General features: G+C 37.1%; 4 protein-coding genes and 1 long non-coding RNA gene across 7 annotated transcripts; 1 reads left to right on the top strand and 4 right to left on the bottom strand.

Annotated features, from left to right (window-relative positions):
• Positions 1 to 24,101: 24,101 nt before the first annotated feature.
• LOC129454334 (uncharacterized) lies at positions 24,102 to 28,407 on the bottom strand. The gene is made up of 4 exons (XM_073862407.1): positions 27,949 to 28,407; positions 27,084 to 27,151; positions 24,943 to 25,995; positions 24,102 to 24,828 (listed from the first exon to the last, which is right to left on the bottom strand). Coding segments are annotated over exons 2-4 (1,782 nt in total). The 5' UTR covers positions 27,086 to 27,151; positions 27,949 to 28,407.
• A 6,871-nt stretch (positions 28,408 to 35,278) lies between these two features.
• On the bottom strand, positions 35,279 to 39,054 carry LOC141359471 (serine/threonine-protein kinase pim-2-like). 3 transcript variants are annotated; one of them, XM_073861973.1, is made up of 6 exons: positions 38,762 to 39,054; positions 38,576 to 38,632; positions 37,503 to 37,887; positions 37,279 to 37,395; positions 36,928 to 37,027; positions 35,279 to 35,576 (listed from the first exon to the last, which is right to left on the bottom strand). In XM_073861973.1, exons 1-5 carry the CDS (start codon positions 38,843 to 38,845, stop codon positions 36,930 to 36,932), a joined length of 741 nt encoding a protein of 246 aa, XP_073718074.1. In that variant the 5' UTR covers positions 38,846 to 39,054; the 3' UTR covers positions 35,279 to 35,576; positions 36,928 to 36,929. The 3 variants fall into 3 exon arrangements, with proteins under 3 accessions (XP_073718074.1, XP_073718072.1, XP_073718073.1); XM_073861971.1 differs by lacking the exon at positions 35,279 to 35,576 and adding an exon at positions 36,669 to 36,804 and having other exon boundaries at positions 38,762 to 39,048; XM_073861972.1 differs by lacking the exon at positions 35,279 to 35,576 and adding an exon at positions 36,671 to 36,801 and having other exon boundaries at positions 38,762 to 39,051.
• A 1,416-nt stretch (positions 39,055 to 40,470) lies between these two features.
• LOC141359645 (uncharacterized) lies at positions 40,471 to 46,160 on the bottom strand. The gene is made up of 6 exons (XM_073862406.1): positions 45,970 to 46,160; positions 44,208 to 44,366; positions 43,260 to 43,421; positions 42,371 to 42,529; positions 42,070 to 42,237; positions 40,471 to 41,438 (listed from the first exon to the last, which is right to left on the bottom strand). Exons 1-6 carry the CDS (start codon positions 46,046 to 46,048, stop codon positions 40,471 to 40,473), a joined length of 1,695 nt encoding a protein of 564 aa, XP_073718507.1. The 5' UTR covers positions 46,049 to 46,160.
• A 1,008-nt stretch (positions 46,161 to 47,168) lies between these two features.
• Positions 47,169 to 50,148, bottom strand: LOC129454330 (uncharacterized). Its single transcript, XR_008647839.2, has 3 exons — positions 48,893 to 50,148; positions 48,205 to 48,284; positions 47,169 to 48,135 (listed from the first exon to the last, which is right to left on the bottom strand). It is a non-coding gene; the product is annotated as an uncharacterized lncRNA (long non-coding RNA).
• Positions 50,149 to 50,488: 340 nt separating this feature from the next.
• Positions 50,489 to 61,175, top strand: aars2 (alanyl-tRNA synthetase 2, mitochondrial (putative)). Its single transcript, XM_055218127.2, has 22 exons — positions 50,489 to 50,973; positions 51,423 to 51,611; positions 51,826 to 51,971; positions 52,047 to 52,238; positions 52,561 to 52,705; positions 52,792 to 52,937; positions 53,040 to 53,148; positions 53,237 to 53,275; positions 53,693 to 53,807; positions 54,049 to 54,176; positions 54,713 to 54,857; positions 55,873 to 56,042; positions 56,136 to 56,249; positions 56,401 to 56,541; positions 56,617 to 56,754; positions 57,684 to 57,787; positions 57,911 to 58,019; positions 59,558 to 59,683; positions 59,773 to 59,883; positions 59,966 to 60,049; positions 60,335 to 60,448; positions 60,536 to 61,175. The coding sequence occupies exons 1-22, from the start codon at positions 50,677 to 50,679 to the stop codon at positions 60,719 to 60,721; spliced, it is 3,048 nt and encodes a 1,015-aa protein (XP_055074102.2). The 5' UTR covers positions 50,489 to 50,676; the 3' UTR covers positions 60,722 to 61,175.
• Positions 61,176 to 72,089: the final 10,914 nt, after the last annotated feature.

Below are 72,089 nucleotides of genomic sequence, written 5' to 3'. Positions count from 1 at the left end.
TTATGTGTCACCACCTAGGGCCCCCAGTTTGAGGACCACTGGTGTACAGTACAAAGACAACCCCATGTCTTAAAGGACACAACTTTTAGCATATTCCCTGCTGAAAAAACAGCATCAAGCCAGCATGTGAATTATGCTGGTCTATGCTGGTTTAGCTGGTATATATTTACAAAGACAGAGTATAAAACTTATTAAAAGCTTTGTTTATTTTAATTTAGAATTGCTAGAATGTATCGCCAAATGATTTCCTTTTGTGCAAATGGGAAAGCCTTTTGTTTAGTCAATGTACAGGTTTGATAGGTCTGCATGTGACGTACGCATCTTAAGGAACAGCACACCTGTACATGTGAGAGAGAAGGGAAAGCTCTCATTTGTCATCTATAAGCTGGCAGCAGTAAATGCGAGTTTGTAACCATTGCGACACGAATGGCATCTCAATTATCAATGTGGTTAACCGCATACACAGAGACGTCTATGCCGAGCACAGCTGTGCCTGGTCATAGTATTTTTTTTCTACAGCAAAACATTCATATTGATTTCCTATCTATTTGTGGCCCATTTAACATACAAAGTCACTCAAATCAAGTATTCAACACATCTTACCAAAGATTATGCTGAAGCCATTTCTCAGTTTAAGGATTGCAGTACTAAGAATGTGACGGCTCATCCCTTCATCTGTGGCAGCATCACCTGTTAAACATGACAGTAAAGGGTTAGTTCACCCAAAAATGATTGATTGGACAGAATCAAACATATCAGAGGCTAAAGTGCAGAATGATTTAAAATGTATTAACAGAAGAAGAGAGTCTTTAAGGAGAATTTTAGATTATTTTGAAGCAAACAAGCTTATACATTGCTTTAAAACCTTAACTGTGCGTTCACACCGCTGCCTGCGAGAGCGTCAAACTGGTTGGAAGTCTTTCATTTTCAATGATAGCCGGCGAGCAGTGGCGCGTCTTGGACGGTGTGAGCATTGAGGAGAGCTGAAATCAGCTCAACATTATGGTAATAAGCTATAACGCGGTTCAGCGGCAACCAACCAGAAGGCGGAAACCTCCGCTTGAGAGGATTTCAGAGAATGCATTCGAGCATCAGAGTGTCCTCTACACTTTGTCTTTATCGTTGTTGACAGGACAGCCAGAGTGTTTTTTGACGCTCTAGCCAGCGGTGGTGTGAACATACAGTAAGAGATGATTACAGGGATTAAATATGGCAGAAAACACTATGCATTTTAAAATTTAGTTGTATGTTATCAGTATACTATAATGACCACAACTAGTGTAAAAATATTAGGGCCTACCTCTGAGAATACAGGAGACCAAGTGACATTTGATCGCTTGGAGTAAGATATCATCTCTTTATCTGCTCCTCCAGTTTCTCCCTGAGATCCATGATGAAACGAAAGGGTTGTTCCTGCACTTCAGCACTTAGTAGCCGTTTTCTGAACACATCTGCATCCACTTTTGGATTAGCAATCTTCAATCAATCTAAAGTAAAGCAACAAAAAATATAATTAAAGATACTGGTTTGAATAAATGTCATAATCTGCTTAACCTTGTAATTGTGAAAGTTTTTCTTATTGCTTTTTCTCCACCTTCTCTCCTGTTGGATGGTCCACCTAAAGCAACCTCTCTTCACTCTGAAAACATCTCCATTTCTCCAGAACAACTTTAAAATAAACAAATGAAGTGTACAACTGCATATGTAAAGAAAAGTCAATCATGCATGTGTAAACTGATGTTAAACATACTTATCCACACAGATACAAGCATAGATTTCAATCATGTCTTCAGGAAAACACCTGCCACAAACTGAACATAGTTACTGTAATGAGCAAATCCAATAAACTCCAATTGGGTATAATGAAAGCATTCTTGTTATTTCAAGTGCTTTGTTTTAACAAACCATATTGGGTTTGTTCTTTTTTCCCCTCACTGACATTAATGATGTCTCCATCTTGACTTTCTTCCTGCTAAAGAAAAAAACTAATTATAACAGGAAAATGTGCTTAAAGATATTCTTTAACTTTAGAAACTTCTGGATACATTTTCAGACTCTATGGCACAATTTTCTAAAACTTGGTCAAAACTTGAAGTGTAGCTGATTAGGATAAGGGGTGCGTTTCCCAAAAGCATCATTAGACAAACTACTGTTGTAGGTTCCATCATTTCAGCATAGTTTAAACATTCAAGTGTTTCCTGAAACCATCGTTCCAGCGGACATTTGCAAACTGCTTCGCAAACTTGTGTGGTTGCAAGTACAGCTGCTGAGCTGGGGTTAGAAGATTAGTTCCTTGTTATTATGACATGTAGACTGGTATTGATCATGTTTTTGAACAAAATAAGCAAGCAACATGCAGTCTATGCTATATCCATCATTCCTAATAAATACAAAGTCCAATTTACGTCTATTAGTTTGTAAACAGAATTAAAGGGACACTCCACTTTTTAAAAAAATATGTTCATTTTCCAGCTCCCCTAAAGTTAAACATTTGATTTTTACTGTTTTGGAATCCATTCAGCTGATCTCCAGGTCTGGTGGTTCCACTTTTAGCATAGCGAAGAATAATCCATTGAGTCTGATTAGACCATTAGCATCACGCTAAAAATATAACCAAAGAGCTTAGATATTTTTCCTATTTAAAACTTAACTCTTCTGTAGTTACATTGTGTACTAAGACCGACAGAAAATTAAAAGTTGCGATTTTCTAGGCAGATAGACCCTTTTACTGTTTGTACACAATGATGACGTGGCTACGTATCCGCGCACAGTTTGGCAACGGATGTATGGCAAGAATCAGCAGTGAAGCAACACAGACAAATCAGATAGCAATCTGATCAGAGAAAACACATTAAAGGTCACGTTCTTCCTTAACCCATTTTTTTAACCCTAGTTAGTGTGTAATGTTGCTATAATAGCATAAATAATACCTGTAAGTTCACTGCCAGGCGATATATTTTCTTTAATAGAATTCCCCTTTCAAAGCCTTTTTTAAGACCATAATGAACTAAATTTAAGACATATCTCACGACAATGAAGTCGACTTTTAGTCCAGTGTGCATGCATACATGCGTTTTTAGAACCTTTTATTTTTCATGACAAAGAACAAGATGTATTTTCTAGGGGTGTGACAAGACCCTTGCTCTGCAAGATGAAACGAGATTGGGTTCACGAGAAAAAGATCATAGAAGATTTTTACACTTTGCTGATATTACAAGTTTTTCACCTTAAACGTCATACGAAGTTTTAAGAAATCCCCAATGATAAAATATATGAAGAAAAATAGCATTTTAATTCACTAAAATCACGTTATTTTAAAATGTTTTAACCATTTTAGGGTGATGATAAATGATGATGATCAAGTAATCTGATATTTTTTGGTAATAAAAATAGAGCTAAATGGGCAAAAGCATTTACGATAACAATAATGATGAGACAATGTTAAAATATAGGTGTAGTTACCCATCTAGAGTTTAGATTAATCCAGGACTAGGTCTTATTTAAATTAGGACATTTAAGGAGTTGTTTTTTTTTTTTAAATATAACTTACAAAATACATTACTGGTGTGCATCTTCAGATAAAACAATGGCAGTGAAATATTTTATGGCTAGAAAAGAAATAATTAAATTGATGAGACATTGGTGCGTCTAATGCAGAGGATACGTGAGCAGTGGGCTTAAAGTGTATGTTGCAGGTTAACCACCACTGTCGATTAATGGGTACATAAATCACTCAAGATATGTGTATAATTTTTAAAATGTCTCAAAAATGGTCTTAAAGACCACTTTTTTACGTTTTTGGTATTAACGGTTTTTTTAACGCAATTCTGCAACAACATAAAATACAATGGATAACAGTTTAAATGTTTATTATCAACAAGCAAATTGCACAAATTCGTTGAAAAATTTTACCTGCAAAACGCCCTTTAAGTAAGAGACCACACAATTAAATTCTTATAATATATTATAATATAATATATAATACTTAGATATCTACATAGATTAAACAAATTATTAAAAGCTTTGTTTAATTCTCTTTTAATTCAGAACTGTTAATCAGCAAAGTATTACCTTTGTGCAAACGGGACATGCTTCGTTTTATTTGAATACATTTTTGTGTGTATTTGGGTTAATGTGGTTCTCTTTATGTATTTGAATAATCGAGAATGAAACCAGGAGTAAGGAGAGTGTTGTAGACCTATTATCAGATCCATCCTCTGGAGCAGAGGGGGCGCTAATGCACCTATAAGCTGGATAACAACCGCTGTTAAAAGAGAAAAAGAATATTTGCTCGTCGTTGGCACTGGTCTTTACCACGGAGCACAATCAGGGTTAAGTAACCAGTTTTCATTAAATGTGCACTTCTCCATAGCTAAAACTCACACTTTTCTCTATTTGCTTTTAACCGGTCCACGCACTTTAGCGAACTCCCCGCAAACTTGTGCATTAGTTGGTACTGCCTGACACATAACGAACATGTAAAACAGTTAACGTTACAATCTTCTTGGCGGTGTTGGTTGGACAACATTTTAAGACCTCTGATACACGGATTTAAGACATTTTAATGCTAATTAAGGCCTTATTATAAAAACTAAAACTTATCAATCAGAGATCCCCATACCTGCAGCTTTATAGCAAAGCCAACCACCAGCTAGTTGCTTCAATTTATGATGCTCCTCTTTAAGGATCATAATACTGACAACCTGAATGAAAAATCAAGAGAAAGAATGAAGATGGTCAGAAAAATAGCTTAAACAGAACGGTGAAGAAAGTGCATATTTGCACAGCTAGGTACCTCTTTGTGACCAGAATGTTCTGGCAATGATATCAGGTCCTGCCTGAAGCAGTCCAAGCTCCACTGCCCCATTTAGAGGTCTTTCAGTTTGCTGTGGGAGCATAAAGAATTTAATGGAGACCTTCCGTGTTAACTTTGTTTCTTGAAGTCCAGGGAATGATTTGTCAAAACCTCAAATCAGCATATAATATTTTAACACTTAATGTGAACATAAAGCAAAAACATAAACAATACCATTATTGTACAAATTATTGTATGCGTATAGCATTAAAGGGAGTTCTTTCTCCGTTTAATGTTGGCCGATATGCCCCTTTGTCAGCTCGTCCAATCGTCAGCCTGTGAGATCGCCGATACACAATAGCATTGGGTGGCGGGCGATAGTTTACTCAGTTATTTATTTGTTAATTTTTTACTCAAGGCAATTGATTGTGGACAAAAATAAGCTGATTTACTCTAACTGTGCTTTCGTACCGCCACTGGCAAGAGCGCCAAAGTGTCCGGAAGTTATTTATTTTCAATGAAAGCCGGCGGCGAGCTCCATCGGGCAGCGGCGCGTCATGTACAGCGTGAGTGTCAAGGAGAGTTGAAATCAGCTGAAAGGTACTAATGAGCTATGATGCGGTTCGGCGGCAAACAATTGAAAGGTGGAAACGTTCGTTTGCAATAGTGCTGCACAATTAATCGCATCGCAATCGCGATGTCAGCCTGTGCAATTATATGACAGCAAACTGTTGCAATTATATTAAATAAATAAATGTGTGGACTTGTTAACACAAACTTTCTGATAACAGTTTGATGATTTTCCTTGCCGTTTAAAAAAAGAAAGAAAAACAAACAAAAATGGCAGTGCACGTATGGCATGCACATGTGTGGCGTGCGTCGTCACTTGTGTGTGCGCAGCGCGGAAATACCAGAGCGAAGATGGATGCAGAGGAGATTGACAGTGATCTGGTAGCAAAAAAAAAACCTCTACGTCTGTTGTATGGCGGTATTTTGGATTTAGGATTACTGACACTGAGCAGTTGCTACATCATGTGGCAATTCGAAAACATTTCTAGTTTTACAAATACACATTTTAGCATTATCACTAAACTGTGTGTGGATTTTCCTTAAAACCCATCAAGTTGACTCATGATACCATTTATTATAATCGCAACCGCACATCGCAATATTAGCATCAATAAACGCATTGGGAAAAATTTCCCAAATCGTGCAGCCCTAGTTTGCAACCAATCGGAAGGTGGAAACCTCCACTTGAGAGGATTTCAGAGAATGCCATGACCCGTGGGATCATTAAAAAAAGTTACTCAAGTTTATATTGACATATATGATGAAAGAATTTTCAGGCTTTGTTGAACTATTCCATTAACAATAACAGCTTACCTTTGCATTTCACTGTTGACAGTGGGTACTGGCGTATTTGTCCCTGTATTTATACCAGGACATCCACTTGATGTTCCAGAGGTTGCATTGTTCCCTGTATGTATGTATGTAACCAGCAGGTCCACTAGAATCTGTTCCCATAAGCCTTGGCCGAGAGGAAGTGCTGTTGGGGTTCTGCCGTGCTCCTACACAATCCAGTTTTTTAAGGCCACTTGCAATTGCTCTTGATCAGCCTCCTCCTAAAAAATCATCAGACTAGTAAATACAATTGTACATGCATGATTGCACATACCTACTGATTATGTTAACTGCTCTTATATTACAAAAGAAATATGCAATCTAAATGCAGTTCAAGGTCTAGTTTAAAATGCAGAGATTATACTGTATCGTATTGCCCAGAGTATAAGACAACCCTAAATATAAGACCCACCCCTCGTCCTCTTTTCAAAGTGTACCTTTAGGAAAAATTATTTTTGAACACCAATTCTTGTGATACACACGCCAAAATGTCATGTTAAGAAGTAAATGATAAATAGTTATTTTACAGTCTTTTAGACGCTTGCTGTGTGTTCGACTTTGCATGGGCCGGTCAGCATTCAGCACAGGGCATCTGTGGGAGTGATTTAAAAGCACACAAAGCAGTTTGCTCTCAGGTTGCTTTGGTGTCGTGCGCCAACTGGTCTGTGTGTCGCTGTGTGAGTTCGAGTGCATTTATCTTGGAACAAAATGATAACGCGCTAACGTGACCCAATCAGAGAATCCACCGGCCAAACGGAAAGATTTATCGTCCGAAACCCATAAAAGTGTTCAAATATCGCAACTTGATTTGCATCTTTACAAAACTTTTTGCGCGTGCAAATTCTCTTACGCTTTCAATGTCACGTACACTTACAAATTTTATTCTGCCCATTCAGATCTTTTGGGTATCATTTTACCTTCATATGTTGATGACAGTCATGCATTTGGCAATGTCCTGGATCTGCAACACAAACAGAAAAACAAAAGAGCAGTACTCTCATACAACATTTTTTTAAGTTTTAACTTCCCTGTGATTATATTGCTTTAACAATTGTTTTTACAACCTTACATAAAAAATATTAAATATAAAAGATATAAAATTTATCATAGAGCGTTTTTGTACCCTAATCTAATGTAGTTTGACACCTAAGGGACCAGGTGAGGTGGGGATGAACTACTTGAGGGGAACCTATGAGGGAGTCTTCACCACAGGGTTTGGCCCCCGACGCTTATTGCACTTCGGATCTTCCCTGGGCTCCTCACTGGTCTTTGTGTCCTAGTCTTTCCCTATCAACATGAGAGCTATCAACATCTTCGATTGTGAATAAACTCATCCCCCCTTTAAACTGTAAGAAATTACTGATATTACTGGCAAACATCCATTTAGGGTTGTGAGAGTAAACTATTTTTCTTAACAGAAAGTAATTTTCCCCTTAAATCACGATTTTAGTTCTAGCCACAGCCATACGTAATAAAATTAGCAACTTTTTGACCAGGAGCCAAGTGCTGTTGGAGAAAACAGATCTTCAAGAAGAAGCTGATCCTAAAGATGGTCCATTCGACCAGGAGCCAAGTGCTGTTGGAGAAAACAGATCTTCAAGAAGAGGCTGATCCTAAAGATGGTCCATTCGACCAGGAGCCAAGTGCTGTTGGAGAAAACAGATCTTCAAGAAGAGGCTGATCCTAAAGATGGTCCATTTGACCAGGAGCCAAGTGCTCAACGAGATCAGACTGATAGTCAGCCAGGCCCATCCTGCCTGCAGTCAAGTGCCCTAAAGATGATAGGCAGAATAGTCCCTCAGGACTTAAGCCAGCGTGCTGTGAAGAACCAGTCTATTGCCAGTCTGGTTCATCCACCTTGGAGAAAACAGATCTTCAAGAAAAAGCTGATCCCAAACACGGTCTGTTCGACCAGGAGCCAAGTGCTCAAAGTGATCAGACTGATAGTCAGCCAGGTCCATCCGGCCTGCATTCAAGGGGCGTGAAAATGATTGAGTTTAGTCCCACAGGACTCAAGCCAGCGGGTACTAAATTGAAGTTCATCTAAATTGAAGCAAACAGCTCATCAAGATCCAGCTGTTCCTGAACATGGTCCATCCAATCAGGGGCCAAGTGGTCAAAGTGATCAAAATGATCCACAGCCAGGTCCATCCTCTCTGCAGTCAAGCAGTCATAAAATGAACAGCCTGCTAGTAGGTTTACTGTTATTATGTTCTGGTTCACTTTGTTCTGCTTTTTATTGTCAGCTTTATTTTTCTCTTTTGTCAACTGCTCTTTTCCTAATTGTTTTAAACCTGTGCCCAGTTACTGTAATACGTTTATGTAATACCTTCTTCCTGTATTCAATATATAATGTGTTATTCTGATGGACTCTTGATTCAGCTTTTCCCTTCATCTTGTCCTGATTTCTGGTTTAAAGAAATATTTAGGTTTTTTAATGGTTGTCCTGCTGTTTTTACTTGTACTTGATCACAAACATTCATCTTGTTTTTTTCTGCTAGTAGCTGATTAGCATTGGATGTACTGAACAACTCTCCATGATCTGCACATTCATTACATGAATATTTATTCTGTCTGTTTTATTATAAGCAGCACTGCTATTGGAGACAAAAATTGCCTTATGTTCACTTTGTATTGATTGTTTTTCAGGGGCATTTATAATGCTTTATACACTAGAAAAACAGATAGGAAGAGGTGGCTTTGGTACAGTTCATGAGGGATATCGAAAATCCGATGGCAGAAAGATAAAACTGCTCTTCATCAAACAGCACAATGTGACATAACACATAAATCCATGTTGAGTGTTTTGATCTAAATATGTTTATATCAGTAATAGTTTGATGTGACTTACAAATGATTACTTTCCCTTGTTGGTCGCTATCAAATTTTTTTAGAAGTTGTGGCTCTCTGACAGTTTCATTAAAATGGTAAGTTAGCAAGATTTTTTATATACAAAAAATTTTATATACAATGGGGTCCAAAAATGTAAGAATATAAAGAGGCAATCTGGGATTTTAAACTGGGATTTCAAATTACTCTGCAAATAACTGCAGTTTTATAGTTCAAACAGAGATGGCGATAGTGAGGCAAAAGTTACAGAATGCAGCTGTAATAAATTCATAAATAAAGACCCCACTGTATCTAAGTACAAGTGCATGGAAATTAAACATGGAAATTAAACATCTCCGCTATTTTCAGCTAACCTCTTTTAATGCTTTTGTACTAGCGTGGACATGCCGAGCATCTTATTCAGAAGTGGCTATTAATCTGATGCTGCTTAAACCGAAGAAAAGCCCCTACATTGTGGAAATGTTGGACTGGTTTGAAGAGGAACATCAGTACATCATCATTTTGGAGTTTCCACATCCCTGCATGGATCTCTTTGAGCTTGTCCAGAGAAATGGAGGTCGTCTGTCAGAAATCCATCATTTAATGCGCCAAGCACTGCTCGCATCTATGGTGTCTATCACAGGGATTTAGAGCTTGACAATGTCCTGGTCAAAACAGACACGATGGAGCTCAAAAAAAAAAAAAAAAAGCAAAGGCAATCACTGGTGGCTGTACAGATTTCACAGTCTGTAAAACACGCTAATAACAAACATTCATACTCACGTCTATTCAAAGCTCTCCAGACAGTCGTCAAATAGACTAAGGTAAACAAATACCAACATGTCTACATCAAGACTGGAAGTCCCCAACCACCGGGGATGAGGGGAAGTAAAATATACTTTTATATTTTTGGGTAAATCATTATAAATCTGCTGCTACTAAAACCTGAGAAAAAGCCCACATATTGTAGAAATGTTGAACTGGTTCAAGAAAGATAAGCACATTCTTGTTTTAGAGTTTCCACATCCCTGCGTGACTCTGGCTAAGTTGATGATAGACAATGACGGTCGTCTCTCTGAACCACTGGCACGTCATTTAATGCACCAAAAAGAAATCAGAGCTAAACACTGCAATGACTGCAGTGTCTTCAATGATGACATGAACATTAATAAAGCCCTGGTTAATACAGAGACGATGGAGCTCAAATTAATCAACTTTGGAATCAACGATCTTGTGGAAACTTGTGGCATTCAAAGCAAACAACCCAAGAGTCCTAATAGCACACCACTGAAATTTACAGGGATGGACTGGATCCCATTTTTACTATGATTTGGATGACTTTAGTAATGAAATGTTCCTTATGTTTTGTTTACATTACAGAGCAAGGTTTTGCGGTTGCACAGACGATCGATTGTCTAGGCGTTTTACTGTACAAAATGCTGCATGGAGACGATCAGTCTAAACCCAATCACAAAATTAACAAAAAAACAATATATCCTGAAGTAAGACAACGGCACTAACAAAACATACACTGTTAATCGCAAACAAAGCTTCTGTTCAATATTGGTGACTTCTCACATAATGCAGATATAAATTAGAAGAAAACTGAAGATGTTGTTTCTTAAACTTTCACCATTGCTTTATATAGTGCACATTTCAGAGGCTTGTTGATGACAATAATGTTTGCATTTTCTGTATCGGACTCTATCAGATCCACTGCGGATGTAATTTCGTTGCGTTGGCAGCCAGCCTCGTCTCGCATGAGGCTACAAAGTGCAGGTGTGTGCTTGGCATCGAGCATCACTGTGATCATGGCTAGTTTAAACTTTTTTCTCCGGCTGTATGTGTTTTGCGAGGTCGGGGCACACAATACTATTACATTTATTTATATTATTATATAAATAACATTTAAAATAATACTGGATGCCACAATGATTTTAGCAGTATTTGCATTAAACATTGACAAGTTACGTTTACACGATGACACAGTCAATATTTCATTAACTTTTGAATAAAGTACGAATGTTCGTTATTTCTTAAGTTGATCTTAAATACGAAGAATATTGCATGAAACCAAACACCTCAACATCACTGAGGCAATTGTCCTGTATCTGCAACACTCACACAAAAAGTTTCACACAGACCTTTCACGTACGTATCCTCATGAAAATAATGCATTATACTAGTTTACAATTAAAAATTGTAGAATTAAAGAAGATAATGTAGTGATATGTGCACAGGAGATTGTGATTAACTTAATTGTGGGGCACGGAGTTGCTGGAGAGAGAGATTGTTTATGTGCGTTAGTAAAATAAAGCCAGATATGTTTACCAAGCTGTCTACTCTGTATAACAGAATATGAGATCATTTTATAAAAAATTATGAGACATTTTTAAGTTTGCTATTATTTTGCCATGAAATAACAAATAATGCATGATTGCAAAAAACTCAGCATAAACTGCTTTTTAATGTTCACGTCTCCCACTAGCGCGTAAGATGTGATGTAATATAATAACATAATACATTTGGGGTGATTCGAGGTCAGTACATGTTCAGACCTTAAAGAGCCGTACCAGAGTTTGTTTTTAACCGGACCGAGACCACCACTTCAGGTTGTTTGATCCGCACCTAAGTTCGATTGTTGTACTCACACCTGCCCAAAAGGTCCACACCAAGGAGGAAAACGATCTTGAGTTCGATTTAATCAAACTAAACAAGACAGGTGTGAACACGCCCTAAGCTTTAACTTCCTTATGATCGTACACATTTTTTTATAATCATACATAAAAAGATTCATTGATCATATATTGTGTGTTTTTACCCTAATCTAATGTAGTTTGACACCTAAGGGACCAGGTGAGGTGGGGATGAACTACTTGAGGGGAACCTATGAGGGAGTCTTCACCACAGGGTTTGGCCCCCGACGCTTATTGCACTTCGGATCTTCCCTGGGCTCCTCACTGGTCTTTGTGTCCTAGTCTTTCCCTATCAACATGAGAGCTATCAACATCTTCGATTGTGAATAAACTCATCCCCCCTTTAAACTGTAAGAAATTACTGATATTACTGGCAAACATCCATTTAGGGTTGTGAGAGTAAACTATTTTTCTTAACAGAAAGTAATTTTCCCCTTAAATCACGATTTTAGTTCTAGCCACAGCCATACGTAATAAAATTAGCAACTTTTTGACCTGGAGCCAAGTGCTGTTGGAGAAAACAGATCTTCAAGAAGTAGCTGATCCTAAAGATGGTCCATTCGACCAGGAGCCAAGTGCTGTTGGAGAAAACAGATCTTCAAGAAGAAGCTGATCCTAAAGATGGTCCATTCGACCAGAAGCCAAGTGCTGTTGGAGAAAACAGATCTTCAAGAAGAGGCTGATCCTAAAGATGGTCCATTCGACCAGGAGCCAAGTGCTCAACGAGATCAGACTGATAGTCAGCCAGGCCCATCCTGCCTGCAGTCAAGTGCCCTAAAGATGATAGGCAGAATAGTCCCTCAGGACTTAAGCCAGCATGCTGTGAAGAACCAGTCTATTGCCAGTCTGGTTCATCCACCTTGGAGAAAACAGATCTTCAAGAAAAAGCTGATCCTAAACACGGTCTGTTCGACCAGGAGCCAAGTGCTCAAAGTGATCAGACTGATAGTCAGCCAGGTCCATCCGGCCTGCATTCAAGGGCCGTGAAAATGATTGAGTTTAGTCCCACAGGACTCAAGCCAGCGGGTACTAATTTGAAGTTCATCTAAATTGAAGCAAACAGCTCATCAAGATCCAGCTGTTCCTGAACATGGTCCATCCAATCAGGGGCCAAGTGGTCAAAGTGATCAAAATGATCCACAGCCAGGTCCATCCTCTCTGCAGTTAAGCAGTCATAAAATGACCAGCCTGCTAGTAGGTTTACTGTTATTATGTTCTGGTTCACTTTGTTCTGCTTTTTATTGTCAGCTTTATTTTTCTCTTTTGTCAACTGCTCTTTTCCTAATTGTTTTAAACCTGTGCCCAGTTACTGTAATACGTTTATGTAATACCTTCTTCCTGTATTCAATATATAATGTGTTATTCTGATGGACTCTTGATTCAGCTTTTCCCTTCATCTTGTCCTGATTTCTGGTTTAAAGAAATATTTAGGTTTTTTAATGGTTGTCCTGCTGTTTTTACTTGTACTTGATCACAAACATTCATCTTGTTTTTTTCTGCTAGTAGCTGATTAGCATTGGATGTACTGAACAACTCTCCATGATCTGCACATTCATTACATGAATATTTATTCTGTCTGTTTTATTATAAGCAGCACTGCTATTGGAGACAAAAATTGCCTTATGTTCACTTTGTATTGATTGTTTTTCAGGGGCATTTATAATGCTTTATACACTAGAAAAACAGATAGGAAGAGGTGGCTTTGGTACAGTTCATGAGGGATATCGAAAATCCGATGGCAGAAAGGTAAAACTGCTCTTCATCAAACAGCACAATGTGACAACATATAAATCCATGCTGAGTGTTTTGATCTAAATATGTTTATATCAGTTATAGTTTGATGTGACTTACAAATAATTACTTTCCCTTGTTGGTCGCCATCAAATTTATTTAGAAGTTGTGGCTCTCTGACAGTTTCATTAAAATGGTAAGTTAGCAAGGTTTTTTCTATATATAAAATTTTATATACAATTGGGTACAAAAATGTATGAATATAAAGAGGCAATCTGTGATTTTTAAACTGGGATTTCAAATTACTCTTCAAATAACTGCAGTTTTATAGTTCAAACAGAGATGGCGATAGTGAGGCAAAAGTTACAGAATGCAGCTGTAATAAATTCATAAATAAAGACCCCACTGTATCTAAGTACAAGTGCATGGAAATTAAACATGGAAATTAAACATCTCCGCTATTTTCAGCTAACCTCTTTTAATGCTTTTGTACTAGCGTGGACATGCCGAGCATCTTATTCAGAAGTGGCTATTAAACCGGAGAAAAGCCCCTACATTGTGGAAATGTTGGACTGGTTTGAAGAGGAACATCAGTACATTATAATTTTGGAGTTTCCACATCCCTGCATGAATCTCTTTGAGCTTGTCCAGAGAAATGAAGGTCGTCTGTCAGAAATCCATAATTTAATGCGCCAAGCACTGCCCGCATCTATGGTGTCTATCACAGGGATTTAGAGCTTGACAATGTCCTGGTCAAAACAGACACGATGGAGAGTCTTTGGAATCAGCAAACTTTACCCCCCTACTGGGGGCTGTAGAGCGGAGGTCCCCATTCTCTGACCAAAAGCAAAGGCAATTACTTGTGGCTCTACAGATTTCACAGTCAGTAAAACACGCTAATAACAAACATTCATACTCACGTCTATTCAAAGCTCTCCAGACAGTCGTCAAATAGACTTAGGTAGACAAATACCAACATGTCTACATCTAGAATGGCAGTCCTCAACCACCGGGATGAGGGGAAGTAAAATATGCCCTAATTTCTATTTTTGGGTAAATCATTATAAATCTGCTGCTACTAAAACCTGAGAAAAAGCCCACACATTGTAGAAATGTTGAACTGGTTCAAGAAAGATAAGCACATTCTTGTTTTAGAGTTTCCACATCCCTGCGTGACTCTGGCTAAGTTGATGATAGACAATGACGGTCGTCTCTCTGAACCACTGGCACGTCATTTAATGCACCAAAAAGAAATCACAGCTAAACACGGCAATGACTGCAGTGTCTTCAATGATGACATGAACATTAATAAAGCCCTGGTTAATACAAAGACGATGGAGCTCAAATTAATCAACTTTGGAATCAACGATCTTGTGGAAACTTGTGGCATTCAAAAGCAAACAACACAAGAGTCCTAATAGCACACGACTGACATTTACAGGGATGGACTGGATCCCATTTTTACTATGATTTGGATGACTTTAGTAATGAAATGTTCCTTATGTTTTGTTTACATTACAGAGCAAGGTTTTGCGGTTGCACAGACGATCGATTGTCTAGGCGTTTTACTGTACAAAATGCTGCATGGAGACGATCGGTCTAAACCCAATCACAAAATTAACAAAAAAGCAATATATCCTGAAGTAAGACAACGGCACTAACAAAACATACACTGTTAATCGCAAACAAAGCTTCTGTTCAATATTGGTGACTTCTCACATAATGCAGATATAAATTAGAAGAAAACTGAAGATGTTGTTTCTTAAACTTTCACCATTGCTTTATATAGTGCACATTTCAGAGGCTTGTAGATGACCATAATGTTTTAAACCTAAATCTGATCCTGTCTGATCGCAATACAACTAACATTAGCTGTTGACCAGAAGAATTATGATTGGTCAGGCCTCCTGTCGATCAAACTTCTGTGACGGGATTTATACGACTGGGGCTGCTGTGAGTGCAGGCAGCCTAAGAACAGCAACCAGTAATCAGCAGAGATACTTTAACTAGGTATATAGCAACCTTTGGTATTCTACCATTAGAAAACCTGCAACAGTCAACTTGACTAGCGTGCAACGCCTTAGCCAGTCAATAATGATCAGCGATATTTGTTGCAGGTATTCAGAGTGTTATGACACTAAGTTACAGTTTACATTTTACACTTTACATTTTAATCTGTTTAAAATCTTTAAAAAAAATGTGCAACCTTTTTTGTGGCATGAATCTTTACATGAGTCTTTTTTATCCTTGTAAATTTCAATAAAGCAATAAGCTCTAGCAACCTTAATGATAAGATCCTTTAATAGCAAGTTGCCCGGCAAATTAGGTGGAGGGGGGCTACTTCAGGATTGTAAGCATAAAGGATGTAATACTACTCTATAGGTACTCCAGATTAACATCAGAAATACAGAAACAGCTTGTGTTATGGGAGCTTTTATGCTTTGTCTCTTCTGTCCATGCGTCTTTTCCTCGATGGCATTATCGATGGGTGGAGTGAAGGAAACAAGGAAAGGAAAGCAGGATGCACAAATAAAAATTGAGAAGAATCCCTACACTTCCCCACAACCATTGTACTCTCCAAACTACTAATCACCGTCACTTGATCCTCATCACCCCATCATAGTGCACTATAAAAGCATCCTCACCTCTATCACAGTTGTCCGGTCTTGTTAGAACTGCCACCTTCTCTCAGGTGCTGTTTTCCCTCAGACTCTTTACCTACTTAACTGTTATCCCACGTCATCTTCAGATCATGGTACTCATCGTCTGTCTGTAGCGGATTTCACCCAGCATCACAAAAGAACCACCGACTCCAGGCTCTTTGGTGAAATACTCTGCAGTTTAAAACATAAGACAAGGGATCACACACACATATTTTAACAACCCTTTCAGGTGGGTGTCTAGTTCAGAGTTCATACATCTAGTTCAATAGGGGAGACATGCGGAGGGCAACACAGCGTAGAGGGTAGACAGTCTGCACGTGCCCAAAAATCTTGCCGTTTCCTTGGGCATGGCTCTTTGCCCAACTAATTATTGTGGAATTTCCAAATAAATTAACATTAACCATTCATTGATCTTATATTATTTTTTTCTTTAAAGCCTGTACAATGATTTAGTTTCCTGACATCTATCAATTGAACAGCGCTTTCCCAACATGATGCGATATTCCTTGGGGGTTTGTTTTGGCAAGTTTGTTTGCCTGTGAAATGACTGTTTTCAAACGTATATATATGGTCACGTATTTCATAGTTATCATGAAAAAAGCTATGAAATTTCAGATTTTACAACACCTTTAAACATGTTTTATTAATCGTTTAAGAGAGATGCAAAAACCAACCTGACTCTGTCCAGTCATATGCAGCAGCATAACGAGAGAGTTGACGCGGCCACTAAGTGACGTCACTCAAACTATGCTTATTTTTCACAAAACATTTTTCCTGCCATAAAAAAAATCAAGAATTAATATGAGATTCAAGGATGATAAAAACACGTGGAATTACAAAATAATTTATTTCTTCAAATATAATCTCTTGTAAAATTAAAGACGCTAACTGTTACTTCTGCGCAATCGCATAACTGCGCCACCAGCACAGTCAAGCTAACCCAGATTGCAATTATAATTAACCAAAGAATTTAAAATACATTTAAGAACAAGCATAACACGTTTTTTTTAATAGAAGATAAAGACAAATAAAAGATCTCCACTAGGATACGTTAGCTCACAGCTGCGCCACGAGCTTAGATGCCAGCGCTCGAGCGTCAACAAGTTTATCATCTTTGTTAGTTATATCCAAATATACTGACATCTGAATAAACATCACTATGAAGTAATTTCAATAACGTAACCACAAATTTAAGGAAACCTACCTTAGAATCTACAACAAAAACGGAACACTCGTTTGAGGAGAATATCGGTTAAACCAGAACGCGCGTCTCGCGATACGGACGACACGGCACATCCGGGAACTTGACTGTAAATTTCGTCACCGCCCCTTTTCGGGGGATAAAAAAGCAGCGCTTCCATTGGCTTCCATTCAAAATAGCGGAACAAAGCAACGTTTTACACAGCCAGCAGGCGTAAATAACTTATGAAATCACTCAGATTAAACATGTCGAGTTCCATCTGTCCATCCTGCCTGCCATAGAGCGCGAAAGATACATTAACACATTTAATTTGGTCAATATAAAAACATGTCCCTTTCATTCTCACAGCGTCAAATTTTGTGTAACAACGCCATCCAGTGAGTGCTAGAAATATCGCTAAGCCAGTTAGTTGTATGGCTGGACGGAAAAGTGCACTCATTACTCTAAATATAAAGACATAATAAATAAATACGAAGTAAAATCATTCACTTGCTTCCCTGTTGACTCGATGAGGTACGAGTAAATGTCCGGGTAAGACACCTCTGGCCAATAGGGAGCGTTGTTACACAAATTTGATGCTGGGAGAATGAAAGAGACATGTTTTTATTATTAATTAATTATCTACATAATCTGATATTTTTATAAGACCAAATTCCGCGGAGGTTTGTATAATAGCAACCAAAGCACATAAGCGCTTAAGAGCCCTCTGGCGGTCATTTTTTAGAACAGCACCTGGCGCGTTCAAACTTTGGTGCTTGGTGGAGTTAATTTTACCTCAAGAGATTGAATAAATAAATGACTTTAATGTAGTGTTCACTGCATATTAATTTTCCGTTTTGTTTTTATTTGTGTTTTAAATTAGTTGTGTGAAGAAATGTCCTTAATTTAACAAACCCTGAGATTTTTTTTTAGTCAGTGGAAAAGATAAGCCTCTTATTTTTAATATAAGTGTTTTATATTTACTGTCAAACTGAAATGCATCATGATTTAGGACGTTTCAATATTTGATCACTGTTTCTAAAAAAAACTGTTACAACGGGAGTAATTTCACAGATCAAAGTATTAATATTATTCATAAAAACATAATCCTCATCATTCTTTACTTTTAACAAAAATTAAATCCATTATCATGTTTTATTTTTATCTAAAATTCAGGCTGCTATTTTAATGTAGTCAACGACAATATTTTTCATTCATTTTCTGTAGAAATCACACCACAATGCAAAATATACATCGACCACAATTGCAAATGAATAAAAAATATTACACAATTTTTTTGTCTATATTTGGAGTTTGCATGCTATTTAAAAACATGACTTCACTCCTTTTGTAGTATTTTGGTGTAACAGGCTTATAGACTTTAAAATGCATTTTAATGTTACTTAGTGATTTTATGTCCTAATGCAATAACAAAAACAATGTCTTTAATGAAAGCCAAATTTAAGGATGATGGTGTAAAGGAAAAAACCTAAAAGTTGTGTTTTAAATTGTTCTTGCTCCTTTAAGACATGGTGTGGTCTGTGTATTTTAAACATCTGTACAGATCTCACAGGAAACTGAGGAGTGTGAATTTTGCAATCTTTCAGGTTTAAAATTTGTAATAAATTTGATTCTAATACAAAATAATTTATTTAACACCTTAATTTCCACTTAAAAGCGTAAAAGAACATGTAGCAATGATGACAGAATAATGATGGCATACTAGGTGAGCTTGATGGGGGGTCTGTCATAATATCTAAACCGCAACATGTGCTATGATTTTTTACTTACTTTACTTTACATTACTTTAATCAGTAAAATTACTCACTGTAACCATTTTTAGTAGGCTATTAACAGTGATCAAATACTGAAGCATCCTAAATCATGATGAATTGCAATTTGATAGTAAATATAAACAACAATTATATTAAAGTTAGTAGGCTTAAAAGGAAAGTTCACACAAAAATCAAAATTCTATCATCATTTACTCACACTCATGTGGTTATAAATTAATAACCAGTTTTTTTATGAACACTTAATAAGATATTTTGATAAATGATGGTAAGCACACAGTTGACAGTACCTATTGAATTCCATCGTATTTGTTTTTCCTACTATGGAAGTCATTCAGATGTGTGCTTGCCATAATTTATTAAAATATCTTCATCATATACACTTCAAGAAAAATCAGGTATAGTAAATTTTATGAGATTTTAACTTCTAAAAACAACACAATTTAATTCAAAACACAAGTAAAAACAAAACGGAAAATTAATATGCAGTAAACAGTACATTTTAGGTCATTAAAGTATTCAATTAACGCAAAGGGTTGTTCTAAAAATGACCGCTAGATGGCGCTTAAGCGCTTATGTGCTTTGATTGCTATTATACAAACCTCAGCGGAAGTCTTATAAGTATCATATTTTTTGCAGACAATTTGTTTAATCAAAGCGTATTCATATTGTGGTAGCACATTGTGTTATATATGTTAATCGAGAAGCTATAATAACTTTTATGTTTTTGTTCGGTGGTAGAGGAAAGATGTTCCGGTTGGTCGATGTAGTGTTTGTCCCGCCTCTCCTCCATCGTGATTGGGCGGCTGGGTAAGCGACATACCGAGCGCTACGTTTTGATAAATACACAAATTATTACCAGATTAACAATTGTTTTACACATTATCTTACAAAGCAACATTTAAAAAATTACAAGAAGCTTAATTAATATGTATGTTTGTTGTGGAATATAATTTATTTTATTAAACTCCAAGCTCCGCCTATGCTTAAACCCTACAATGTGTTTCACTAAAATATAACTTATTCCATTACATCTAAGTAACTTGATTTGTGAATACAGAAGTGTTTAAAGGAATTTTATTCAACAGAAACCACTGTGACTACATACAATGCAAGAAAAAAATCCCAAGGTTTGTTAATTTAAGGACATTTTCTTGACTTCTAAACAACACAATTCAATGCCTAATTCAAAACACAAGTAAAGACAAATCGGAAAATTAATATGCAAAGAACAGTACATTAAGTCATTAATTTTTTTCAATCTCTTGAGGTAAAATCAACTCCACTGAAGGCTGAATGCGCCAGGTGTTGTTCTTAAAATGGCCGCTTGAGGGCGCTTATTAAATTAAACACCATTGCTGAACGCGTCAGGCGCTGTTCTAAAAATGGCCGCTTGAGGGAGCTTTGGTTGGTATTATACAAACGTCCGATGAAGTACTGAATTTTCTGATATTTTTTTTCATCAAAGCGTATTCATATTGTGGCAGCACATGGTGTTATATATATTAATATTAATTAATTAAATTATATGTTTTTGTTCAGTAGTAGAGGAAAGATGTTCCGGTTGGTCGATGTACTGTTTGTCCCGCCTCTCCTCCATCGTGATTGGGCGGCTGGGTAAGCGACAAACCGAGTGCTACATTTTGATAAATACACAAATTATTACCAGATTAACAATTGTTTTACACATTATCTTAACAAAGTAACCTTTAAAAAATTACAAGAAGCTAAATTAATATGTATGTTTGTTGCGGAATATAATTTATTTTATTAAACTCCGCCTATGCTTAAACCCTACAATGTGTTTCACTAAAATATAACTTATTCTATTAGATCTAAGTTACTTGATTTGTGAATACAGAAGTGTTTTAAGGAATTTTATTCAACAGAAACCACTGTGACTAAATAGAATGCAAGAAAAAAATCCCAAGGTTTGTTAATTTAAGGACATTTTCTTGATTTCTAAACAACACAATTCAATGCCTAATTCAAAACACAAGTAAAAACAAATCGAAAATTAATATGCAAAGAACAGTACATTAAGTCATTAATTTTTTCAATCTCTTGAGGTAAAATCAACTCCACTGAAGGCGGAACGCGCCAGGTGTTGTTCTTAAAATGGCCGCTTGAGGGCGCTTATTAAATTAAACACCAAAGGCTGAACGCGTCAGGCGCTGTTCTAAAAATGGCCGCTTGAGGGCGCTTTGGCTGGTAATATACAAACGTCCGATGAAGTATTTTCAGATTTTTTTTATCAAAGCGTATTCATGTTGTGGCAGCACATGGTGTTATATATATTAATATTAATTAATTAAATTGTATGTTTTTGTTCAATAGAAGAGGAAAGATGTTCCGGTTGGTCGATGTACTGTTTGTCCCGCCTCTCCTTCATTGTGAATGAACATCTAGAAAGGTGACGTTCCTGAGCTCAACGTTTTGATAAATACATATTATTACCAGATAAACAATTGTTTTACACATTATCTTACAAATAAACGTTTAAATTGTATAATAACCTAATTTAATATATATATTTGATGTGGAATATAATTTATTTAAAAAAATTATTTTAGCCAATGGGGGCCTGACCCGACTATGCTGCTGCAGTGTCATGTGTCAGACAGATAATCCAGCCTCAAATTCAGGCCATTGGTTATGCTGTCATATAAGGCTTGTGTTAGGGAAATTACTTTATTACTTGTCTTTGCATGTTAAAAGAAGTCTTAACATAGAAAACAATGACACTCAACAGCTTTAAATAAGATTATTGAATAAAATGTTTTATGTAAATTATATAAAAAAGTTAAACTATTTTAACCTCTTTACTGTCACCCACCCCTTTTAAGTGTGTGGGGGGAATTTGATGTGCACCTTCAAATTAATATAAACTCTGGCATTTTTTTGTCTAGAAGCCTAATCTTGGTCTTGTTTTAAAGAAGACAATTTAAGGTTTTGAAGTGTCTGGATATGAAAATATTAAACAGAAAAAATGTTATAGCAGTTTAAATTTCTTTTAATAAATAAAAATAATTTCATAACATATTAATTTTATAAATAAAACTATAAAAATGTAAATATTTCAAAAAAGAAATAATGCAAAAATGAAGCCATAAGTCTCAAGTAGTTGTGATTCAAATTTCAAGGTAAAATCACAAAAAATGAGGTTTGTGTCACTTTTTTTGTCGTTTTACCAACAATAGCCACTAGGTGTCAACGGTGTGCTGGATACTCTTGCCGCAAATTAATAAATTACTGTCACTGCATTATTATTACTGCTAAAACGTTTTGAAATATGAAAACTACACTCTTGGAGCTTTCCAAGGATATATAGTTTGTCAACATTTTTGAAGATTTATAATATGATATTAGAATTATGAATATATAAAATTAATATGCATTCCTATGGGGGGTGGGGTCATGTAACTAAAAACTGTCACTACATTATTTCTATCATCAGATGACCTTGAAATATGAAAACTACATTCTGAGAGCTTTTCAGTGATATATAGTTTATCAAGATTTTTTAGGTTTAGAGCAGGGGTTTAGTGTTATAAATATGTAAAATCAAATTGGGCCTACATGTGGGCCCATGACATTTTAATTCTCCCGAAATGGTGAGGATATATGAAAACTACACTCTTAGAGCTTTCAAATGATATATAGTTTGTCATGATTGGATAAGAATTCACACGCAAAACACTGAAGTAAACGTAGGCGTCCCACTAGTGGGGCAGTGATATTTAGTAGGATATGAATGTTTTGAGGCACACTCTCCTCATAAATGAATCAATTACTCTCTCTACATAATTTATTTTATAAAACACTGCTGAAATGTGTATTCTAGAGGCTTAGACCTTTCCAACAATATATAGTTTGTTGTGATAGATTAAAATGTACGTCAAAAATATTGAAGTAAACTCAGGTGTCCCGTATACGGGACGGCGACAATTAAGGGGTGTTAAACAGTTGAATAACATGACATATTTGAAAGCCAAAGAAATCTCAGATTTTTATGGCACTTTGATCAGCAGTGTTTAGTAGCAGCAGATCACAGCGTACAATATTAACACTATTTCCCAGTAGTGCCTCACTGCAGCAGAACACGACATCCAGGGGGCGGGGTTGGATTCAGATCCAGGGGCGGAGCTGGATCCAGAGATCCCATTGGTCGGCAGTTTCACCACAAGACACGTCATACACGTGTTGCTGCATTACCATTTCCGCATTAAGTCGTAACTAAATTAAGTTATTCTTTTGACATAAAAACGAACTTTACTTATGACTACAATAAAAGTTGTGCCTTTAGGGTGAAATGTAAGTTTTTTTGCTTGGAGTAAAACATTTCGGGTAAGCCTACTACGAGTAATCTTACCACATGCAGTTTAAGACGTATGAATGGATACAGTATAAATATGCATAATTATTAAATGCTCTACCACTGAGTTATACAGGAAGAAATGAACAACATGTCCAGCTCTAAGGCTGGTGGAGGAAGCAGAAAGGGTAGTCATGTTTTTTTGTGTGTGTTAATAAGAAAACAATTAAAACCCAGCAAAACTTTGGAATTATGCTGTTCTTATGGAATTTTAGTCGCATCAAATAATACTATTAAAGAGTGAAAGTCAAGGATCACACAGACACACTGTTAACAGAATTTTCTTTGTCTGAACACATATTTATAGCAAGAGACTGAAAAATACATAGTCATCCCATCCCCATCTCCGCCCATGAATCAAAGATCGTCATTTTAGTTCCAGCGTGACTTAGAAAATAACCTTCAATTTATCCATGATTAAGAAACATATCAGTTGAAGCACATCTAGTCAAATAGAAGAAATTATTTTGTTCTCAGTGAACTTTAAGGACTTGTATAATGTTCTAGTCCAAAAAGAACAGAAATCTCCACTAGAACAGAAGAACAGGATTTTGCATAAAACAATTATAAGTTTATAAACTATAATTTAAATTAAAATAAAAAATCTCCCACTACACTCCTCCCTTTTTATGATTTAGTCATAACTTCATGACTGTCATCGTTACATAGGTCTTTTGGATTGTGGAGAAGATGTTGAGCACAGTTAGAGTTGGGGTCGTGCGCCCTTGATCATTCTTTTGAATTGTGGTGAAGAGGTTGAGCACAGTTAGAGTTGGGGTCGTGCGCCCTTGATCATTCTTTTGAATTGTGGTGAAGAGATTGAGCACAGTTAGAGTTGGGGTCGTGGGCCCTTGATCATTCTTTTGAATTGTGGCGAAGAGGTTGAGCACAGTTAGAGTTGGGGTTGTGCGCCCTTGATGATTCTTTTGAATTGTGGCGAAGAGGTTGAGCACAGTTAGAGTTGGGGTCGTGCGCCCTTGATGATTCTTTTGAATTTTGGCGAAGAGGTTGAGCACAGTTAGAGTTGGGGTCGTGCGCCCTTGATGATTCTTTTGAGTTGTGGCGAAGAGGTTGAGCACAGTTAGAGTTGGGGTCGTGCACCCTTGATGATTCTTTTGAATTGTGGCGAAGAGGTTGAGCACAGTTAGAGTTGGGGTCGTGCGCCCTTGATGATTCTTTTGAATTGTGGCGAAGACGTTGAGCACAGTTAGAGTTGGGGTCGTGCGCCCTTGATGATTCTTTTGAATTGTGGCGAAGAAGTTGAGCACAGTTAGAGTTGGGGTCGTGCGCCCTTGATGATTCTTTTGAATTGTGGCGAAGAGGTTGAGCACAGTTAAAAGTTGGGGTCGTGCGCCCTTGATGATTCTTTTGAATTGTGGCGAAGAGGTTGAGCACAGTTAGAGTTGGGTCGTGCGCCCTTGATGATTCTTTTGAATTGTGGCGAAGAGGTTGAGGACAGTTAGAATTGGGGTTGTGCGCCCTTGATGATTCTTTTGAATTGTGGCGAAGAGGTTGAGCACAGTTAGAGTTGGGGTCGTGCGCCCTTGATGATTCTTTTGAATTGTGGCGAAGAGGTTGAACACAGTTAGAGTTGGGGTCGTGCGCCCTTCATGATTCTTTTGAATTGTGGCGAAGACGTTGAGCACAGTTAGAGTTGGGGTCGTGCGCCCTTGATGATACTTTTGAATTGTGGCGAAGACGTTGAGCACAGTGAAGATGTTGAGCACAGTTAGAGTTGGGGTCGTGCAACCTTGATGATTCTTTTGAATTGTGGTGAAGAGGTTGAGCACAGTTAGAGTTGGGGTCGTGAGCCCTTGATGATTCTTTTGAATTGTGGTGAAGAGGTTGAGCACAGTTAGAGTTGGGGTCGTGCGCCCTTGATGATTCTTTTGAATTGTGGTGAAGAGGTTGAGCACAGTTAGAGTTGGGGTCGTGCGCCCTTGATGATTCTTTTGAATTGTGGTGAAGAGGTTGAGCACAGTTAGAGTTGGGGTCTTGCGCCCTTGATGATTCTTGTGAATTGTGGTGAAGAGGTTGAGCACAGTTAGAGTTGGGGTCGTGCGCCCTTGATGATTCTTTTGAATTGTGGCGAAGACGTTGAGCACAGTTAGAGTTGGGGTCGTGCGCCCTTGATGATTCTTTTGAATTGTGGTGAAGAGGTTGAGCACAGTTAGAGTTGGGGTCGTGCGCCCTTGATGATTCTTTTGAATTGTGGCGAAGACGTTGAGCACAGTTAGAGTTGGGGTCGTGCGCCCTTGATGATACTTTTGAATTGTGGCGAAGACGTTGAGCACAGTGAAGATGTTGAGCACAGTTAGAGTTGGGGTCGTGCGCCCTTGATGATTCTTTTGAATTGTGGTGAAGAGGTTGAGCACAGTTAGAGTTGGGGTCGTGCGCCCTCGATGATTCTTTTGAATTGTGGTGAAGATGTTGAGCACAGTTAGAGTTGGGGTCCTGCGCCCTCGATGAATAATCGCCTGGTTTGATGTTGTGTAATGGTTCTTCTGCTGTGGGGGGTAGGGCTGCTTTAACCTGCTTAGAGATATTTTGAAATACAGAAAACATAGAAATACAATACTGCAACAAGTCATTTTCATTTCGAAGATTATCGCCTGTCACCCTGTGTGGTTCTCAACCCGTGTGTCAACCTAGCAAAATGGGAATAAAAATGTTTAGGTAAACAAGGTTTTTGATTTGGACCCAGCCAAATCCCTTCAGGAGTTTTGGTCGCTACGCACGATTTCCATGGAGCTATTTCTGTTGGAAGAGAAAATGTTTGCATGCTTATTACAAATGCTTATCACTATAATTATTTGACTACATACTGTAATCATATTATATTTATTACTTTCTATAGGTAAAATAAATCAGTATTACCATTACCGTGAAATATAATTTAATGCAAAGCAGTCATTTTCACACACAATCACTGGCTGTGTCCCAATTTAAAGGCTGCGACCTTCTAAGGTCGTATTTTAAGACCGATTGCGTCACAGCAGCGCGACTCGAGGCTGGTAAGGATGTCCCAATTCAAAGGATGCTTCAAATGAAGCCTCAAAATGCGTCCTCATTTCTCCGCGGTGTTTAGGATAGAATGAATGGATCCTTAACAGCCAAGGATATCCCAAGATTCATTGCGTGCCTGCAACGGCTGCATAACGGCTGGATATTCTAAAATAAACAATGACAACCTTAATTAAATAAAAGTGTGTATTTATAAAAAAAAAAAATTCTTGTCACTGTTTGAGTATTATAAGTTATGTTTTGTGTTAATAATATTATTTTTATGATGCATATATTTCTAAGGTTGATTAATTTAATATACTATTGAATAGTTTAATCAACATCAACGTGTCATATTTTCTAAACTAAATTAATATTTTTCTGATTTCATATTTATTTTAATAAGTTAGAAACGTTTTCGTTCCGACAGACGCGTGCAGCAGGTGACGCCAATTATGGGTCGCCCGAAGGTTAGACCGTCTCATTTCAGTTCTCTTGGCGAACTTCTGAGGCTGCCACCTTGAAAGACCGAGTGCTCATCTTTAAGGTCCCATGCTTATAAGGTCGAAGCCCTTGAAATGGGACACAGCTACTGTGGTGCCTTTTTGACATCTTACATTCATCTGCACATTTCTGGGAGATGGTCTTCCACTAAGTTCCATTTTGAATTCATTTTTGATGTAGCCTATAAAATAAAGAAATAGAGAACATATGTTTTACAAACCAAAATTAATAAATAATGTAATTAGTTGTAAATTCTGTTCTAACTTTAGAGATTTGAGGAAGTAGAATTGTACAGTTTTAGAAAAGAAGAGATCTGTGGAAATAGTAATATGTTTCAAGTAGGTTGGTTGCTACACAATTTGAGTGAAGTGTTATCTGTTATGCTTTTCAACTGAGGCTTTTAAAGTTACCAAATTTACACCATTAGTACTCTATACACCTATACACTAGATTTACATTAGTGAACAACAAGCTGACGCGCTGAGACACGCGCTGTGATTGGTGTTTCATTCACGTGTTCATAATATGACTTTCCTTTAGGATGCACGGAGGAACGACAGTTACATTTGACATAACTGCGGTGTCCATAATAGTTTACGATGGCTCTCTCTTATGATAATACAACAATTGTAAAACTTTCTCTGTAGTTATCTCAACTCTGAATAAAAAAGGTGAGTTCAGTTTAAGAAAAGTGGCGCGAGCTCTTTGACGTGTCAGCCAAAGATGTTACGAACCAATGTCGATAAAAATGATAACAACTTATCAGTGGTTACAAGATACATTTAATGTCTATCCAGTTTTGTAGTTTTATCACCTGAATTTTTGCGTATTTGTCTCGCTCTCTCGCTTCATAACGATGTTGCTAGGCAACGGGAACAACAACAATAACTTATATTGACAAATTATATTTTACACACGCTTACACTTCTAGACTGTGCAAAATAAATATTGAAAAAATAAATAAACTTAGCCACCTACCAAATTTCTGTTCCTCAGAGTTTCCATTCAGATGAACTTATTTGTTGTGGCTGCGTCCAAAATCAAGTAGCGCCTCACTGCAGAACACGACATCCAGGGGGCGGGGTTGGATCCAGATATCCCATTGGTCGGCAGTTTTACCACAAGACACGTCATACACTTGTTGCTGCATTACCATTTCCGCATTAAGTCGTAACTAAATTAAGTTATTCTTTTGACATAAAAACGAACTTTACTTGTTATAACTACAATAAAAGTAGTACCTTTAGGGTGAAATGTAAGTTTTTTTTGCTATAATGTTTTAGAGTAAAACATTTCGGGTAAGCCTACTACGAGTAATCTTACCACATGCAGTTTAAGACCTATAAATGGATACAGTATAAATATTCATAATTATTAAAATATATAGGCTGTGGCATGTTATTTAGAAATTAATGAATTTAATTTTTATCTTGTATACGGACTACTGGCACATCCGGGAACTTGACTGTAAATTTCGTCACCGCCCCTTTTTGGGGAAAAACAAACCAGGGCTGCGTTCAGCCCCGACAAAACGTTGCACAACGTTTATTAAACTGAAACGGTGATGCATTGAACACCCTGTTGTGATGACGCAAGAGTTGCAACTACGGTAGCTGAGAGGCCATTCTTTGTGTTCTTTTTTAAATGTTTCTGAAGCCTGATGAAATCGTTATAAATGTGTGTTTAATACTGTAAAAGACCCTCAATGTTACAGTCACTGACCTTGGTGTCCAGAATGAAAGAAAACATTCCAACTTGAACCCATTGAGCGAGCTGTCTCTTTACTATCGCGTGGTTTTATACATCTTGCCGCTGATTGGGCTGACATTTCTGACACACCCACCAAACAAGAGAAAACGCTTCTAAAACCTGTTGCATTCCGTTGCACACCGTTTCAAGGAAACATGTCGTTCAACCCGGAAACCGTAGCAAAACGTTGTGCACCGGTGTGAGATTGAACGTCGAGATTGATCATCCCTTTAGGTGTGTTCGACTTCATGCGGCGCTGCGCAGACCGATCGGTGGCTGACTTGAAGCAGTGCATTCCGGTTAGTATTTTTGTCCGACTTCAGCTGGCGCTGCAGGCACGTGATTGTGTCATATGGTTTTTAAGTACCGCGAGAGCGGTTCGAGATCAGCCGCCTGACCCCCCAGTCACATTAGCTACAAGCGACAGAGACAGAGCGACAGGCTACCATTCATTTTCAATGGAAGTGGCCGTTTGCCAGCGACAAGCGACGAGCTCGCCGGTGCGCGAGCAAGGCGGGGCCAAAATAGACAAGCAGGCTATTTTATGCAAATGCTGAGCGATGCGACAAAGCGACTGCCAATCGGAGTGAAGAAGCAGCGTGACGTAGGTCTGTGGCCGAGTCGGAGAAAATAATTCAAGATGGCGGAAAATGCATATTTATGCATATATCTGATAAGTTTGGCATTTTATCTAATATATTTTGTTACTTTTATCGAGAAATATACACTTCTATATCCAAAAACACAGTTCTTGTAGCTTAACAATACCTCTAAAGTGACTTTTGATACCGCTTTTAGATACTAGCCAAGGAACGCCCATCAAGCGAGTGCGTTTCGCTCGGTGTCGCTCACTTTTGTAGCTAATGTGACTGTAGGGTGAGTAAGCCAGCGCAGTTCGCGAAGAGGAGCTGCACGAGCTGTAATGACGACACAGCTGTTTCACGATTGGTCGGATTCACCACATGACAACAATCACGTGTATTTCGTGTTTAGTTTCATGCCCTCAGTTCCACAAATGCTCACAAATCTGTATTTTTATAACAATTAAAGCTATTTTCATGTAGTCGCGATGTTATATTGTGTCATCTTCATCAAAATAAAATGGATAAAAAACGTAGACCCCACTACATTGGTATTTAAATAATATATGCTTATGTTGAACTCTTTATTCTTGTAAAACACTGCTGTAAGCCTCTTCAGTTCCACTCATGCTCATACACGGACATTCAAAACCGTATAATTCACTTTTTATGTAGTTTACATCTTACAAATCATGTTTAATGCGATTAAGCAAGCAAATCAGCCATGCCTGACGTAAATGCAGCAAGCTACGGGAACCACAGCGCGTCCGACTTCACGTCTCCGTTTTCAGCTCCTCCCCGCCTGCACGCGGCTAATCTCGCCGATCGGTTGCATCCAGCCACAGCCGATGTCGAACACACCTATTGACTTCCATACAAAATAGCGGAACAAAGCAACGTTTGTACACAGCCGGCAAGCGTAAAAAACTTATGAAATCACTCAGATTAAACATGTTGAGTATTTATTCACCCTGCATGCCATAGAGCGCGAAAGATACATTAAAGGCGGAGTGAAATCACCTAAACAAACACGCCCCTACCCCAATAGAATCTGGACCTTCTGTTGATAGCCCCGCCCCACACATACGCAATCCGGCATTTGATTTGATTTGATTGGCTATAAGTGTGTTTTGGTAGTCGGCCCGTCTCCTTTTCCAAAGCGTTTTTTAAACATCGTGGACTCCGCCTTTAACACATTTAATTTGATCAATATAAAAACATGTCCCTTTCATTCTCCCAGCGTCAAATTTGTGTAACAAAGCCATCCAGTGATTGCTGGAAATATAGCTAAGCCAGTTAGTTGTATGGCTGGACGGAAAAGTGTACCCAGTACTCTAAATATAATGACATAATACGAAGTAACTTTCAAATACGAAGTAAAATCATTTACTGTCTTCCCTGTTGACTCGATGAGGTACGAGTAAATATCCGGGTAAGACACCTCTGGCCAATGGGAAGCGTTGTTACACAAACTTGACGCTGTGAGAACGAAAGAGACATGTTTTCATAATGACCAAATTAAATGTGTTAATGTATCTTTCGCGCTCTATGGCAGGCAGGGTGGACAGATAATTAATCAACATGTTTAATCTGAGTGATTTCTTAAGTTATTTACACCTGCCAGGTGTGTACGAACGTTGCTTTATTCCGCTTTTTTGTATGGAAGTTAATGGGAGGTCTAGTTTGTTTCCCCCAAAAGTGGGCGTGAACCTGTTCAGAGACATTCTATGACGTTGCGCCGGTTGTGCGTATGGACTTTGAACTTGTTTTAACGCGTCTTTGCTTACAGCCATTAGGAAACAGGTTTCCCTTGTAGATGGTTTACTTTTTGTTAAAAATATATATTTTTTATATATTTACTCGTATAGGAATAGCTGTGTAATAAGTGGGATAATGTACAAATAAATCCCTTCAGTGATATCACACTGTCGGGAACGTGTTACACCTAACCGTGATACTTTCTAAATTAAGAATCTTTCTCAACTATATTATTAATCAAACGTACAGTTAAATTAATAAGAGCAAACGTTGACGACCACAGGTTGCAACTAATTGCGGGCTGCAACAACGCAAATATACTGGTTCATTTGGCGGAACAAACTATAGTGGGAGAAGTTGGATCTAGATCCAACCATGCCCCCTCGATGTTGTGTTCTGCAGTGAGAACTATTTCTCCAGATCTGCAGGCACAACACTTCACTGAAAAAAATGATTCATACAATTTACTCAATTTTTTAAGGTAAGTGGTTGCAATCAATTTATTTAAGCTACATTTAAAAAAAGTTTTTTGTTTTGTGTTGTATTACTATTTTTTTTAAATGTAGCTTAATTATATTGATTGCAATCACTTACCTTAAAAAAATTGAGTAAATTGAATGAATCATTTTTCAGTGTTCCAGCCATTTATCATTTTAAGGCTGAGTTGGTCAGTAATACTCAGGGGCTCTTTTCCAATCTGACTGATCTCCACAAAAGTTTTTTTTTTCTTTGTTTCAGGGACAATAAAGTAGACACAAAGCTCCAAGCCAACACACCACAGAACAGCAGGTAACAGAAAGCACCAGCTGACATTTGTAAAAACATTGCACAATATTCTTACAACTCATTTACAGGTATATTAAAGTGAGTGAATAGATAAATGAAATAATCTCATTGTCCTACTATACAGATGTAAATATCCTGTATATGTTCATGTTACCTGAGGAGTATTACAGTATTGTATTTCTATGTTCTTTGTATTTCATAATATCTCCAGGCAGGTTAAAGCAGCCCTACCCCTCACAGCAGAAGAACCATTACACAACATCAAACCAGGCGTGGTGGTAAAGAACCTCAGGAGGAAATCCTGGAAAGCCAGACGGTGGAAGGGGCCCTATCGGTTTCTGCTGACAACTCCATGGTGCGGTCCAAAGGGAGGACGACTACCTGACTGCATGGTGTGGTTCTACCATACCTGAATCTACAGAGGGAATTAATCATCAAGGGCGCACGACCCCAACTCTAACTGTGCTCAACCTCTTCACCACAATCCAAAAGACCTGTAATGATGACAGTCATGAAGTTATCAATAAATCATAAAAATGGAGGAGTGTAGTGGGAGATTTTTTATTTTTATTTTAATTATAGTTTATGAACTTATAATTGTTAAATGCAAAATCCTGTTCTTCTGTTCTAGTGAAAGATTTCTGTTCTTTAGTAAAGTGTTCAAGGACTAGAACATTATACAAAGTTCAAGCAGATCAGATAAAGGGGGGCAAGTGAATGAGATAAGTAACAACTGATGAACAAGTGAAAAAACTCAGTAAACGGTAGAGTTCACTGAGAACAAAATAATTTCTATTTGACTAGATATGCTTTTACTGTTTCTTAATCATTGATACATTGAAGGTTATTTTCTAAGTGACACTGGAACTATAGAATGACGATCTTTGGTGGAGATGGGATGACTATGTATTTTTCAGTATCTTGCTATAAATATGTGTTCAACTTTGTTAACGGGTCTCTAATTTTTACCTCTGCATACAGAGGGTGAGAGACTATTTTGCAGAATATAATAAATTCAGACAAAGAAAATTCTGTTAACAGTGTCTGTGTGATCCTCGACTTTCACTCTTTAATAGTATTATTTGATGCGGCTAAAATTCCACGACAGTATTAAGCCTGTTAACTTTAATATAATTGTTGTTTATGTCCAACTGTAATTCATCATGATTTAGGATTCTTTAATATTTGACCACTGTTTATAATAAAAACTGTTACCATGGGAGTAATTTCACAGATCAAAGTATTAATATTATTCATAAAAACATAATTGTTTCATTCTTTACTTTTAACAAAAAAATGAAACCATTATTTTCATACATTTTTATCTAGTTTTCTGTAAAAATCACATTACACGTTCCGGTAGCCTATATTATGATCAACCACTATATATATATATATATATTATGTAGTTATTTGGTGAAACAGGCTTCTAGACTTCAAAATGCATTTTAAATGTGGCTTGGATGATGGTGTAAGGATGATGGTGAAAAGGAAACAAAAGCTAAAAGTTGTGTTTTAAACTGTTACTCCTTAAGACATGGGGTGTATTGTACACATCTGTACAGATCTCACAGGAAACTGAGGAGTGTGAATTGCAGTCTTTCAGGTGTAAAATTTGTAATTAATTTGATTAAGTCAATGGTTCATATCAGCTGTGTGCTTACCATCATTTATCAAAATATCTTCTTTTGTGTTCATCTAAAAATCTCATTCAGGTTTGGAGGAGCATCACAATGAGAAAATAATGATAAAATGTTCATTTTTGGGTGAACTTTAATACCCATTATATACTGCAAGAAAAAATTCAGGGTTAGTTCCTTTTAATATTTTTTAACTTCTAAACACAACACAATTTAATCCAAAACACAAGTAAAATATGCAGTGAACAGTACATTATGTCATTCATTATTTCAATCTCTTGAGATAAAATTAACTCCACCGAAGGCTGAACGCGCCAGGTGTTGTTCTTAAAATGACCGCTTGAGGGCGCTTGTGTTCTTTGGTTGCTATTATACAAACCTCAGCTAAATTTCTGTATTATAAGTATCGGATTTTGCATAGAATTTGTTTTATCAAGTGTATTCATATTGTGGTAGCAAACTGTGTTATATATTAATCGACACGCTAAATTAAATTGTATGTTTTTGTTCAAAATATTTTAGCTAGTCAATGAATCAATTCTCAAGGGTTGTTATTCTCATATTAATTTCTAGATCAGTTTCAGTTTTTCCTAAAGAATTTTCAATAGTTACGAGTTTAATCCCAGGTGTCCTTGCTTTACTGAGAGGCGCCCATTATTCTTCTTCTTCAGTATCTTTGCATCTGGTCAATACTCCTGTTGTGAAAATTTAGCTTTTTCACCTTATAAAAATAATAAATCCATTCACTATTCCAGCAGGACATTCCCAGCCAGCATAACGGTGAATCAACTTCAAGGTTGAATTAACATCGACTTACATTTTGATTTTGCAAATTAAATCAAAGTCGATATCGTGATGCGTTTCACATTCCTATTTTTAACACTGAATATAGATTTTTACTTCACATTCCAATAAAAATGATTTACGATAAATACGTCATGTTTTCAGTGCAATTATCATATGAATGCAACTATCTGAACATAACTTACAGTACAACCCTATTCATAATACTAAACACCTGACGTAGGTAAAGTTTGAATGTGAACAAATAAGATGGCACGTGCCTACCATTACTAAATAATCATGAAAGAAGCTGTTAAAATTGCTCAATAGTTGTGCAGAAGTGGAATATTCCAAAGAATAAAAACATAAAAGATGAAAACAAAATCATTTTTAAAAATCATTTTATTCATCTGAAAAGAAAACCTTTTATTCAAGGAAAACTGCAAATATGAATTTTGTTGTTAGTTTACCTTACCCTCATACTGTACTGTAGCATCTAAAGAGGAAAAACAAACCACAAGTTATTTCATTGTCAATGCTGCAGCAAAAAATAAAAAATTTTATTGCACATAAGGGCAAGATCTGTGTTCTTTAATAGTCTGACTAAAAACATAGCATAGCTGTCTGATGAAGGAAGACAGCTGTTGTGTTTATAAAAGTGACAATGAGCTTCAGATCTTGACTGACATCTACAGTCACAGTGCATTCAGACCACCTTCATTTTTCAATTTTATGTTGTTGCATGAACAATTGTTGATATTTACACCATGAAAAAATGAAAACAGAATTTTAAAAACTTTTACAAATGCATTCAGACCCTTTACAACAACACCTGAAATTTTGCTTAAGTTTATCTCCCATTTCTCTTGATGGTTGATGAGATGTTTTCACATCTTAAAGGGTTCTGACGAACACAAAGGAATATATTTTGAATAATGTTTGTAACCAAACTGATCAGAAGCACCATTTACTTCCATAGAAGGAAAAAATAATATTGAAGTAAATGGTGCTTCTGATCAGTTTGGTTACGCAGCAAGCTTTGCAACACCTGGATTTGTTTGTCAGACCTGAGGCTGTAACTGCTGCTTCAACTTACTACTGAGTAAAGGGTCTGAATTCTTAGATGAGCTCTATTTTTTCAACCCCCCAAAATGACACACTAAACAAAGCAAACTGACTGGTGCGTGTTGGTCAAACAGCCTCTTGTGCAGTTAATTACTAATGAAAGCTAAGATTGACTTCTGGACCATCTGTGAGAGACTTCAACACGCCAAGACTGGCAAGGCATCACGTTGGCAGACATCCCAACCTGATCAAAGAATTTAGAGTGAAATGTGATTGAATATCATTTGCTCTGTGACTTATTTTGTGACACACAAACATTTTGGGGGGCACTTACATTATGCTTAACTGGGCCGAAGCGTAGTGCAATCGTCCCCACTCCCTTGCTGGTCTGCACTCACACTACACTACATGTACAAGATGTGATTGTTTTGAAGAAAACGTGAAGATATGTGTGATGGATTTAATCGTAATTATACATTTATGACTTACTAGCTGTTGTTGAAATCATGCGCGCTATGTGCCTCTTCCGAATCAAAATGGACCGTGGCGGAGACCACCTCTGAAATGCATACCAGCATACACTTAAGTGTACCATACCCTGTTACAGCACTGAACGATCACACTAGCCAAATAAACCATACTTACTGGTGTCAAATGAACTCTGGTGCGGTAGGCATTGTGCAAGTTAAACTATATTATAATATTTAATTATAAAATAAAATTTAAAATTTGCTTCTTATCTAAATGGATGTACTTTTGATCACTAAATGTAAAAGGGACAGAAAAATGAAAATACTTTGTTACTTTAACTTTTGTTAGCAGTTCATCACTACGGTCTACTACAGCCAATTGGCGTAGCTTCCGCATTGCATTGACCAATGAGACACGTTCTAGCTTCAACCAATCACATTTTGCTTTACACTTACATTTAGAGCGAGGACCTAACAGAACATTGTAAAATGCTTAGTGTACTAAAACAACGAGGATTGACTCCCACTTAGTAGTAATAACTAAGTTATAGTGTATAGATATACTAATTTGATAATAATAAACGGCAGTATCATAATGGGTGTAACACAATGAAAGTGGGTGTTACATAGAATTTGTCCATACACATTACAGTACTGTGAGCTGCATTACTTACTTTTTTTTAAAGAATATTTTCATTTGTAAATCAACTTTAATTTATTTGTGAATTCTACCAATTGTCATCTAACTAACAACTACACTTACAAAACACTTTTTTTAATAACACCTCCACTAATCAGCCAATAAATTACCAACAGTGCAATGCATAAAAGCATGCAGATAGGACAAATTTGTATACTACTTCTTTCTCACTTTATCTTTTGGTTTATACAACGACTCTGTGCTTTGATAATGAATACATTTATTTAATAATTCTGTTGTATTTTTTCTCTTCTGTCTCTTCTGTCTCTCTTCTCAATCGCTGGAGTCAATTTGTGGATCTGCTAAATCAAGAAATGTAAAGAACTTTGTATTTAGCATTTTACTTTAGTTTTCTTTCCTTTGAAAAGGTCTGTCTTTGATGACCTAATGTATAAAATTTCTGAAAAATATGATCTGCTCCTGACCTTTATTCCTCATCGAACCATTTATGTTGTAAGAATTCTCTCAATGTTGGCCTCTTTTCTTCATGGAAGTCCAGGCACAGAGACATCAAGTCTTGACACTCTGTATTCGCAAGTGTAGGCAAGAGCATTAATTAGACATTTAGGTTTTGGCAAATATATATACAATCTTATATAAGCTTCTGAATTATGTACTATACAGAAACATTAATCAATGTTGACATTTTGAAGTTTAAGTAGCAATTTCTTCGAATTAAAACTTAGAAAATTGCATCAGGTTAGAACTTTCCATGATTGAGCAGAAGCTTTGCTTGCGTTTAACAATGAATTGTTTTGTTAGTGCCATTCTCTTACCTTTGGATATCATAGCAGTGCCATCAGTGGTTCTGCCTCTAAACATTTGTCCATGCAACATTTTGAACATTAAAATAGCCAAAGCATGCCTCGTCTGTTCATCAGCAAAATATAGCCCTGTAACATAAACAAAAGGTTAGAAAATATTTCATTATTCAAAAGTAAATGTAATTATAAACTTCAGTAGTGTGTTTCCAAAAAAACAATACAGAAAGTCAACTCACCACTAAATGGTTCGCCTGGTCTCTCACAATCTTTCACAAGTTTGCTGAGTCCAAAGTCTATCAATTTCAGCTCCATCGTGTCTGTGTTGACCAGCATGTTGTCGAGTTTTAAATCTCCGTGAAAGACACCACTGTCAATGCAGTGTATACAGGCGAGCAATGCTTGGCGCATTAATTGACGTGCCTGGACTTCTGACAGAGGACCTCCATTCCTCTGGACAAACTCAAGAAGATTCATGCAGGGATGAGGAAACTCAAAAACGATGATGAACTGATTTTCCTCTTCAAACCAGTCCAACATTTCCGCAATGTAGGGGCTTTTCTTCGGATGAAGCAGCATCAGATTTATTGCCACTTCTGAACAAAGAGGCTTGGCATGTCCAGGCTAGTACAAAAGCATTAAAAGAGGTTAGCTGAAAATAGTGGAGATATATCATTTTCATGCACTTTTACTAAGATAAAGTGGGGTCTTTATTTATGCATTTATTACAGCTGCATTCTGTAACTTTTGCCTCACTTTCGCCATCTCTGTTTGAACTATAAAACTGCAGTTATTTGCAGAGTAATTTTCTGTATGTGTGTTCTGCTTCGAATCTGATGTCTGTGATTACCGCATCAGAGCGGATCAGTCATTATACATCCACATGACAAAGAGAAAAACATCCTAAAACTATTGAAAAGCTGATATTAAGTCTTGTTTCAGCTTGAGCTCTGTCAATTTCCCCTGTGTAGCTGAATGCTCTTTAAAGTTTTCAGTGTTTTAACAACAGATGATTCCTCAGAGGTTACGTTGCTTAAAACTATTTAAACTTTAAACAAATAATTAAAAAAAAATGATAGGCTTATTATTGTGAATTTAGCTAAGTAGACAATGAACACTTATTATTTATGTATTTTCTCAACAACTGATTTTTGTTTGTGTTATTTAGTTTGTCCCCCTCATGGTGATATGGACAAAACCTGATGGTTCATGTTATCTGAAATATGTCCTAAAGAGCATCTTATGTGCTTCAACAGAGCCAAAGAAATCTCAATTTTAAATTTTATATATATTAAAAATCTTGCTAACTTACCATTTTCATTAAAAAGCTAATTGAGTGCCACGCCTTCTCAATAAATTTGATGGCGACCTATAAGGGAAAGTAATCATTTGTAAGTCACATCAAACTATAACTGATATAAACATATTTAGATCAAAACACTCAACATGGATTTATATGTTATGTCACATTGTGCTGTTTGATGAAGAGCAGTTTTACCTTTCTGCCATCGGATTTTCGATAGCCCTCATGAACTGTACCAAAGCCACCTCTTCCTATCTGTTTTTCTAGTGTATAAAGCATGGTAAATGCACCTGAAAAACAATCAATACAAAATGAACATAAGGCATTTTTTGTCTTCAATAGCAGTGCTGCTTATAATAAAACAGACAGAATAAAAATTCATGTAATGCGAGTTGTTCAGTACATCCAATGCTAATCAGCTAATAGCATCATAAACAAGATGAATGTTTGGGATCAAGTACGAGTGAAACAGCAGGACAACCATTAAAAAAACCCTAAATATTTCTTTACACTGGAAATCAGGACAAGATGAAAGGAAAAGCTCAAGAGTCATTGTGCTGAATCAAGAGTCCTTCAGAATAACACATTATGGGCCCTATTTTAATGATCTAAGCGCATTGTCTAAAGCGCACAGCGCAACGTCTAAATGGGCGTGTACGAATCCACATTTGCTAATTTAACGACGGGAAAAATCGTTTTTGCGCCGAGCGCATGGTCGAAAAGGGTAGGTCCTATTGTAATGGGAGTATTTTGGGCGTAACGTGCAGTAAACCAATGAGAGTCACAGCTCTCATTCCCTTTAAAAGCAAGTTGCGCTGGCGCTATGTCTAATCCCTATTTAGATGACGGACTTTGTAAACTGAAAAACTAAGCGCAGGAAGAAGATCCCCAGTTTAAGATTAATGTTAAATAATTGTGTTGTTTTTCACTTGTATTAAAATTGTTATTTTTTCATTAAAACCTTTAAGACCCGTTTTCTTTTAGTCATGGAAGTAAAAAGTGGCTTGTAATTGCTTTAAATGTATGGCTATCCAATATCATCAAAAAATAATTTACAAGTATGTAAGATAAGGTTTGTACTCTAAAAATACTTTATTTGTAACAAACAGGAGATAAAGAAATTACAAACGGCTCTCCTCACGTTTCAGCACTTTGGACAGCGTTTTTTTTAGCAAAGAGTTTTTTTAAGCATTACTTACAAATGTTTCTCATCTCGCCATATCCACAGGTACAGAGTCATAATAAATAAATCCGTGAGGTAGCATTAAAAAAAAACATTTAAAAACAGACGCATTTGTTTAAAGCAAAGCATTTATTTACTTATCAGGCTGCAGGTAAAGCAGCTCTTTGCGCCTTCTAACGTCTCATAATCAGTCCTCATTTATAAATATGTCCAAGAGACTCAATAATAATCTCTTAAATTCAATCCTTTAATCTTTCATATTTTAAAGCATTTTTGTGCTGCTGCGCATTCATGTACTTTGTGATAAGCAAACCCGCGTTGTCCTCCCGTTTATTGGCGCATATTACTAATGCGCTCTTTAAATAACATAAAACATATTGCGCCATTGACTTTAGACTTTAGACCAGGTTTTTGTTGGTCAATGGCGTAGTCTATTTTAGTTGCCTCAAAATAGCAACGCGCCAACAATGCGCCTGAACACACCTCGTTTTTCAGACCAGAACGCCCATGGGCGCAAAGGGGGCACAAATGCATTTGCTATTTAAACAACGCGGCGCTAAACGTGAACATTCGGGTGGAAACTAGCGAAAGACACTTGCGTCGCGCATTGCGCTGCATTGCGCCGGGTGTAAGATAGAGCCCTATATATTTAATACAAGGGGAAGGTATTACATAAACATATAGTGTATAAATACACTTATTAGAGTCAGTGGGCACAGGTTTAAACAAATAGGAAAGAGCAGTTGACAAGAGAGAAAAATAAAGCTGACAATAAAAAACAGAAGATAACAAAAGTAAACTCACTAGCAGGTTGGGAATCGTCATGGCCACTTGACTGCAGGCCCGATGGACTGCCTGGTATTTGAAAGAGCACTGGCTTGAGTCCGAAGGGCTTATTCTGCGCACGGGCACTTTGCAGACTGGAAGGGCCTGGCTTACAATAAGTCTGATCTGGTTGAGCCTGCGGCTCCGGGTCGGATGGACCTTGTTCAAGATCAGTCTCTTCTTGGATTTCTGTTGTTGTCTCCAAGGTAAATGAACCAGACTGGCAATAGTCTGGTTCTTCATGGCGCGCTCGCTCAAGTCCGAAGGGACTATCTTGCTCACGGGCTCCGTGCGGGCCGAAAGGGCCCGGCTTACAAAAAGCCTGATCGGGTTGAGCACGAAGCTCCGCCGGGTCAAATAGACCTTGGTTACGATCAGTCTCTTCTTGGATTTCTGTTTTTTCCAAGGAAAATGAACCAGCCAGGCAATAGGCTGGTTCTTCATGGCGCGCTCGCTCAAGTCCGAAGGGACTATCTTGCTCACGGGCTCCGTGCGGGCCGAAAGGGCCCGGCTTACAAAAAGCCTGATCGGGTTGAGCACGAAGCTCCGCCGGGTCGAATAGACCTTGGTTACGATCAGTCTCTTCTTGGATTTCTGTTTTTTCCAAGGAAAAAGAACCAGCCAGGCAATAGGCTGGTTCTTGAAAACCCGTATGCTTGAGTCCAGATGGACCTTTCTGCAAATCAGTTGGATCTTCACGGGTACTTGACAGCAGGTTGGATGGACCTGGCTGAGGATCATCTGAATCAGATGACTCCAGGTCATCCTCATTTTGGCAGATACAGCAGGCATGCTGTATAGCCTGGACTGTTCTACGGAAAAAAGCACGGATGCTCTTTCCCTTTGGCTGTTTTGGTTTTTTATCTAAAAGACAGAAACAGAAAAGACAAATAGTAATGTTACCACCAGATACCAGTAATATATTTCTTAACTCTTTCCCTGCATAGCTAAATACTCTATACTCTCATTCTTGCGTAACAATCAAGGACTTTGCTGCTGTAACATGGCTGCAAGAGGCGCAATTAAATTACGCTGTGCCCGAAAATAATCCCCTTAATAACTTTCAATAGCAGGGGACTATTTTCAGCTGCTGTGTAATATTATTGCGCCTCCTGCAGCCATGGTATGGAAGCAAAGTCATTGATTATCACGCCAGAATGAGAGTATAGTTCCTAGCCATATCGGCCTAGCAAATCACAACTTTTAATTTTCTGTCGGTCTTAGTACACAATGTAAGTACAGAATAGTCAAGTTTTCAATGGGAAAAATATCGAAAAGCTTTGGTTATTTTTTGTGCGATGCTAATGGTCTAATCAGATTTAATGGATTGTGCTAAGCTATGCTAAAAGTGGTACAGCCAGACCCGGAGATTGGCTGAATGGATTCCAAAATGGTAAAAATCAAGTGTTTAACTATAGGGGAGCTGAAAAATGTGAATATTTAAAAAAAAAAGTGTAGTATCCCTTTAAGGTGTCATAATAATGTTGTGACTCACCAGCTTTTTTCTTTCTCCTCTCCTCCTTTTTTGCAGCCCTTGGAGGGGTGATGCTCTCTTGACTAGCTGCAGGTGTAGAGCTGTTTGACCTCTGCCGAACATCTCGTGCACTGCTGCCCGTCACGAGCCCACAAGCTGACGTAGACAGAATGGTATTCTGTCTAACGGCTGGACAGACCAGACAAGAACACCACATTATAAACTGTAAAATCTAACTCATTTTACTGTATAGCTATTGTGGTTACTTATTACATATGTATGTATATATATATTGAGGTGTCATTAAAATGGTGTGACTGACCTGCTCGGCTGCACTCCTCATCATCTACAGCCCCGGGAAGGGGAAGGTTTACGTGACCAGCTGCCTGTGAGATGTTTGACTTCCGTCGACCATCGCATACACCACTGCTGGTCACAAACCCACGAGCTGACGGAGACATGATGTTATTCAGTCTAACATCTGGACAAATCAGACATAAAGAACACATTATAAACTTCTCTAATGATTAGCTTTATACTTTATTGTGGTATTTTGAAAAACATTTTAATAATATTAACTGTAATAATAATTATAACAAAAACAAATTTTGTAATATGTGTAAGTGAATATATATATATATATATATATATATATATTCAAAAATTATATTTTATACATTAATTGTATTATCATTAATTTGTTAAACTGTGTGAGCAATTTTATTTAATTTATAAATAAAATACACTAAAACATCACATAACAAATACATAATTTAATACATATTTAAATAAAAAACGTATTTAAGACAAAAAGTACCAAAAATACTAAACAAAGCCCTGATGCTATGCTAGACAAAATAACTTTATTATTTTATGTGTATAAAATTAAATATTTTTTATGAATTCTATACGCTTTACTATCTACAGCAGTGTTTCCCAATCCTGGTCCCTGAGGACCCCTGCCAGAATGTTTTAGATGTCTCCTTATTTAACCCACCCTCACTTAACTCATCAGCTTGTTAGGGGGACATGTTTACAATTTTGAAAGGAGGCTGATAAGTTGAATCAGTTGTTTTAAATAAGGAGACTTCTAAAACTTTCTGGGAGGGGGGTCCTCAAGGACCAGGATTGGGAAGCACTGATCTACAGTACATAAGTGAATGTGTTTATTTTTGTTTCATTATATCCGAGGCGTCGTTATGATGACTGACCTGCTCCTCTACACTCGTCCTCCTCTACGGCCCCAGGAAGGGCCCACCTCATGTGACCGGCTGCAGGTGTAGAGATGTTCAACCTCCGTTGAGCATCACCTACACTGCTGCCGGTCACAAGCCCACAAGCTGACGCAGACAGGATGGTATTCTGTCTAACAGCTGTACAGACAGGAAATGAAGAACACTTTATAAACTTCTATAAAATCTAAATATTTTACTGTATAGTTATTGTGGGTTTTTGCCAAACATTATATATCAATATGATCTCACAAAGTTCCGTAGGATAGTCACGGAATTTTGTGCTCATTTTTCCGTGGCATTCTCACGGATCTCCGCATTTTTCCGTGGCCCTGCTACGGACTGTCTTTTTCCGTGGCATTCTCAATTGGTTACTCAACTGCTTTTTCCTATTTTCAAACCATTTTCGCTTCGGTTTAGGGTTAGATTTGGTGTTTGCATTAGTATGTCAATTTAACTATTGGTTTATACTATTTTTTCTGATTTATTCTTTTATATTTTCTAAACTTTAAACAATTGTCACCTGGCATTGGGGTTAGAGTTGGGTTTTGGTAGGGATGTCATTTCATGTAAATCTAACCCTAAACCGAAGCGAAAATGGTAAGAAAATAGGAAAAAACAGTTGAGTAACCAATCCGTGAGAATGCCACGGAAAAAGACAGTCCGTAGCAGGGCCACGGAAAAATGCGGAGATTCGTGAGAATGCCACGGAAAATTAACACAAAATTCCGTAACTATGCCACGGAAATTCGTGAGATCAGGTTGTTATATATACAGTATGCTACTGTTACATTGTGTTCCAATTCCAAACATTTATTGAGTTTACTCTTAATGTGAAAAAATATATAGAATGTGTGTTTCAAAACGTATAATATATATTATTACATATGTATATTTTTGAGGTCTCATCATAAAAGTGTGACTGACCTGTCGGGCTACACTCCTCATCATCCTCCACAGCTCCTGGAAGAGTGAACCTCATATGACCAGCTGCAGGGATGTTCAACCTCCGTTGAGCACCACCTGGACCGCTGCTGGTCACAAGCCCACGAGCTGAGGCAGACAGAATTGTATTCTGTCTAACAGCTGGACAGACAAAAAAATCAAGCACACTTTTTAAACTTCTCCAAAATCTAACATATTTTACTATGTAGTGTAAACCCTGGACCACAAAACAAGCTTTGGCAGTGGGCGTGTACGTCCAGGTCTTCAATGTGGCCCGCCCATCAAAACAGAGCATTTCTCGAGTCGGCCTCAAAACCAGGGTACAAAATAGCCTATTACTTATTGCTTTTGATGTTTTTTAACTGTAAAAAACACACAAACGTCATATGTAGACCGCAGACAAAAGCATAAAACAATAAAAACAGCAGATTCATAGCATCTTTAAAGTTGTTGAGGCGGGGTAAAACATGTTGAAGGTGCAGTGTGTAAATTTTAGCAGCATCTAGTGGTGAAGTGCTGGTGAACAGCAACCAACGGCTCAGTACACTGTTTACCCCTCATTTTTTTAATCACATAGAGAAGCTGCAGTACCCGCCACCGGACAAACATGTCATCGGAGACAACTTAGTAAAAAAAGTTTGTCCATTAATGCCTTCTGTAGAAATACGGCACCACAAAATGGCGACTTTCATGTAGGGGGACCCTCGGTATATGTAGATAAAACATCTAATTTTAAGGTAATAAACACATAATGGTTCATTATGAAAGGTCTTTATACACCACTGATAATATAGTTTTGCATATTATTTTGCATTTTTGTCAAGAAATCCTTCTAAAATTACACACTGCACCTTTAACAAGGCACCTGACCATCTTCCCATAATAGTGAATTTTATTTTTAAAAAACATTGTTGATAGACTTACATAAAAATACTACCTACATATATTGGTGTGACACATAAATATTGTATTTTAATAAATTAATTAAAAAATGACAGCTCTTTGCCTCTAACTCAATGTACTTCAATGTAACTCTCTTAATGTAAAAGGCTCTGAGGAGGAAAATCGCACGGCTCTCAGCCAATCAATTTCAAGAGTATTTAACACTATACATAATATAAAAGTATACATCCATCAGTAAAATCAAGCTGGTATGGGGTTCGTACTCTGTGCTAATAATCATTTAACGGACCAAAAAGAGGCGCTATCACTTTAAGGGGCGGTTTCCCGGACAGGGATTAGACTACTCATAGACTTAAACACTTTTAAGAGCTCTCCAAACAGAAAACAACTTGCACTGACATATCTTAAAATACATCAGTGCCCTTTGTTTTACCTCAAAATGCACACATGTAATGTTTTTAGTAAGGCATATTTGTTAAAACTAGTTATATTTCCTAATTAAACTAAGGCCTAGTCCTGGATTAAGCTAATCATGGTCCGGGAAACCGCCCCTAAATCCGGTGCTATGGATTTATATGTTCTCATTAGCCACGGAAACTTTCATCGTAGTACTTATGTGTTTGATTTGGTTGTCATGTGTAATAATATTATTGAGTTTATAAAAAAGTTTGAGCAATTAAATTCGTGAGTGAAATCCGCCTAGCAGCGAGCGTATCTCTCTGACGAAAACTTGTGATGTCTCCGATTGTTTTCGGACGCTGTCCGAGTCACAGATAACTTATGTGTCAAAGGTTTAAATGGTTAATGAGATCAATATTTTCAAATGTTGTGATTAACTGACCTGGTGGCATCCACTCATCTTCCATTACGGCTCCCGGAAGGGAAACGCCGCTTTTGAGCTGATCGTTTGATTTAGGCATTTCTACCTCAGTCTAATTCACAACAGTCTGTAACAGTGTTATTGACTTGTTGCACACGGACTGAAAGTCTGTAATAGCTGTCAAGGATTAGCTTTGCTTTCGCTCAGAGAATCAATGATCTAAAAAGAATTTTCCAGAACGCGTCGTTTTATATGTTCTGATTGTGACGTCAAACATTCCATTCGCTCTGTTCTCATTGTGACGTCAAACATTCTATTCGCATTAATTACAGAATGTACAGTGGGGATTTCCCGCCGATACTGGACTTACCTCCTGCACGTGCGACCAGCACGTGATGTTCCCAGTTCACGTGGATTAAAATCCTTCCAGTTTTTAGACCCTCAAGTGTTAAACCCGCAATTCGTATATTTGTTAATCAGTATATTTCTTTTAATTGTGTTATGTGTCGATTGCCCCGTCATTCAGTCAGAAGGCTTACTTTAACCAATCGGCAAGTAGGTCACATGCAGGCTGCATACGTCATCAAGCCTGGTTTATTTAAGTTAACTGAGCATTACATAAAAAAAACTGAGCATTACATTCGCAAGTCATAATCATATACCAACAATTTACACTTAACTAAAAATAATTGTAAACTTTATAATTAGTAATATTCTGAAATAAGTCACTCTTGATGACGTATGCAGCCTAGATATGCGACCTCCGGAGTATGCAGCCTTCTTTTATACTTAAAGAATGATTTATTTTTAATTTTCCTTCTTTCCTTTTCATTGTATGTCAATGCAGTGCTATTCAGAGTTTTTTATTAGGTTTACGTGACGTACTAGCTTAGCGTACAGCTATCGAGTAAGCTAGTTTAAAATTAACACCAGTTGCAAAAAAACACCACCACCAGTTGCACTCACTGTACAATAACATTACATTAGGTAAAAAGAAGTCCTCAGTCGTGTATCTAAGTAAATAATAACAGTGTCCAATTAGAGTTGTTATCTTTCTAATAGTAATTACCATTAGTTGTTGAACTGGTAATCAATAACATGAAAATTGAAATGTGGTTTTTGGTGTGTATTTAATATGGCAATGAATTTAGTTTTTTAAGGTGATTGCTTGTGTAATTTTATTATTTAGATATTATATACTTTACCCTTTCCACTTTTGTATTGTGTAAAGTTAATAAACTTCAATCTGAAGTTACAACAATCCTTATCTTCAATATGGTTTAGTCTTCATTAAAAATAGTTCATTTAGTGTTACTATTACATTACATTACAATTAAAAAGTTTAATAAGAGGTCAATAATGTTTCAAGCATGTTGTTTATACACACTGTAATCAACATCATGCAATACACTTACACGGTGTGTAATTACACAAATTATTACATACGGTAATATTGCTTACTTTTACAGAGAATATAAAGTAACATAACTAACATTACATTATTCACACAAAATCCAACAGTTTCATTGTAAGACATTTGAGCTTTTTTAGAATGCATAATATTTTAAAGTGTTTTTACAGGAAAACACACTGTAATGTCTGAATTGTCTCTAATGTTTCAAAGTTAGTTCAAATTTATGTGTGTTATGTTAAAATGCTGGAGTCTTCACATAATCAGTAAGCTAGCAACCTTGACAAGTGAAGACAAAAACTGTGTCCTCTGGCTAAACAATCTGAAACATATGGCAGTTAAATGTATTGCTAAGTATTCAGCTGTATTTTTTTTAAACGTATTGGGGCGGTTTCCCGGACAGGGATCAGACTACTCCTAGACTAAAATAAATGTAAGAGCTGTCCAAACTGAAAACAACCTGCTCTGACAAATCTTAAAATACATCAGTGCTCTTTTGTTTTGCCTTAAGTTATGTTTTCAGTAAAGCATGCTTGTTAAAACTAGTTATATTTCCAAATTAAACTGAGCCCAAGTCTTGGCATAAACTAATCCCTCTCTGGGAAACCACCCCATTGTGCTTAAAACTTTCTGTTGACTAGATGATGCATATATGCAGGCAGGGGTCAGTGAAGAGTTGTAAGGTGCAGCCATCCCCAAAAAATCCCTTTCTGGTGGGGACTCGATTTCTCATGATACCGGGTAGCGTCCTGGGCATAGGTTGTGAGACAGAGTTTCTGTGGTTAAGAAAAATGTATTTATGTTAAGCAATTGTAATAATTTATCATCTTTTTTATGATGTGTACCTTGGTTCTGAAGTGGGTCAATAGATATCATCACGTCAGTCATTATTTCAGCTGATATCCCGTGTGCCCGACAGTCTTTTCTCAAACCCAAAGTAAAGGCAAAAGATTTAATTAGTAGATATTGGCCTGTTTTCAGACAAAACTTTTCTAAAGCAGGGACTAGGACTTAGTTAATTCAAGACATTTATGCATCTTCAACGTCATAGAAAAAGACGTTAATGGTGTGTATCTTAACAAATCAATGGCCCTTGAATGTTTTAAGATATGTCAGTGCAAGTTATTTTCAGTTGAGACAGCTCAAAGATTGTGTTTTAGTCCAGAACTAGCCTTAAAGGTCCCGTTTTTCCTGTGTTTTTAAAGCTATGATTGTGTTTATGGTATGTAATAGCATGTGTTCATGTTTCGTGTGTAAAAAGAAGATTGTGTAAAAACAGAAACATTACACACTAACTTAATTTTAAAAAATGGAATTAGGAAAAACGGGACCTTTAAGCCTTGTCTGTGAAACCAGAGATCATGTATTGTTTTCTTAACATTTCTTAACATAGAGTTTAGCTGTAACCCTAACAAAATCAAGGCTGGAGCTAAACTCTGCAGGAAAGTGGATTGCGAGTGCCAGAGTTGCGAACCTGTAACCTAAGGCTTAACAGTGTAATATATATGTGAAAGATACAGTAACGTCACTTACCATACTGCCTGACTGGGTTTAGTATTCCAGGAGACTCTGTCTGATATCGTGGCAGAATTGGGCTTGAGTATGACTTCATCACGTCAGGTGCTCGGCAGTCATTCCCCAAACACAAAGGAAAGAGAAAATGTTAAATTTGTACATATCATGTATTGTTTTCTTAAAACATTTCCAAAGACCAAGGCTTAACAAACCGTAAATGATAACTAAATCATGCAGTACCTATGAATAAATGTACCTTCACATCAAACCATGTTTTCTTATCAAACACTATAGGTGCTGGTCATATAATTAGAATATCATCAAAAAGTTGAGCTGTATTTTGGGACAGACTCGAGCGGTGTATACATGGGTGTATACCTTTACACATAAGTATACACCCGAAAATAAAAGTAGTGAAAATTTACTCTGCAATTATCAATACAATGTAATTGGATTCTGACAAGTGTCATAAAACTCTTCCCAATATTCTTCATGTTTAATAAAATAATGAAACATACACTGTTGACTACTAGGGAGTAATTTCACTGATTTAAATTAATTTAAAAAAGTCCTCATTCTTTACTTTAAACTATAGGTTACAGTTAAAAAAAATCTAATCCATTATCAAGTTTTATTTTTCTAACATCCAGGCTATGGTATTTTAATAAAGTCAACGAAAATATGTTTCATTAATTTTAATGATGTAGTTTGCGGTAAAAAATGATAGACCAGTCTGGTCCCCAAACTCAAAATGTCAAGCTTACTTATGTGTGTATTATAATTACATCCTTTAAAAACACATTGTACAGTTTCACGCTTTTGAATAAAGTCTTTTGTATTAGGATACAATTAATTACAAATTTTACACCTGAAAGATTGACTACAAACTGCGCAGCATGACTGCTCTATAACTTTGCAATACAGATCATATTACATTACGCGTGTAGCCCAGTAAGTCAAGTGAGATATATTGCTCTGCAAAAGTATAAAACCTTAAAAGTGGACGGTTAATGCAATGTTAAGTGTGTAATAAAATTGATAGTTCACCCAAAAATAAAATGTGCTGTTCATTTACTCACATTTTTTGCAAAAACCCCCTCCGTGTTTCAAATAATGCAAGTCATCAGATCCGCCACTTTGGAGCTCAAAAAGCAGATATATCCAATACAAAGGTAATCACCGTGACTGTTGGTGACATATAGACGTCTTGTTAAACAAATCGATTGGTTTTTGCAAGTTATTAAACAGTATTTACAACACTTCTCCACATTTGAAGTGCGCATTACGCTCCGGCTCTGTAGGTGGCGCTGAGAGGCTGGTTTGCCTTTCAGCGCCACCTATAGATCGGGAGAGCGTAATGCGCACTTCACGCGGATTACTTTTGTATTGGATATGTTTGCTTTAGTAAAACGTGCAGTTGATGACACGGATTTTATTTTGCATATTCAAATATGAAAAAACACCCTTGTTTATTCTTTCTTCTCTGCACAATGGGAAGCGTCACACACGCCTGCTGTTTTGTCAACTACATAACGTTTTGTCCATTGCATAATAAATAATACTTTCTTTTTGATATTTACGTCCGTCGCTATGGTTACAGGCGCCGCGTGCGAATAGCATACGGGTCTTCAGGCACTGGTCTGAGGTCGGACCCATGGAGAGAATAAGTCATGTTTTTTTATTCCAAATTGCATGCAACCTCAAAATATAGACAAACAAAATTGTATTATATTTTTTATTAATTTGGTATTACCTAGATAAACGTAACTAAGTCAAAATATGTTTCATTTTCATGCCCGTCGATGATTGGACGCCGCTGTGTGACGCAGCCCGCCGCCAAGATGGCCGCGCACATTCGACTTGTCAAACAGCTCCACTGTGCACTTTCAAATACGAAATTATGCGCTTTAACGACGAGCATAAGAAGATGCTCGGCCCTGTCCTACCCGCGTGCTCATGAGCAATTTACATCTAAAAGGGTTCGTCAGAAATTTGTCGACTTTTTTAAGGAGGGTTATGAACACAGAGTGGTGTCGTCCTCTCCGGTGCGTCCGCGAGGCGACCCGAGTCTTCTGTTCGTCAATGCAGGAATGAACCAGGTAGAAAAACAACAACAATGTAATGTTTTTACTCTAGTTTACTATATTATTAATATTACATAGATAAGCTGCAGTAAATACTGTAGTATACGTAACTATGGCATGGTTACAAGCGCTCTATACTGTATAGTAGTTTATCATATAGGCGAATTATTGCATTATTATAAATACTATCTTTAGTATTATTTACTACAGTAATTTGTAGTACACAACAGTATATTATAGTGATTGTTACTTTTTGTTAATGTATATAATATTCTATATTTTTATGTATAGTGAATTAAGAAACTAAAGTAAATACTGTAGTATACCATGGTAAAGTTCACCTAAATACTATGGTGTTTATGAATTACACTACAATTTATTACAGTAAATACTAAAGTGCACTACAGTATTTCTCATGTAGGGCTCATATAATGTCTTGATGTTAATATAAGTTTAATTTGTAGTTCAAGCCCATTCTCCTGGGCTGCGCAGACCCACGCAGTGAGATGGCATCGTACCGGCGGGTGGTAAACAGCCAGAAGTGTGTTCGTGCAGGAGGCAAACACAACGACCTGGAGGACGTGGGGAGAGACGTGTACCACCACACCTTTTTTGAGATGCTGGGAAACTGGTCATTTGGAGATTATTTTAAGGTTTGATGAAATTAATGTGGCTGTTTTTACTAAAGATTACTTTCTGTAGGTCATTTGTTAAAGCATTGCAAAGGTTGTGGGTTCGAATCCAAGGGAACACGTATACTTATTAAACAATGCACTGTAATTTGCTCTGGATAAAAGTTCGTTGCATGCATACTCGCATTTTGCACAGTAAAGTGTTGGATGATTGGTGACATCAATGACTCAACAGGTCGAGGCGTGTGCAATGGCCTGGCGTCTTTTAACAGAAGAATACGGCATTCCTGCTAAACGCCTGTATGTCTCGTACTTCTCCGGAGACGCGGCGAGCGGTCTGCCAGCCGATGAAGAAACACGACAGATCTGGCTCAGTATGGGGTACGATCACAGAAGAGTACAATTTACTGCGTACTGAATCCGATCAGCTAATCATTGATTTATCATCATTTACAGACTAAAACCAGATCACGTGTTACCATTCGGACTGAAGGATAATTTCTGGGAAATGGGCGAGACGGGTCCGTGTGGCCCCTGCACGGAGATTCACTACGATCACGTTGGGAATTGGAATGCTGCTTCGTTGGTCAACGCAGACAGTCCGGATGTTGTAGAGATCTGGAATCTGGTATTCATGCAGTATAACAGGTTAGAAAAGTTACCACAATAGATTAGTTGTTAAAGGCGGGGTGCACAATCTCTGAAAGCCAATGTTTACATTTGAAATTATTTAAACAAACACGCCCCTACCCCAATAGAATCTGGACCTTTTTTTGATAGACCCGCCCCACATGTAAGCAACCCAGCCAACGATGTTGGTTATTAGACATGGCCCTTACTGCTGATTGGCTACAAGTGTGTTTTGGTACTCGGCCTGACTCCCAAAGGGTTTCTCAAAAATCGTGCACCCCACCTTTAAGGTATAATTGTTTCAAATGTGCATATATGAGCTTTGTGTGTCTTTTAAAAGGGAAGGAGACGGCAGCCTGCGAGCTCTCCCCCAGTGTAGCGTTGATACTGGGATGGGTTTAGAGCGACTGGTCACTGTACTACAGGGAAAACGCTCCAACTATGACACGGACATCTTCACACCCCTATTGTCTGCTATTCACCAGGTTGCATTATTTGTCTTTATATTAAATCCTATATTTTGGCAGACATATAAATGATCTCTAATATATGTGTGTGTCTGTGTGTTTAGTGCTCTAAGGCTCCTGCATATCAGGGCAGGACCGGAGAGGCTGATGTGGGTCGGGTGGACATGGCCTACCGGGTTGTGGCGGACCACATTCGCACGCTCTGTGTGTGTATCGCCGACGGTGTTTATCCAGGCATGACTGGCGCAGAGTGAGTTTTCTTACAAGAAAAGGATACAACACACAAATGATTCTGCGTACTTCAATGAAATATACAACACAAATATCTTTTTTAAGCATATGTTTGTCACAGGTTGGTGTTAAGACGTATACTGAGACGCGCAGTGCGGTTTTCTACAGAAGTGCTGCAGGCTCCCGAGGGTGCACTGGCAAGCCTGGTGCCAACTGTAGCTCATATACTGGTATGAGAAAACTGATGTACTGTCATCACTGCCATCGTTGTGTCTGTATAGATTAAAGCTGAAAAGTTTCATTTTTTCACTTTCACAGGGTGACGCCTATCCTGAATTGCACGCAGAGTCTGAAAGAGTAAGTTTGTTAGGGTGGGTCAACAGTATTGTGTTTATACTCCGTACTATAGTATTATCATGTTTTTGTATTATCAACATTCATTATATTGCTATGTACAGATTATGGTGTATGGATAATCATTCAGTAGTAGCATGGTATTCTCCACCTGAGAAATGTCAACATAGGGCAACAAATTTGGCAACATTTTCGTAAATAAAACCTAAACCCACCCCAACCCTTAGCATATCTAAACCCTAAAATCAGATAAATGGAAAACAATGTTCTAGAAGCAGCTAAAACTTAAAAACTTATTTCTGAAACCGGATTGATAATGTTGCCCCAAAGACATCAACCACTTGGCAAAATCAGGAGAGCCACCATGCTCTTAATATAAATAGTGGTGAGGTCATCGCTGGTTGTGTTGTGTCTTTGTAGATCATGGAGCTTATAAATCAGAATGAAGTCCAGTTTTTGACCTCATTGAAGCAGGGCAGAAGAGTGATTGACAGGACTCTAAACACTACAGACAAAGAAGCTGCTATTTTTCCAGGTAAAGGATACAATTCGCTTGATCTTAATCTTTTTATTGTCAACTCAGTTAGGTAATCATAGTGCATTTAAACAGAACCACCCCTAATCCTACCCCAAACCTAACCCTAAGCCCAACGTTTTACTGGATTTAGGCCGTAGCTGTATCCCTTCTACTCAAAACCACTGCACCCCAATTGAATGAATAGCACCTGTATGGATGCTGATGTTATGTTTGTGGTATTGTTGTTTCGGTTCATCAGCCTCAGTTGCGTGGTCCTTGCATCGTAACCTGGGCTTCCCACTCGACCTCATTGACCTGATGCTGGAGGAGAGAGGCAGGATGGTAGATAAAAAAGAAATGAAAGCACTCGAGGATGAATATGAGAAGGTAACCTGTTTAATTTGCTGTCTTAGTAAAAACAAAGTTTTATATTCCTTAAAGGGACACTCCACTTTTTTTGAAAATATGCTCAGCAGCCAAAAATATCTTTCAATTGCAGCGAACTATTTTCGGGCACTGCGTAATATCATTGCGCCTCCTGCAGCCATGTTACAGCAGCAAAGTCCTTAATTATTTCGCCTGAATGAGAGAATATAGTCCTAAACATTTATGCCTAAACTTTTAATTTTCCGTCGGTCTTAGTACACGATGTAACTACAGAAGAGTCAAGTTTTAAATAGAAAAAATATCAAACTCTTTGGTTATTTTTTAGCGTCATGCTAATGGTCTAATCAGATTCAATGGATTATGCTAAACTATGCTAAAAGTGGTACCGCCAGACCCGAAGATCAGCTGAATGGATTCCAAAACGGTAAAAATCAAATGTTTAACCCTAGGGGAGCAAGAAAATTAACATGTTTTCAAAAAAAATGGAGTGTCCCTTTAATGCGTTATTTGATAGACTTTATGTTGTGTTTTCTTAGTTGAGATGTCAGTCAGAAGAGGATGATGGTGACAGGGTGGACCAGCTGGATGTTCACAGCTTAGCAGAGCTACAAAGCCAGGGAGTTCCTCACACGGATGACTCGCTAAAATACGTTTACAGCCTGGGACCAAATGGACAATATGGTACTAGAGAGTGTGAAATTTAAGGGTATAGTTCACCCAAAAATGAAAATAATGTCATTAATGACTCACCCTCATGTCGTTCATGTTTTAGATTTAGTCCGAGAGCTTGTTGACCCTTCATTGAAAATCTACGTACGGTATACTGTCCATGACTTTATTCAGCATTGTCTTGTCTTTTCCTGTTCTGTTGTGAACCGCGTGCACGAGACTAAAGTCACGTGACTGCAGTGACGTGGCTGACGTGTTATCTGGTGCGCCCCAGCTGGTTTTTTTTTTGCACCCGAGCTTCGTTTACAGTCTGAGGAAGAAAAAAACTTTGCAAACATGTATGAGGATAACACGTGACTTCAGTCTCATGCACACGGAATAAAGTCGTAATTTTTTTTTACTTTTGGACCAAAATGTATCTTCGATGCTTTAACACATTCTTACCAACTGATGTGACGTGGACTACTTTGATGATGTTTTTATTACCTTTCTAGACATGGACAGTATACCGTACATAGATTTTCAATAAAGGGTCAACAAGCACTCGGACTAAATATAAAACATCTTTTATATGTTTACCCTTTAAAGTCCCACTTTGGGTAAAATCATATTTTTATTGTTGTTTATATGTCTATGTGGTGTTCTTAATATGTTTTAAGATAAGCCATGTGAAAATGTATCATTAAACATTATTTCTGAGTATTTTCTCCATAAAATTGGTCTCATTCCCACGGTTTAAAATCGCCTTCGTATCTAACGTCACAAACAAGTACTCAGTCATATAAACACAGTTGGGACTAATTTGCATATTCATATCTATGGGCTGAGCTGTGCAATTGAGTAGAGGCAGGGGACTAATATGCATATTTTTAGATCCAGGTAAAACTTTTATATATGCTATTATGATGCTTAAAGATGACTTTTAACTAATAAAGTTATTGACTACAGGGAGACTTTAAGTATTTTTTTAATGGCCATGAAAGTTTGAGATTGAACAGGACCTTGACGACGACGACTCCTCTCTCAGTGTTTCAGCCTTGCCGAGCGTCCGTTCTGGCTCTGTACTCCGGAGGGTCTCTGGTGTCAGAGGTGGGTGCGGGTCAACGCTGTGGTGTGATTCTGGACCGTACCAATTTCTACGCAGAACAGGGTGGACAGGCGCATGACCAGGGATACTTTACTAAGGAAGAACTGCAGGTGATTTACAACCTCCTTCTGGAGATATTTTGTTCCAAGTGTATTGGACAAGCAAGTTTGTTCGATTAGAAATTTGGGGTTGTGTTTTTCCAGGACGTGCTGTTCCCCGTAGAGTGCGTCCGTCTGGCTGGAGGTTACGTGGTACATCAGATCACTGCAGCCGAGACTCTGAGAACCGGAGACGGGGTGATGCTTCATGTGGATGAGGTAGAAGTTATGTTTTGATCAAAACATCTTTTGATTTATGCTGCTTATTACAAAACAGTTGAGAATCCCACTATGTAAATACTGTGGTACCGAAGTACCACATTATTATCATCTGATATCATAACTGTACATGTTGGTTTTATATGTGCAGGCTCAGCGACTTGGCTGTATGGTGAAGCACACGGCCACACACGTGCTGAACTTCGCCCTGCGAGAGCTGCTGGGTGCTGCCGTTAACCAGCGTGGGTCTCACGTTGCCGCCAACCGCCTTCGCTTTGACTTCAGCGTAAAGGTACAATCGTGCACTGCCATCTTAGAGAAAAAATAATACAGATAATGATGAGTAACAGTATGTGTTTGTGTGCAGGGATCTCTGAGCGTCTCCCAGCTGCAGAAGGTTGAAGGGTTGGTGCAGGACATCATTCAGCAGAACGCACAGGTGTACGTAGAGGAAATCCCTCTGTCCAGAGCAAAACAGATCGCTGGACTGAGGACTGTAGATGAGGTGACGTATTTAATCGTGTATAATGTTGGTCCAGTCCAGGGGTATTCAAACTCCACACATATGAGACCCCCACATATGAGAAAACTATAGCATGGGACCCCTTTCCTAAAAACAGTTAAACAGTATTAGATAATTAGTAATTATGATATTGTTTACATATTTAAATAATTGTCTTGACACCCAGACCTTTAATAATTTTGTCTTTTTTGTCTTTACATTTTCTGGGGACCCCTTGAAACCTTCTGGGGGACGTGACTCAAAAGTGAAATGTGTATTTACAACTTACCAGATTGCCCAATGTTTTCACTGACACTCCTCCAAGCGAGGTCCTTTTTATTCCTGTCTCTATAGAAATAAGAACTTGTGTCATATAGCTCCGGGTGACTGCTCACGGACAATATTAAGCCTTCCTCCATGTTGACTCTGGGAGGGGCTGCCGCCGCAGCAGCAAGCATGCTCCTGATTGGTTAACGCAGCGCGAAAATCCGCCAAAGTACAAATGTTTTTACTTGGGCGTCAGCCGCAAATTCGCGTCAAACGCAAAATGCACAAAAGGCACCATTTGTGCGTACTGCGTCAGAGTGAGGCAGAATCACTTTTACCGCGCCGTGCTAAATGCCTCATTCGCGCTGCAAGTCCCCCAGTCGCGCGTAAACGCTTCTTCACATTGACTTAACATTGAAATCACTCGCGCAACACTTCCACTCACAAACAGAAAAGTACATAACATGCAATTGTATGTTTCAAACAGAGATGGCGATAGAGAGGAAAAAGTTACAAATTGCATCTTTAACTTGTAGATGTGCAAAAAATATCAAATATTAGAGTATTTTCTTTGTAATACTGATGTAATAACACCAGGAATCTGTACCTGAGTCAGGTTAACCCAGGACATTTCTTAAACAGTCGACTATGGCTTTATTTTTTAGGTTTATCCAGACCCAGTTCGTGTGGTGTCCGTGGCTGTGCCCATTTCAGATCTTCTCACCTCAAACACGGACAGACACAACTCTGTGGAGCTGTGCTGTGGCACGTAAGACAAAATACTTTGATGAGAATGAAATAAAAATAATGCTAGCTACATTTTAAAATGCATATATATATATATATATATATATATATATATATATATATATATATATATTTCTTTAAACAGACATTTACTGCGGACAGGAGAAATAAGGGACCTTGTCATCGTGTCTGAGCGCCAAATGGTCAAAGGCATTAGCCGCATCATTGCTGTTACTGGAGATGAAGCCAAAGCGGTAAGAAATACAAAAAAACACTACAACTATACACTCTTTACTATGCTATACTCTATTATACACACACACTTATTTTTTAACGTTACGCTATTTGTTAAAGGGATAGTACACTCAAAAACATTTATTTTCCCTTTCAACTACTTGTTTTGTGATTTACGTAAGAAATTAAATGGGACATATCATTTATAATTTGACTTTTTTCTTGTTTAAGTGCTATAATTGGGTCCACAGTTCTTCTATCAACATAGAAAAAGAAAAAAAAACTAGTACTTAGTTTTGGTAAACCACTCTCTGCAAGCATGTGAAAAATAGCTCATTGAAATTTGGCTCTCCTTGTGATGTCAGAAGGGGATAATACCACCCCTTAATCTGCACTATCCAACCACAGCACTGCAATTTAGTGCATTTAAAAAGGACACATCCAAAAGCACACATTTTTGCTAACACTTACAAAGTGTCCATTTTAACATGTTATAATAAATTATCTGTGGGGGATTTTGAGCTAAAACTTCACATACGTACTCTGGGCACACCAAATATTTATTTGACATCTTAAAAAAAGTTTTGTGAAATGTCCCCTTTAAATAGATATTTTACCCAAAATCATTATTTACTCCCACTCATGTTGTTACAAACCTGTATAAAAATATACAAAAACTTAAGAAACACAAAGGAAGTTATTTTGAGGAACGCCCGCAATCAAGCCCCATTGACATCCATAGTACGATAAAAGAATACTATGGAAGTCAATGGGGCTTCTGATCGGTTTGGTTTACGAACATTCCTCAAAATATTTTCCTTTGTGTTCATCAGAACAAAAACATTTATTTTAAGCGATACAGGTTTAAAAAGACATAACGGTGACTAAAGGATTAATTTAAAAGATAAGCAAGTCCGCATTTTTGGGTTTACTGCCCCGAAATCTGTAACTTTATCCACTTATTTCTTCATACAAACTGTCTCCTAACCTTACCCCGATTCACAATGGTTATAAAAATGATTTATCATTTGAGCTGGAAATGTGCGTTTGGTCAATACACGTAAAGTTACTTACATGTAAAGTAAGCTGTGATTTTATGTTTCAACCAGAAGAGGGCGATAGAAAGCTTTAAAGCTGAAATCTTTAGCATATTTTTGTTAAAATGCACACATGTGACCCTGTACCACAAAACCAGTCTTAAGTTGCACGGGTATATTTGTAGCAATGCCCAACAATACATTGTATGGGTCAAAATTATACATGTTTTAATGCCAAAAATCATTAAGATATTAGGTAAAGATCATGTCCCATGAAAATATTTTGTACATTTTGTACCGTAAATCTATCAAAACTGTATTTTTGTGAGTGGATGCAGTGCTAAGGACTTCATTTGGAGGAGATTTATATATATATATGAGACAGACAGACAGACCGACAGATAGATAGAATTTTTTCAAATAGTTGTCCTTATTTATTCAGCTTTCAGGTGATGTATAAATTTCACCCTTATGACTGGTTTTGTTGTCCGAGGTCACATATGATTGTTTGTGTGACCCAGGCTCGTGAGGCGGGTCAAGCCTTGCAAGGGGAGGTGGAGTCTTTGACAAACCGTGTTGGTGTCGACAGTGCCCTCTCTTTACCAACAGCCCAGAGACTCTCCAAAGAGGTCGGCCTCCTGACAGATGTACGTATCTCTCCACGCATCTTGTGTCCATTTAAGCCCACTTTCTATAGTTTATGTATGACAACTGCATGTGTGTGTGTGTGTTTCAGGCGGTCGAGAGCACATCTATTCCACAGTGGCTGAGACGAGAGCTGCAGGCACGCTTGAAGGCCCTGCAGAGGAGCACAAACACAACCATCAGGAAGCTGGAGATCAGAGAGGTGAAACATCTGTCTGTGCTGAGAAATACGTAGCTGACACTTGCTCTTTAAATACTTATTTGCTGAATTTTGTATGTTTTAGGCTACCCAGAATGCAAAAGAGCTGCTGGAGAAACACTCCAATAAAACTGTGCTGGTAGACTTTGTCCAGACCGACTCCATGTCGGTAATGACATCACCTGTGTGTCTGTGTGTGTGCGTGTGTGTGTTTACAGATTACATTAGCTTATAGGTGTAAAATTCACATACATGCATTGCCCTCTAGTGGTGATGCATAAAATTACATTAAACATACAGTATGTACCCATGTTTAAATTATTAGCTATTGTACAATAATTAATTATTCACTTAAGGGATTTGCAGAAATGTGTTTTTTTTGTGTTTTTGTCTGTGATGTTAGTAATGCTGTAAGATGTTAGCACTGTTATTGATGATAATAATTTGTATTTAGATCCTGATGAAGACTGTGAACCAGCTGAGCAAGAATAATCCAGATTGTTTGGTCATGTTGCTGTCTCACTCGCAGACAACTGGGAAGGTTCTGTGCGCCTGTCAAGTACCCAAGGTACAGCAAAAAATAAAAATTGTGTACGGTACGCGGACCAAAACAAGAACATAATTGTGTGTTTTTATACTTTCTGTTCTTATTAAGGGCTGTGCTTATGTTACTGCGAGCCAATGGGCTCTCGCCGTGTGTGAGCGTTCTGGAGGAAATGCGGGCGGCTCTGACGTAGTCGCTAATGGTGTCAGCGGTGCAGCCGGAAACACGGATGCTGCGGAGATCCTGCGCTGGGCTGAAGAATTTGCTTATGACAAAACAACCAGGAATATGAACTGAACTAACTATGCATAAGCATATTCAAGCAGAGAAATATAAGATTGGGTTTTGTGCTGCTATTCCTTTGTTTTAAAAGGTTAAGTAGTCTTGATTGTACATTTTTTGTGGCTGGGGTTGTTAAATTATTTATTTTTCCTATGTTTTTATTATACAGTGTTTTATCAACCTTTTCAAATTGCAGGATTTAATTTTTTTTGCACATTGCTTTGTCACACTTTATACTTTTCTGAATATTTTCTGCATTCAGTGTCCAACCTTTGATCTTGTAAATCAAGTATCTTGATATTTAGGCTGCCTGGAGTTCAAATGTATGACAACTGCAAGGCTTTTGAATGACAGGACTTTACTGTATGTGAATTCACATCTTTACTTGATTCATAGCTATTTACCCCAGTCCCACAAAAATCTAAATTAATATAAAGAAAATAAATATATTTATACAAAAACATGAAAATACTATTTATTTCATTTTCCCCAGCAAGAATATAATATGATACTACTAATGTTGAAGAAAAACAATCTATAAAAGCATAATTAAACGGGACATATCATGAAAATTTGTCTTTTTTCATGTTTAAGTGCTATAATTGGGTCCCCAGTGCTTCTGTCAACCTCGAAAATGTGAAAAAGAAAAACCCAGTAACTTAGTTTTGGTAAACCATTCTCTGCAAGCATGTGAAAAATAGATTATTGAAATTTGGCTCCCCTTGTGATGTCAGAAGGGGATAATAACGCCCCTTAATCTGCACTATCCAACCACAGCCCTTCCATTTAGTGCAGAGATCAGCTCATTTGCATTTTAAAGGACACACCCAAAACAGCTAATTTTTCCTCAAACCTACTAAGTGGCAATTTTAACATATGGTGTTTTGAGCCAGAACTTCACATACGTAGCCCAGGGACACAAAAGATTTATTTGACATCTTAAAAAAAGTCTTGTGTAATGTCCCCTTTAAAGTAATCCATATAAGGTTATATATTCTTCGGAAGTGTAATGATTTTTTTGTAAAAAAATAAGTTAAAGTTAAACTGAAACCAAACAAGCATTTGTGCATTAAATTCAAATATATAGACAGACACATTAAATCTTTAAATCTCATTGGTTCTTGTGTCTCATGCAGACACTTAATGATAGATGTATATGCTTTTTGGAGCATTTTTAACAATAAAAAAACAACATGATTACATTTTATGATAAAGTTATAAACTACAAAAATTTTGGGCAGTTATAAAAATCAATATCGATTGAAAGAGTTTGGACAGAATTCACATGCACACTTTTCTGTAAAAAAGTTATGAAAAATTGAATTGAAAACCCTGAAACCAATGCTATAATTTCTCTCTTGCCTAATCCTAAAAAAATCTGTTAGTGTTGAATCTAATGATAGGAGAAACGGAGCTTTTCGAAGCTTCGAATCAAATGAACCAATTGCTTCGAAAACTGATTCAGTTTTTCAAAGCGTTCAAAACACCACACACGCTGGCGACACCTGTTGGTCAAAATAGTGTAAAAGCAGATCTGTCCAAACATTTTACACTTTATTTTACAAAATAATATCAATATTTGTATTGAAATATGTTTCAATTTTTTTTACTTAATTAAGACATAAATAAAAGTGTATTCTGCGTTTTTGGTTTTATAAAGGGCAAACAAATCATTAAAACTATCTCCCCTTTAAATTATGCACTATTTTGTCATTAAATCTAAAAGTAGACAAAATGGTAGTGTTAGTAGTCAAAAGGATGCATGTTTTATGAACTTGCATAATAAAACTGACCCGAGTTCACCTAAACATATTAGACACTGGTCATTTGTGATCATCTCCCCCTAGTGGTGAACCATCGTTTTTTTTTATTAGAGAACATGTGAACATCATTACAGAAAACATGCATCAAAAATAGAAACTTCCAAAGAAGTTGAATAACAAAAACAAAAAACAAAAATAGTAATAAAAGTAAAATAGAAGACATTCACAAGAAGCCAAATACAGACTCATAGACATTAACAATAGGCCTACATGTACCTTTTAAATTTTTTACAAGTTTAAGAGAATTTCTTTTAAGAAAGCCAGGTGTAAAGGATGTGATAACAACCTACATTTATGAATAAAGAATTTGCCATATAAAATGAAGAAATTTAACAAATTGTAAGTGTCTTTATCATTATTCTCAAAGAAACACATAATATCTTTCATATTAAATGTTATGACTGTGTTAATTTTAATTGATAAGACAGCAAAACATTCATTCCAAAATGCCTGTACATTTTGGCATTAAAAAAAAAATGACATAAAGACTCCTTAGTATTATTACAAAATGAACATTCATTCCCAATGTCCATACATTTAGAAAGCAGTAAATTAGTTGGGTGTATTTTGTGTAATATCTTCAAATGAATTTCTCTTACTTTATTTGAAATACAAAATTTATAGGGCAGCAGCCATGCTTTAATGAACCATCAGATTTTAGACACGTTTCGAAACAGTTATGACGTCATGAAGCCTTGCTTGCTAAAATCATGTGACTTGGCCACTTTGAAACATGCTCTGAACCAATTGATTTGAAACAAAAGATTCGTAAAAGTTTCGAAGCCTTATGAGCAGTGCTTCGAAAGCGACCATCACTAGTTGCATCATGATACAAGTGTATATAAGCGTGATTTTGTTATTTCCCTGTGGCATTTAACATCATAAGTTGGACACGGAAGCATTGCATGACGTCAGACTTAAAGGGGACATATCATGAAAATCAGACTTTTTCAGTGCTTCTGTCAAAAAAAAAAAACAGTAATTTTTTACCCACAGTTTTGGTAAACCATTCTCTGCAAGCATGTGAAAAAATAGATCATTGAATTTGGCTCCCCCTGTGATGTCAGAAGGGGATAATACCGCCCCTTAATCTGCCCTACACGGCAAAAAATGATTTTCAAGAATTTTTTTTTTAGTATTTTTGCCTTGTTTTTTTGTCAGTTAAAATATCTAAAAATTCTTAAATTAAGATGCTTTTTCTTGATAAACAAATTGACCCAAGAAAATAAATCTAGTTTTTAGACCAAAAACATCAAATTTAAGTGATTTTGTGCATAAAACAAGCAAAAAAAAAAAATCTGCCAAATGGTAGCAAATTTTTCTTACATTTTTTCTTGAATTTAGTGTTCAAGATTTTTTTGTTTACCCCATTGGCAATTATTTTTTGCTTGTTTTAAGCACAAAATCGCATAAATGTGATGTTTTTGGTCTAAAAACGACTTGTTTTATTGGGTCGTTTGGCTCATCAAAAAAAAGCATCTTAATTTAAGAATTTTTAGATATTTTTACTGAAAACAAGACAAAAAAACATTTAAATATTTTTTTCAGTGTACAACTAATCACAGCACTGCCATTTAGTGCAGAGATCAGCTCATTTGCATGTTAAAGGACACACTTAAAATGGCACATTTTTGCTCACCCCAACAAAGTGTCAATTTTAAAAAGCTATAATAAATTATCTATATGATATTTTGAGCTAAAACTTCAAATATGCACCCTGGGGACACAAAAGATTTACTTGACATCTCAAAAAATGCAGCTAGATTTGATATACTAGTGTCCTAATTGTTTGAAAGGATTCTGGATTGAGTTTTTCAAGTCTGACCCACTGAACCTTTCAGTTTTACACATAGGAAATGTTTTATAACTCATGCTTTCATAAACAACTGGCACCTCTGTTGTAACTCCTTGTAAACTTCATTTGTTTCTTTCCATCACAAATCAACTCGTTTCAGCATTAATGAAGGTAATACCATGCTGTTTTTAAATTACCTCCAGTCCTTGGTTAGTATATATTGGCTAAATAGGACGTTCTACCTAAAACATGCACATACGGTTTTGATTCATTTTAATGCCAGCGTGTCAACACGTTGACTTCAAAAAAGGTGTGAAGTGAAGATCAAATTCAAGTAATGAGACCAAAAGACCTGTTTTACATTTAACATGCATCTAATAGCCTGCCGAGACCTGTAGAGAATTGAGATTTTGCTATTCAGGGCTTTTAGTGTCAGACGTGTTGATACATTGTTTGTGTATTTGTGTATTGCATGCATTTTCCAAACCACAGGCATGAACACATACATTTCACTCTCTCACATTCACATACATAAGTACAAGGTAGGTAGACACAGACAGACAGATCAAATCCAGAGTAGAAAAGCAGGACAATACATGAGAACCGCACTGATCTGAGACCTGATTTACTTCTGTAGATAAAATATTTACACATGAGGTCTTTTCACTCTTCACTAATGACAGGCGGTGGGAGGGACTACAGATTTCCATAAAGCCTGTGGGTTCCCATGGCGAGCGGTGTGGACTGGGGATGTGGGAATGAAGGTAACCCTAAAGTCACAGACCCATGGGCTGCAGCGGGAGGGGCTCTTCTCCTGCTACTGTCATTACTATCAGCTGTGTGTCCATAGACAGTACAGACATTAACACCATCACACACACATGTAAAACAAGTTAGAACAAACACAGCTGTTCTCCTTCATGCTGTAGTAAAGCCCTGCTGCTGTCACAAACACACATAGACCCTTGCTATAATCCTTTTTACTGGGAACCCAGTGCTGTACATATTATACCACGGGCCAGTTGAATACTTTATTCTGATTGGTTGAGAAATATTTCACGGGTGTTGATTATTTTTCTGTAAAACGCACACCTAACCTTTTAAATGTCTTAAAGGTGCAGTGTGTAATTTTTAAAAGGATCTCTTGACAGAAATGCAAAATAATATACAAAACTAAATTATCAGGGGTGTATAAAGACCTTTTTATAATGAACTGTTATGTTTTTATCACCTTAGAATAAGACGTACTTACACAGAGGGTCCCCTTACATGGAAGTCGCCATTTTGTGACGCCATGTTTCTACAGAAGCCCTTAGCGCACAAACTTTTTTACTAAGTTGTCTCCGACAATGACATGTTTGTCCAGTGGCGGCTACCGTAGCTTCTCTATGTGTTTCAAAAGCGAGGGTACTAGGCAGTGGACTGAGCCGTTGGTTGCAATTCGCAACCTCACCACTAGATGCTGCTAAAACTTACACACTGCACCTTTAAAATACCCACCGGCCCGTCGTCAATTATTCCTTAAATAGCCTATACAATACTACAGCATGCATACCCTCAATATATAAACTTTACATTGTCAACTACAATATTAAAATAAAATTACACTGTCGTTAAAACAGTTAAATTACACAATCATTGACATGATTCTAACAGTGTTGCTAACAAAAGGGTTTATAAAGTCGCTAAATTTATTAACGAAGTGGCTATGATGGTAAAAAAAATTGTAATGATAAAAACTGTAAAACAACACATTTAACTAAATAGACATTAACCAGTCCCTCCAGAAAAATGCGATTATAAGTCCGCATATTTATGCGGGGGCCGCATTTTTTCAAATACGCCGCAGCGGCCGCACCTTCGTATAAATAGCAGATTTTTGTGCGCAAAATATGCGGGCTTGCATGATTTCGTAGTCCCCGCATTTTCGTAGCAAAAATCACATATATAGCAGAAAGTTGAAAAATGTTGCATTTACCTCACACAAGCGCAGCCATATCCCCTGTTGCCATGGGAACGTTATACACTGTAAAAAAATCCGTAGAAATTGCAGCTGAGTTGCCGGTAATTTACCGTAGATTTAAATTTATGTTATTTACCGGCAACACTTTGTTCAAAGTTAAACGAACATCAAACATTCACAAGTCTTCGTCTTTACAGAGCAAAACTAAAAAACAGCATCAAGCAAAACATTCTGGGAAACAAAATCTGAAGCAAAAAACAGAAAAAGGTTGATGATGATTTCTGGTTCCCAGAATGCTTTGCATGAGGCTGCTATTGTATAGCTTCACTCTGCAAAGACAAAGACCCGCCAATATTCAAAATTCATTTAACTTTGAACAAACTCCTGCCAGCAAATAACACAAATGTAAATCTGCGGTGGATTACCGGCAACCCAGCTGCAATAACATTGAAATTTTTACGGACTTTTTTTACAGTGTAATGTGACGTGATTGTGTGACGTGAACATCAATGAAAAGCTGCAAAAGCGGCAAACCGTTTTTGCAAGTTCCCGCAATTTCATTGCATGAAATTGCATAAATATCCTGCATATTCCATCGCATTTTTTAAGAAAATGTGCCGCAAGATCAAGGACTCTGCATTTTTCTGGAAGGACTGATTAACTCATTCCCCGCCACGCCAGCCATATTTTGAAAAGTTGCCCGCCATCATTTTTTGTGAGTTTCACAAAAGTTTCACAAAATGCCTTCCAGGAAAATTTTCTTCTAAAAATATATAAACAAGCATATAAATATATCAAATAAAAGAACAGACCCTCTGCTTGCAAACAAACAATAAACAAACAAAACGGTAAAAAACTTTCATTCTATCTATTTTTTCTCTGCTTATAAACTCTTAAATATGCATATTTTTCTTTAAAAATACACATTTTTTGCAAAAAGCTAAATTATTTGCATTTTAGTGAAGGAATTTTGTTAGAGATCAGACTCAGAGAACAATTATCAAAACATACACAGAGTTTAAAATTAGTAAATAACATTTTGGCTTCAGTTTTTTCATAAATTGGGTAAGATTAATCTAGTGGATAATCGCAGCATTGCAGATTAACATAAAAAATGTATCAGGAAAACTTTTTTTTATGCAAATGTTTTCTCTTAATCGACAAGATAACTCGTCAATGGTGACGAAAGAGTTAATAAACATTTTGCATATTTTATATAGCAATATTTATAGGTATTATCACATGCATGCTTTGGTACTGAATGTCAGCGCTGCTCTGGTACAAGATGTAACAGTCATGCTAATATTTAAATATTCAAATTAGCATATTATCTCTCTCTCTCTCTCTCTCTCTCTCTCTCTCTCTCTCTCTCCTCTCTCTCCTAACTACATGTAATGAGCTGAATCTGATAAACTATGTTCAGATCAGGACTGTGTTTCTGGTACAGTATATTCTGATAAATCAGGTGTCAGAACTGTGGACAGGAACAAACTTTCCCAGATGTAAATCACTATGTTGAGATTCGTGGGAAAGAGCGTGTTCATGTGTTTGTGTGTGTGTGTGTGCAGATAAGGAGTGGTTTTATTGGTGAGTGGGAAAACAGAAACGCACGTAAGTGTGACCGAATGAGAGAGAGAGAGAGAGAGAGAGAGAGAGAGAGAGAGAGACTTTTATTTAAAAGACTTTGATATTGAGAAATGTAAAAAAGTGACAAATTTTTTATTCAAATTTTGATTTCATAATTTTTTATTTAATAATTTAATAATATTGCTAAAATGTGTAGCTTGTAATGCACTATCTTTGGATAAAAGCCTTTGCCAAAGGGATAAATGTTATATTTTGTATATTTACCAGTGACGGCCGGTGACTTCTTTTTTCAAGAGCGCTCTATGCGAAGTTTGTCACATCATGTTTGTAGCCCATCATGTGTGTGGTTCCTGTTTTCAAAATATGTGTTCTGCGCGTCGAGTGATCCTGTGTGCGTCACGTGTCTTGTCAAAATAAGTGCCTGCTGCAGACGCGTCTAAAGGGTTTATTTATGATAAAAGAGACGCTCGCATTTGCCAGATACTCGCCTAATCTCTTGCGTAATCAGAGTTTACTGTTAAGTGAGTGTGTTGTGTGTATTTTGTAAACGTGAGCGTCAAAACATGAGCGTTTTGACACGTTTGCAGCAGGCACTTATTTGAACAAAACACGTGATGCACATGGTTCACATGACGCAACAAACACATATTTTGGAAACACGAGCAACACACATGACACTCCGAACACTTATTTTGAATTTGTGCCCCTCGGATGAGCAGTCAGGTGCCGCCACTGATATGTACTCTCGACTACACTGCATTGGTTGCTGGGCAATGATTAATTGCGATAAATCACATACAAAATAAAAGTGCATTTTCCATAATATAACACACACATACATATATCCGAACATTTTATTAATATATCCATATAAATTAGGGCTGTCAAAATAAACGCGTTAATAACGCGTTAACGCAAATTCATTTTAACGGCACTAATTTTATTAACGCGCGATTAAGCCAACACGCAATTTCTGTTTGACCCACAGCTGGATGAATTGAGACGCAGCAAGTGACTGGTGCTGTCTAGATGAGTCGGAGCTTTTCATAAAAATAAGAACATTAAGCTCTCGTCTAGCGAATCCAATGCTCTAAATGGTCATTAAACATCTAAAATGCACGTTTTCTGCACGTGCAGTTTTCTTTATCTGCACGTTTTCTGTGAGGTGTACCGTGCAAAATCCATATAAAGCAAAGATGCGTCTTCTTTCACTTTTTAGTTTCGTTTTAAAAAGCATTCAGAAATTATAGAAAATAGACCGCAGGACTTTCTTGATGTTAAAATAATTATTAAGAGAGATAAAGTTTGGGATCTGATTGATGTTAAAAGAGTTATTAAGAGTGACAAGGCTCAAAAGCGATGTCTGACGCAGACGTCTGAAGCGCATGCACACAAACGCGCGAGTGCGTGACACTTCGTGCTATTTATACGCATCTTCAGGAGACTGGGCTCGATATACATAGACATCTAACACAAAATTACAGGTTTAAAAATATCTGTTTTGACAAGAATTCACGCAGGTATGACCTATAATCTGTTATATCTGAAGTGAATGTTTGGTTAACTGTTCAGGAAAAGTATCTGTTGTGTCATTTATATTAAACCCTTGCATTATCCTACAGTCTTAAAGTGGTCTGTCTCAATGTCAAAATTAAACAATAAAAGAAAAACATATATGTATATTGATATTGTTTTTGCTCTGCATTAACAGGTATAGTTCTGTCATGCTTTGTCAGATTCCGACAATTGTTCCAATTGTTTTGAAGTTTTTTAATAGAGAATGTTAAAATATAAATGACACATTTTTGAAAATTTGCTCATCCCAACTCAATTTGCCAGCACAGGTCACAAATGATGCAGCAGCAAACAGAAATGGAGAAAGAACAAGGTCTTCTAAAGGCAAAACCATTTATAAAACTATGGCTGATGGTTCTGTTGAAAATGTAAACAGGCTGTTGTAGACATACATTTGCATATAGCATATATATTATCCAAATCCATGCTGATTAAAGCATTAAAATCTTAAAAAGTGTTACATTTAGGTAAATTTAGAACAGATAAAAATGTGCGATTAATTTGCGATTAATCGCGAGTTAACTCATGAAATCATGCGATTAACTGCGATTAAATATTTTAATCTATTGACAGCCCTAATATAAATATATATACACATGGTAATCTTTCTTAAATACATTTTTATTCATAAAAAATCACTTTTGTTTTGTATGGGATTAATCTTTGCCCAGCACTAATAAAAACTAAAAGTCAGGGAAAGAGAGAGACAGATCTAGACGTTTTTATAATATACATTAAATACAATAGTGCCAAATGTATCAAGTCAGATGTGATTTATGCTGACGTATAAAATGAAACCAGCAGTAAGAAATATTTCATATATAAATGGTGTTAAAATGAAATATTTAATACAGTAAACTTCAGAACAGTTTTGTTAGCAGTCACCTTTCTCCAAAATTATTGACACTGCACACAGTTGTTTTCGTCAGTTTGTGTTTTTGGGAATTAGTTTGTGTTATAGAAACTGAACTCATTACATTGGCATTTCTAGTTGAATTTCTAAAGAAGAGAGCACTTGGAGAAAGTTTGTGTTTTGCAGCAATCTGTCTGTTTGACCTTCTCAATCTGACGTGACTAAAGTAAACACAGTGGAGGAAAAAAGTTTAAAGGAATTTGTATAAAAATAACTATGGAAAGTCAGAAATGGATGGATAGAATGATGTATAAAGAAGGAATAAAAGTGGTAGAGCATGACAGAAGTGTATGAGTTTGCTGTTTTGGGGCAGATGGTATCTGGCAAAGTACCAGACGTTGTTTAACAGGCTCCCCTGAGGAACGTGAACACATGCATACACACACAAACATAGCGGCACGCCGCAGGCCAGATTCCATTCAGCAATTTCACCTTATCAACAATTTAACACTAAACAAAAGCAAGTGGCATAAAAAGATAGGTTAACTAGGAGGAAAAAGTTTAACACACAAACAAGCGTGTATGTGCCCATTTCCAGTTTACCAATTTAAGGCAGATGTAAGTGTTTGGATGCTTTGCCATTTAAGTTTGAGTTCCACTTTATCCTGAAGGCCATGAAGTGATAATCACAGATAGCGGATTTTATAAATATCTGTTTTTGATTTCTTTATCATTATGAAAGCAACTAAACCAAGGACCAAATCTACACCATTGCTGCTAAAGTTACTGTACTAATTTGCTGCTTATTCTAGATTCATCTATCATACAAGACTCAAATTTACATTCTTACAGATGCACTCTGTACCACTTTACATACGCAGATGAGAGATGGGTTGAGTCAGGAATGAATTGCGAAAAGAAGGGGGATTACACAGAGTAAAGTCATTTCCGCTGTGCTGGGAAGTCTGGCAGAGGTCGAAGACTTTTTACACTGTTCCTTAACTTTAAATATCAACAATCACACCACAGAAGGACAAAAAAATGAACAAGCAGCCATGCTCTCAAATTAGACTTGTGACAGATATAACCCTTACAAAAAATAACCATGGTTTTACTACAGTTAAAACCAAAAAACCATGCACTGTAATATTTTGCTGATAGTAATCAATACGGGTGATTCTCGCGTTAGACATATGAGGTGTCATGAAACATTTTGATAAAAAAGTAAATGCAAAGTAAGAGTATCAAAATAAGAAGCATACAGTTACAAACATCTCTTCGTTATTTCAAATGACATCATACAAACCAATTAAGTTGTTTTTTCCACATTTAATGGGACATGTTTCATTACCGCAACATGTCCATGACTGGATTTGGGTTCGTTGACATGGAAATATTAATATTTTAAAAATAAAAAGCTTCAGTGCATATTATACTATAAACATTTAAAGTAAAGAAACATGTGGTATTTGGTGATCATTGGTAAATGTAGAGACAATAATAAGAAATATAAATGTGTCTAAGACCAATTTTCTCATCCTCCGCAACCATTTTCAATCACCGTTTAAGCCCTAAAGGAACTAACATTTTTTTTTTTAATTGTTGGAGGGGACATAATTGACTGTGACACTCAAGATGGCTACCAGGTAAGCAGTTCTTATTTTTTCTCTCCAGAAAAAAGTTGAAATTTTGTTTGTCATAGTATCTAGACAACTTTTTAGTTCTCATTACCGAAAAATGTAATATCATGTTGCGGTAATGATCATTTTGATAATGATAATCTAAAA

This window comes from Misgurnus anguillicaudatus, chromosome 23 (genome assembly GCF_027580225.2).
Source record: "Misgurnus anguillicaudatus chromosome 23, ASM2758022v2, whole genome shotgun sequence".
NCBI classification, from domain to species: Eukaryota; Metazoa; Chordata; class Actinopteri; order Cypriniformes; family Cobitidae; genus Misgurnus; species Misgurnus anguillicaudatus.
This window is presented reverse-complemented; position numbering and strand designations above follow the sequence as displayed.

Excerpts from the sequence above, each read along its gene's own strand:
- LOC129454334 (XM_073862407.1), bottom strand. Across the intron at positions 24,829-24,942 it reads ATTCAAAAGAATCATCAAGG|AATCATCAAGGGCGCACGAC; the intron begins GCGCACAACCCC and ends ACAATTCAAAAG.
- LOC141359471 (XM_073861973.1), bottom strand. The coding sequence starts at position 38,845 with ATGCTTTATACACTAGAAAAACAGATAGGAAGAGGTGGCTTTGGTACA. Across the intron at positions 37,888-38,575 it reads TTAGCTTTTTAATGAAAATG|CCTGGACATGCCAAGCCTCT; the intron begins GTAAGTTAGCAA and ends CTTTTGTACTAG. Across the intron at positions 37,028-37,278 it reads CACTGCTATGATATCCAAAG|AGTGTCAAGACTTGATGTCT; the intron begins GTAAGAGAATGG and ends TTGCGAATACAG.
- LOC141359645 (XM_073862406.1), bottom strand. The coding sequence starts at position 46,048 with ATGCCTAAATCAAACGATCAGCTCAAAAGCGGCGTTTCCCTTCCGGGA. Across the intron at positions 42,238-42,370 it reads TGAGGAGTGCAGCCGAGCAG|CCGTTAGACAGAATACCATT; the intron begins GTCAGTCACACC and ends TGGTCTGTCCAG. Across the intron at positions 41,439-42,069 it reads GAGGAGAAAGAAAAAAGCTG|ATAAAAAACCAAAACAGCCA; the intron begins GTGAGTCACAAC and ends TCTGTCTTTTAG.
- aars2 (XM_055218127.2), top strand. The coding sequence starts at position 50,677 with ATGATTGGACGCCGCTGTGTGACGCAGCCCGCCGCCAAGATGGCCGCG. Across the intron at positions 54,177-54,712 it reads TCGAGGATGAATATGAGAAG|TTGAGATGTCAGTCAGAAGA; the intron begins GTAACCTGTTTA and ends GTGTTTTCTTAG. Across the intron at positions 58,020-59,557 it reads CTGGAGATGAAGCCAAAGCG|GCTCGTGAGGCGGGTCAAGC; the intron begins GTAAGAAATACA and ends TGTGTGACCCAG.